The following is a 72089-nucleotide window of genomic DNA, read 5'->3' on the forward strand; positions in this document are numbered from 1 at the left end:
TCAAATAATGAAAAGTATTAGAAAAATAAAAGTCAAACAAAATACAATCAGCCCCAAATTAAATGTCTTTCTCAGTTTTTTCCTTGAAGGAATCACTCCAACCAAACAGAGTTCAATGACCACACAAATAAATCACTTTCAGTTTCCAAATCAAAGAAAAAAATAAATCTACTGTCCTTTATATTGAAATCAAAACCAACCACTCTGAAATGTGGGTACCCAGTCAATTAACTCACGTTGCAGGCCTGAAGGAAGAAACTTGAGTGCGTTGCAGCCGAGAGAAAAAAAAACACGGCTGGATTGCGCTTCAGCGCGATGCAGAAAAAAAGAAAAAAGATCGACTTACAGTCAAGATGGCGTCCTTCCGCGCTGCAGCGCGGCTCCAAACACAACGAGGGAGGAACGTCCTCGGTGTGATACTGTGTGCAGAAACTAAAGGCAGTCCTCGTCGCCCGTAGACTCACGGTTCACAGCTGGAAAGGCAGGACAACACACTTAACGATCCGCCGAGCAGGCGAACCTCCATGAGTCCAACCAGTCGCGCCGAGCCCCTCGTTCTGACTGGCCCGTAGCTGCCAGCACGTAGAGTCTTCACACGGTCCTCCCGACTCAGGAACAACCACTCTTATTCCCCATAAACATCCGGGTGCGAGTAACGTGTTGTTTCTCGGCGGACATCTACAGAAAGCTCAAAAGTTCGGTGTTTTACCGACTTTTCTTCCCCTTCCACGGCCACGCATCTCCAGGCCGTCCTCGCCTCGTGTCCTCCTCTCCCTTCTCTTCCTGTTTCACTTCCTGACTCCACCCATCTCACTCTCAACTCGTTAAATTAATCAATAAAATAATAAAAACAAAACATAATCATGGACATTCAGTGGTCATTTTTACAAACAGTTTTAAATATATTTTTACACAAACACATGAACATTTTAAATGACATTTTTCATTGAAAACAGTAACCAAAATCATCTCTTTTTTTCAAAACAACTTAACTTCATCACTTCATCACATCAATGAATTTTAACTCTTTCAACCTATACACTTTTAACTACATTTTTAAATTATTTAATGTACATTTTGGATAACATGAACTAAAATCCAAACCGGGTTACATGTCCGTGTGTTTATGTTGATATTTGCAGATGAGAAAAATGGCATTTTCCTCGATACATGTAAAATACGTCTGCTTACGTAATTCACAGATGTTTCTGTTTACTATGGGAGGCAATCTTTACGTGGAGCAAAACATCCGCCCAGCTTCTGCACTGCTTTCAGTTCCCCCTCTCTTATTGGAACTTTACTGTACTGCATTCACACTCCTGAAGACCTTGACTACAAACAAGCCCTCTTCCTCATCCTCTTCCTCATCCTCACCTCCCATATCCTCATCTCCCTTCTCTAACCTCTGCTTCCTGGGCTCTCCTGCTCCTCCTGTACTTCCACTGCTTTCTTCTCGTCCTGCTCTCGGGGGAGCAGCAGGAATCGGCGTGAACCTCTGTGTCACTTCTCCCCCTCCCTCCCCGCAGGCTTTTTTTCTGCCTTGTTATTTGTTTTCGTCACTTGATGGCACAAGGTAAAGGAATGTTTTATAAAATAGGACACTTGATAATGGGAGGGGGGAAAAAAAAAATGTTGAAGCGTGGTGCGGCAGTTTTTCTCAGTGCTGTCACGGAGTGCGGTGTCCTTGAACCTCAAAAGAAAAGAAAAGAGAGAGAGAAAGAGAGAGAGAGAGACGGAGACAGATGTAAACAGACAGACACTTTTTGCACAACACAAATGCCTTTGGCTAACAGCAAAATATCTCTTTTTATAATAAACAAATGCACAGAGTGCAGAATTCTCGATATTTCTGCGAGCAGACAGCAGGCTTGAGGACACGGAGGGATTGTGCGAGCTCCAGTTGTTGGTGTTTGGTGTGTGAGCGGAATGCTAAACACTTCCTGGGTCATGGGGGGGCTGGCGAAAGCATGTTGAATTTTAATGGTGCCCTCTGACTTGGCTGCAGGTAATGCTGCAGGGGGCCAGCATCCTATCCGCACTACTGAGAGGGAACACGAAGACAGAGAGAGAGAGAGAGAGAGAGAGAGAGAGAGAGAGAGAGAGAGAGAGAGAGAGAGTGTGTGTGTGTGTGTGTGTGTGTGTGTGTGTGTGTGTGTGTGTGTGTGTGTGTAGGCGTGTGTGTGTTTTCTCATCACACTTGAGCTCCAGTCCATGTGGTCTTGTTTCTGGGTGGGTTGTCTCCACTCAGGTTACAGTGTTTTCAGTAATGAGACTTCTGCAACTCTACAGTACACACACACACACACACACACACACACACACACACACACACACACACACACACACACACACACACACCAAACATACGTTTCATAGTGTTGTTTTTGGTGTAGGAGGGACATAAACAGGACTGCAGGCTGATGTCTGGAAGAAAACTGTAACTTATTCATCTACACCTCACCTGAATTCAGATACCGAGTTTAAATAAAAAATCTACTGGGGATTATGTTGATTAAACCAGACTCACTTTAGTTGGTGCTTGAGAGAGCGTAAAGTGGAGCTTGCTTTAATAATTCATGATTTCTGTATCATTACTGGCAGTTTTTTAGAGGCGTCTACTGAATCCGATTTGAGAGGCAAACATAAAAATGTTAAAAAATAGATACAGCAGTGATCAAATTATATACACTGATGCAGTTTAATAGTGTCTCCAATTAGAGACGAGAAAACAGCAAAGCCTTTCCGAGACATTTCTGCTAAAAAACCTGAAGTTTGAACCCCGGGGCAATATAATAACTCCAATTATAGCACTACGGTTGTTTTCTTAAAAATCCTCTGAAGCTTTTTATAGATTCAGAATACTAACAGTACAGTTTCCTTTCAATGAGAATGATGAACAAAACTTTTAAAAACTCTTTAAAACGCCAGTTTTGAAATACATTTGTAAAACTGACTTCCATTTATCAAAGGATTCAGGTTATATGATGCCGGACTTAAAGTATTTGTGACTTTCTTCTTCATAAATAGACTTAAAGGGAAGATCTGTAGCAATTTTTGATAATGTCCTGTACATCTCATCAGTCTTGGTGTTGGTGAGCTGCCACATATTTTCTCACAATTTAGAATCCACAATCAAGCAAACCTGTTCTGAGATGGAATACAGAAATTTGAGTTCATATATTTTGGGTAAAAGTGAAAAATCTTTAAGACTCAGAAACTCTAACTGGCTATTTTAACTAGCCTTTTGATATATACTGTATAACGTGTCTGAAGCCCTCGTCTCAGCTTGTCTCCCTATATCTCACCATATCTCACTGTATCTCACCACATTTCAGTCTAATTTATCAAAACTAAACTGAGAAGGTTTCACGTCCTGCACATTTGTTCAAACATGTCAAAACTCAAATGGCGTGTTTGTGAGGAAACTGCAAACAATTGTAGTTTCAAGATACACTGAACACGCCTTTTCCATTTAGCTCGGCAATTTTTCTTCCCAGCATCCCCAGTGAATACCAACACAGCGGCGAGACGCTGACTTTAAGATGGTTTTTATCAATTTCTCAGTTTGAGAAACTTTGACGGCAGGAATTTGAAGTTGTATCGACTGCATCCCACATTATTACAGCTTCAAGGTAATGTTGTTATTTTTCTAACTTCAGCCTCACGTTTAGTTTGTTCAGTCACTCCTGTCAGGATGTTTAGGACATAGAGTAGGTTAAAAAGTGGAAACTGCACCAGGGGTCTTCAATCAGAGCCTCTGAAGCCTCTGATCCCCGTAGCTTTTACAAAACCACATGTTAAAAAGCATTTATTGTTGCTTTGTTTTCATTTATCTTATTTTTTACCACTGATTCAAGGTTACAAACGCGAGACATATGTTTTGTTATTTGATTGACTAAAAAGTGCGTCACGTTGAGTTATTTCACCGCTGGGATGCCTTCCTGTGCCAGGGATTGATGTTGAAGCTTCAGCTCCAGCCCCGGGGAGATTCACTGTGAGAAAACCCTGAAAAAGTAGATTCTGTGAGCAGAACTGGGCTGTTCTGCACTGTAGTGCAGTGGTTAGCTGTCTGGCTTCACTGTGAGAAAGTCCCTGGTTTGAGTGCATGCATGTGTTTTTTTCTCACAGTCAAGAAATTCACATTTATGCCAATTTTTTTTCACAGTAAATGACTTGTTGACGTGAATCTGAGCGTGGGTGGATGTGTCGTTATGGACGGTGACCTGCTCAAGATGTTTTCTATTTTCAGCCATAGAGAGCTGAAATCTGCAGATGAGTCTGATTTATCAATGCAGAACATGTTTTACCGGAAATATCAATAAAATGTGGAAAGACTTATTTGACTTTATGCTCAACAATGCTGGCACCGATAAGAATTTAAAAAAATCATAAACAAAGCTATGTTAAAAGAGCTAAACATCTAAAACAACAGTGTAATTCCAGCCGTTCTTAGTCGAAGTCCTTTAATTTCCTCCGCCTGCAGTTTCGTTCTGAAGGTTGATCATGTTTCGCTTCTCCGGGAAACTTTCGGCCCGTTTAATGGAGACGAGTTGCCCAACTTTTCAAACCGCGCTCCGCCTCTATAGTGACTGTACAGACAGAATCTCTCACCACTCCCCGCCTTTCAGCCCTCACTTTACACAAACCTGAGCTAATCTCCAAAGTCGTTTCCTCATCTCGCTCTCCGGGTCTGTGTGTGTGTGTGTGTGTGTGTGTGTGTAGCTATCTATATGGCTGTGTGTGTGTGCTTTAATGTCTGTGTTCTGCTGCTCACGAGGGTGTGCGTACGTGCGCACGTCTCCTCCTCTCCCTATTAGAAATTCACAGACTCGACATGATATTGTTCCCCCGCTTGGCGCTCCGGGGCTTTGGGGAGAGGGGGTGGGGGGTGGGGGGGTGGTGGGGGGGTGGATGCTGGGGGGGGCAGTGTTGTGTTTGCATAGCAGAGGCTGTACTCTCACTCATGTCGGCCCCGCGGGGATTTCCTTTGACACCGTCAGCCTTTTGAACTCCCCGTGACATCGAGCATCAGGTCACTTGTGTACACCCTCCACGCAGAAAGAGGCGCCGCTAATTGGCCCGTCTGCACCTGAGAGACGGACGGGACATCAAAGCGCCCGGCGGCCCCCGGCCTGGTGGCGGCTTTGATTGGGGGGGGGGGGGGGGGGGTGACTTTGAGACCGTAGATGTGTGGTTTTGTAACGCTAAAGAGCCGCTGCGCGTTAGCTGTTAGCCGCGCCTGGCCGTTTGTGTGATCGCGAGGAGGAATTAGTTATGTATGCCGCTGTGAGTCTTTAATCAGTGAGTTTAGAGCCGAGCCCGATGGGAAAACGACACGTGGTTATCACACAATACTGTCGGCGTGATTCCATTCAGATGGGATTCTTGTCATTTTTTGCCTTTTTTCTATCTTTTGCATGGCGTAGTGATAAATTTCTGTACTCCGACTGAATAATACACATTAAAGACCCAGATTCCCAACTCGTGTAAAAAAAAAAAAAAAAAGTGTGAAAAATCAATTTAGCACAGAAACCAGAGCAGCTTCTTTGGGTCACATTTTGCCTTCCAGACTCATGGAAGTCCGCTGCGTCTTTGTCTGGCCCTTCATCATGTGGCAGGTGGACAGGTGGCGACCGCCGGTGGGCCTGGAGGGTCCTGTCAGCCTCATACGGGCCGGCGGCTGACCACAGCCAGGGCTTAGAGATGAGAGTGTAAATAGATGAGAAGTGATGGATGTGGAGAGAGCAGGACGGAGGGAGCGTCCCGTCGCCGGCGCTGGCGAGCCGTGCCCGCCGCCCGCCGCTTCAACAGGAGGCTCCGTCCCCTCCCGACTCCAACAGGCGTGGCGAAGCGATTGGTCGCGCTCCGGCATAATGGCCGGCTATGAATGCTGAGTGCGACTGCGGGGGACCATTAGGCCCCACAATGGTCGACAAGACACTAAGCACTCCCCAGAGGTCTGAGGGGCCCCTTCATGCCCGTCCCGGGGCCGGGAGGGCGGCGGGGAGCTGGTGGCCAGCTGGGCCTCTGGCCCCGGTGCGGCCCGGTGCCACGGGGGTGCAAGGTCTGCGCGGCAGATGTTTCCGACAACGGACATAAACGGCTGCACCTGTTTTTCAAGGCGCTGGACGGTCCTGACGCAGCAGCAGGGAGGGTTTAGTAACATCATTAAATAATATTCTTTAAACAGTTTGGATTTTTATTTACAGATTTTAACTTTTTCTGGGTGATTCAGTCGACCGATCTGCGCCCCCCCCACGTAGGAACAAGCAGGTTCAGAGGTTATCTCCAGAGCACCACCCGGGGAAAAAAGACCCATTGATGCAAAATGCTGTCACACTTAATCCAAGTTGTTTCAGAAAGGATGCTGTGACTGCTGCGTCTTCCTCCCTCTCGGGTCCTAAATAGCTCGCCACCGCAGGCGGAAAACTTGTTTTGTCGACAGCCTGTTTGAAAGGCAAGCGTAATAAAAGGCTTTTCTTTTTTTGTGCCGGGCGGTGGCAATTTCATAGAGGCTTTCAGAGCTGAAAGAGGGCGAGATAAAGAAAAGTTTTACTAATTGACGCGGTAGCAGAAATTTAGCCGCCATTTCAGTCAGCCGCGATGAAAAGCCTATTAAGGAACGTTTTGTCAATTACTTCTGCTCACTTCTATATGCCGTGGCTCTTTTTAGAGGAACTCATTTGTGTCTTATTTATTTTCCTTGCTGGCATGTTTTCGCTGGCACTGCACACAATGACAAATTAAAGCTTTAGTTTCATGGCAATGACATGGAAGGCCTCGCGCTTTATTGCGGGCTTTGAAAGAGCGCCAGCAAAGTCAGGAGTTGATGGTTCGTCCTTGCTTCGCCGGCTCAATTTTGCCTCGATTCATTAAAACATTCATTGAGTTCTAGTCAAGGCTTTTGCTCGAGCTCGCGCTTAATTCAGAGCGCGTCTTTAAAAAAGAAGAAGAAAAAAAAATTATAGTTAAAAGTAAAATGATACAACTGAAGGTGTCTGCCAATGCAATTAATCTTGTTTACTGTCATACCTAAACAAAACTAGTAATTTGCAATAATAAGTCTTTTGAGGCAAATACACATTCATATGTTCATAACAAAAAAAAAGAAAAAAAAAGAAAAAGAAAAACCTTCGGCAATGCACAGCAAATGAAATCGCAAAAAAAAAAAAAAAAAAAAAAAAAATGTTTTACACAATAGTGCTTTGCACACTCTGAACTGTGACAAATGTGTTACTTTCAGTTTTGCCAATTCACATGCAAATCCAGTTTAAAGGAGAGTAATTTCGGTTGAAGTTGTCAGAAACGGGCGCGTGGCAGTCGACTCTGACTGAGGAGCGGAGAGATCAGCAGTTTACTGGAAATGGTATCTTATTTCGTCTGGTTCTGCCTTGTCAGAATCGACTTGATGATATATCTCGGGCTCCCACTCCGGCTCACGCTGACAAGTATCACTTAACCCCGCCATTCTCATCTTAAAGAAATGTTTTTCAGGGCTTTTACCGCGGAGTTTCTTTGAATCTCCCTCTCTGCTTTCTGTTGTGAGATCCATCCGCTCCTTGAAAACACCTAAATACTACATTTTCGGCAGGAGAATTGATTCCCGGCTGCCCCTCGAACATATGATCGGTTTCTTGTGGAAAAAAAAAAAAAGCTGTGAATACACAAAAATGACTGAATTGCATGAGACGTGATGGTTGATAAAAAAAAAAATAATCATGCCTGAGTTCAGTTGGGGAAGAGATTCCCGCTGAATGTATGGGAGACAGAGCGATCCCACAGAGGTCAGCTGATGTCGAGGTACATTGGTTTTATGAACCCCCCCCCCCCCCGCGAGCTTGCTGCCACTCATGTGTTAAATGGGTCTTGTAGACAGAAGAAAATGCCTTTGTGCTGGAATAAATGGTGGGGAGAAAATGGGGTTAAGATGAGTCCTCTGAGGTGCATCAACCTACATCTGTTCGCCTCCTCTCTGTCACTTCGGTCCATTTTCTTCCCCAAAACAACCTGCGTGTGACTGAAACCTCCACCGATAAGAAAACATACGTGAAAACCCGGAGCTTTAGCTTTAATTCGCTAAGTGTGAAGTGTTCTCTTTTGCTGCTCCGTTCGAGGCACTGACAAGCATGTTTCACCCAACTGAACATATATGGTGTCTAGAAATATTATAAATTACCAGAAAGCAGAGAAATACAGCTTTATGCTCAGATCCCTCTCTTTACATTGGCGATTAGCACCTTAGCTGTCCGATCGTGGATAAACTAGATCTTGCCAGATATTAAACTCGCTGCACATTTTATGGCAATTTTGATGCAAGGGTCATTATTATAAGAGGGTTAAAGTACCTGTCATTGATGTCTGTGATAAGAAAGATTTAAAGATGTTGCAGGGTGTGACGTTTGTGCTTGTGTAAAATGTCACTCTTCTGCTAAAAAGCTGTATATAACATTAAAAAAAAGAAAAAAGAAAAATCTATTTCATTCCAGAAGAGATGAGTCAACCTGAGAGCAGGCTGTTGTGACAGATGTTGAGCTGAGAAAACTCAAGGACAGAACCAGCACACACTCACACTCACACACTCACAGACACACAGTATGACGGGGTTTTTTTTTTTTTAATTTTTTTTTTATGTAAACATAATGTTGAAAAAATTTCAAAAACATGAAAAACACACATTTACTGTCTGTAGTCCTACATGTACACACTCCTTTTCTCTCTCTCTCTCTCTCTCTCTCTCTCTCTCTCTCTCTCTCTCTCACACACACACACACACACACACACACACACACACACACACACACACAAAAGAAATTACTTTGAACTTGGTGTCAGGCGGCGTGAAAGCAGCTGGGAGCAACAGGGTCACGGAGCTCTTTGAGAGGTGAGATGAGGTCCAGCCTTTCCACTGTCCGCTGTCTGTCTCCGCCCTGACGCGCTGATGGCCGACATGGGTCGGCCGGGCCGTTTGAGAGGGGGGAGGGGGGAGGGGGGTGGCGGAGCGCCGGGGGGGGGTCACATGTTAGATCAGCCCTGGCCATAAAGCTCCCTTTGTTACTGGAGGCACTTTGCCACTGCAGAAGGCTTTGATGCAGAACGCATTTACTGTTGCTAAGTTTCCAGAAACCTTTCAAATCTGACAGTTGAACATTTGACATTGTCATGTTTGAAGGTTTCTTTTTTTTTTGCGCTGTAAATAAATAGATAAAATAGTTTTCATTGTATAAAACACAAACAAAACATCTCGATCGTAACTATTTGACCAATATCGCAGAATTTCTTCAAAGTCACAACAATAAATGATGAAAGATGCTGCCGCCTGGTGCAACAATAAGTCAAGTAAGACTCTGAGCTACAATAAATTAACCACGACTTTTAATTACAGGACTGTAACAAACAAAAATACAATCAAACTGATGAACTTAATTGATTTCAACTGTGAAAAGTTGTGAGTGTGTCGTTCCAGGGTTGGGTTAGCAGAGCCGGAACCGCTGCCAAGACGTGTAATCATGTTTAATAAATTGCAGCAGACAAGACTGTATCTAATCTATTAATAGGCCCACATCATTACATTGTGATTTGCAACTGGAAAGAGTCCAAGCACGGACGCACGGCTGCTGGACTGAGCCGAAATGCTATGTGAAAGGAAGCAGCCTTATCTGACAGAGTGGCGATATGTTACCAACCGACATGGGTGGGGGGGGGTTTGGATGAAAATAGCAGACTCCCGTGTAGCTTTATCTGTTGTAAGAGTGTGGCGTTTAAAACAAACCCACATCGCCCCTGTCTGTTTATGCATATGCAAAACTGTAAGCATGCAAATAGCCGATTTTAGAGAACAATGTTGTCGAATAAAAACACAAGGCTGAAGATTAGCAGGGCCAAACCAAAGGGAGCGTCAATAATAAAAAAAAAAAAAAAAAAAAAAAAAGACGAGCATATGTACATACACACACACACACTCACGCACACTCACACACGCACTGATTAATTGTATTCTTCCTTCATTGTGAGGCAGCCTGCTGCTAATTAGCTTAGGCATGGTTTTGCATATTGTATTTATTTAATTTCTCCATGAGCCGCACCAAAAGAAGGTGTAATTTGGGTTGAGAAAGGGGCCATTTCTTCCCATGGTTTGTTCACACAAAGGCCTGGAAGTGCTGCAGCTGATTGCTGCTACTGCGAGGACGCTTTAAATCTGTGCCAAATGTAAAACAAAACCAAACAACATCCCACTGCTGCTTCACTCGTGATTCTTGGCATAAAAACAATACTATAAATCTAATGAACAGATTATGTTTACAGTTTCTATTTCATTGCATTTCAGATTAATTTTAACAACACAGATCCTCCCCCTCCCCCTCCCCCGCTCTTTTGTCTCTTTGTGAAGTTGCATTTCAGTAATATTTAAGAGGACCGACGGAGCAGGGCTCTTTGGAGGTGCATGAATTTGAAACAGCGGCAAGCCGAGCGTCAGAAGATGGAATATTTTCTCGCCGATATGGAAAATCGGTCCTTAAAAGTTATTTCTCCGGCTGAAGTTGACAGTTTTGCTGAGGCATGAGCAGCAGACACCTTCCGGTGATTGGGCATCCAGCTGGGTTTGGGTGAAAAACACATTCCATATGTATTGAGTCTCATCACCGCGTCCTCTAAGCTGCTCCCGTTTCTCCCAGATTGCAGACTTTAGACGTCAGACTCCTGTCGCGGCTTGACTTCCGCGTCGCCGTGGACGCGAGTTTCTTTGTTCGACATACGCACGTACTTTTTCAAGCGCCGGGGCCTCTTATAGATGCTTGCCGATGTATATACATGTATCAGATGTTTCGTTGTCTGAGCAACATCTAATTGAGAACACTTTTTTCCGGTCATGCTCACATCCTGCTGAAAGCAAGCAACAGATGGCGGGAGCGCGGCGCCGTCGCCGATTCAGTCTAGCTGTGTTTGCTAGGAAGTAATTGTGTTTTAACCTGGAGAAAAAAAACTGAATATTACAGTCGTGCAGGCAAACAAATTATAGTCACCTCGCTGGCCGGCAGATGACTCTATTTGTCTCGTGTCCAGATGGAGTTTGAAGAAAATAAATTGGTCCGCGCCGCTGAACGGGCAGGATGTGTATATATGTGTGGATCTCGCTGTTCGCCTGGTTTTTCTACCTGTTTCTTCACTTGTTTGTCTCCTCAACAGCTGCCTGTCCGTTTCCTCGTACATCAGCCTGTCTGTTTTTTTCTGCGCTGTGGCATATGTTTCAATGCTGCAGGTCCTGATATCCTTAAAAAAAAACTGCTGAAGTAGATTAGAGCCATACACTCACTTAGCATTGTGCCACAGATTGGCTTTTGATGCCAGACACTGCCCTGCGGGGACGCAAATACTCACCAGAGATTCATATGGCGACATTGTAAGCGTTCATTAGCATGAGCGTCAACAAAAAAAAACCTGCCACACTGATCCCTCTCTGAATGAAGCCACTTCCTCTGCGGCGCGTCTCCCCCGATTTTCAACACTTGCCACTGAGATAAAACGTTCCTGAATGGAGTCTTCATTCACTGTCAGCGCGCCCGCGCCACGTGCCAACCATGCATGCATCAGAAAAATCCCCTGCAATCTTTGTTTTGGCTAGTGCGAGGCAGAAAGTGATTACCCAGAGTGCTTTGGGAAGTTAATGTTCATGGTCCGCGCAGCGGGATTCGAGGAGTGATGACAGAGGAAGTGCCCGAGGGCAGGCGTCTCTTCCCTGCCATCTCACTTTCACTGTTTCTGACAACACGTTTACCCCAACAGATGGCTCCGACGCTCACACACACACACACACACACACACACACACACACACACACACACACACACACACACACACACACACACACTGCGAGGCCACGAGGAATCTTGCGTGGGCCGATGCAACACAAAGATGTGCAAAGAATCCAAGACCAACTGGTGTGTATTAATGTAAACTCCGCTAATGAGATCTAAAAAAATAAATAAATAGATAAACAGAAGTGGCTGACGTGTTGAGTGGTTGGTCAGAGGACTCCTTTATGCTCAGCTCTAAATGAAAGCTAAATCAGAGATCAGATCCATCATCTCCTGATCGCGACGGCATCTGTTTATTAACTTTGTTCATTTTTTTTTTTTCACGTTTTGAAGTTGCTGAAAAAAAGTGTTTAAAAAAAAGAAAAAAAATGTATTTTATGGAGTTTGGTTTTAGCTTCTGGATGCTGTAACGACAAACAAGGCATCGAAAAGCTGGATGCTTGAGTCGTTCAGCAGTGGAGCTGAGTGTTGTGTCAGAAACGCCAACTATCCACCCGTCCGTCAAATCTTCACCACTTCATTACAGAGAGAGACTTTAGAGATACTGGAGTTCGGAGAGGAACTCCACAACTCCAATTTGTAAACTGCATGTTCTACCTCAGAGTTTTCCCAGGGTGCCCTGTTTTCCCGGCGCTGTCAGACATGCGTTTAAGGTGAATTGGTTACTGCAGAGTGACCGTCGTTGTGACTGTCTCGCCGTGTGACGGACGGCAGTGGGAGTATCCTGTCCAGCCCCCGCACCCCGACACCCTTTAACATGGAAGATAAATGATTAGAAAGCATTGATGTCTCTACACAGATCCGTCTGTTTATCAAGTTCATCTGCCTCACCTGAGTTATAATGAATACAGTAAAAAAAAAAAAAAAAAGTGTCTGTACACAAAACATTTTAATTTTATAAAATCTGAGTATTTGGTTGATGAAAATCAACATTTTTGTCACAAGTTTACTTAAAAAAAAACTTGCAATATTAATTGTCTGAGTTTATTTCTCAACATTTCTTTTAATTGAAGCTGCAATCTGCTCCTTTTACCTGTGAGATGCAATTACAGTGAAGGAAGGGGAGCAGATGCCTGTAATGCACCCACTGTTTCCAGAGTGACTGTGGGCAACATCAGCCTGCTGTGAGCTGCAGTGTGCTGCACTCTTTTTATATACATATCTACATTACTGAAGATGTGGCTACCATCTTTTGCTCTTATTTATTAGGCTCATTTGGTTAATTTGCACAAAAATGATGTCAAAGCAGATTAAGAATGAAAAATTCTGAATTTATTGGTCTGTTACAGTATAAATAGGAATTGTTATGGTGTGTTAATCTATCTAAACACATAAAAGAAGTAGGTACTAACTAATGAGATGCAGACATGGCAAATCTTGTCAGAAGCAACCGATAAATGGATAAAGAGAAAAAAAAAACTTTCAACTTTATTCATCTCAAATGACCAGAAATGACCTTCTTTGCTCAGTTGTCCAGGAGAGAGCAGAGAGTTCACACACACACACACACACACACACACACGCTCAGTCTTGTATTTCTATCCTTGTGGGGACCGTCCATTGACTCCCATTCATGTCTAGCCCCTAACCCTGACCCTTACCCTAACCCTAACCCACACCACAACAAAGCCTAACCCTAAAGAAATGTTTTTGCACTTTTACTTTTTTCAGTAACAACAACATGGTAAAGAAAACACTGTTTCTCCTACTTAGGACCGGAAAAAGGTCCCCACAAGGCACGTCGTTCCACGTTTTGCTATCCTTGTGGGGACATTTGGCCCCAACAAGGATAGAAATACGAGAACACACACACACACACACACACACACACACACACACACACACACACACACACACACAAACTGAGCTGCTGTTGTCTGTCTGGCTCTCCAGGATTATTTTTTTTTCTTACAATAAAACAAACAGAAATCAGACAAGGTGACATTTCTCTTCCTGTATGGTTGATTGGTCATTGCTCTGTGTGTGTGTGTGTGTGTGTGTGTGTGTGTGTGTGTGTGTGTGTGTGTGTGTGTGTGTGTGAGGGGAATGTCACTCCCATCAAAGTGCACAGGTAATGATGCTCTGTAGCTGGCATTGCTACAGGCCAATAACCTGGATGTCCACTTACCTGCCTACACACACACACACACACACAAACACACACACACACACACATACACATACACGCAGACCGGGCCCCTCCGGCTGCCTTTCACACTAACCTGGCGTCTTCTCACAGGGCCCAGCGGAGCGTGCTGGTGTGATTCGACTCTCAGGCTCTACTGACGGAGGAAAACACTGCAGAGAGTGAAAAAGAGAGAAAGGGGGTGTCGGGGGTGTTAAAGGTTACGGTTTGCACATGCAGAAACATTGGCAGCACTATTATTACCCATTGGCATTCATATTTGGTTCGTGGTTGGACTTCAATTTCAGCATATGTGCTTTTTTTTTAATTGGTTAACACCAGTATGATGACGGCTTTAGGTAAAGTTGTAGAATTACTGCATGTCTTTTAATACAGATTTGACCTCTGACATCGCTGTTCCACTGCACAGCTGATCAACATTGTATAAAAACATGGCTAAATATTCCCACTCTGCAGGGATTTAATGAAAGTGATTGAGTTGATAAAGCTTTAACAAAGTGATCTGGTCTGATTGAAAGCAGTGTGCACTCGTCTTGTGCTCCGATATCCAGCTGATTCATGTGATATTTCACCGGGGTCAGTCAGGGACGGCTCCATCTGCATTTTGTGACCTCGAAACCGTAAAATGCCCGGTTGTTTCTGTGACCATAACATATCCATCCACCCATCTTTGACCACTTTATCTGACCTGGGGTCAGCTGGAAAGCAAAAGGTCGTAAATCCACCACCGACTGACGTCACTGAATCCCTCTCGACTGACCTTTTCCAGGAGAGACGTCAGCGTCACAGCCAAGAGGGAGAAATAATTAATCCTCTGCGTCTGAGAAACTCACGCAGCGGCGAGAAGGAGCGAGAAACAAAACCCGGGTGCTACAGAAAGTGGACATTCGCTGCAAAATGTTTCAGCTGTAATTGTTCGGCGGTGCACTCTCGCTGTGTGTGGCGATCACAGGAGGGTCAGTGGCAGCTGTAATTATTATACCTCAGCTCTTTGTTCTCAGTACCATTTTAGATCATTATTGTTACTCGCTGTGGCGGAATCGTTCCCGTCTCAGTGTGGTCACATTACATTACCTATATTGCACGTGAGTGGCGACATATAAAAGAAGACAGTATTAAATGAGCTGTGGAGACACAGGCTTTACAGACTGTGTTATGGATCGAATTATTATTGACTGTTTTTGTTGATCATGCACAACTGATTCCAATTCCATTCTGAATTGCTTTTTTTCAACGCATACGTTTTGCCATGTACACATTACGATTCATAAAAAAGGCGTTTTTTTTTCTAAAATATTCATATCCTAGTAGTTCCCTCATTCCATTTTTTTTTTTTTTTGTTGCATGACTAAATAAGCCTTCGAATTGGTTAACCGGCCTGAAAACATTGCCTATTATGGTAAACAAGCTTGTACTTTCTCCTGTCTCCCACATGGCTCTGCCCCTAACCAAATTAAGATCGTCATTTGCATAAGCGAGATGGATGAGATAGGAGGGAAATACTTTCCTCTCTGGAAAATAAGTGCACTGTTATGCGGAGTGGAAATCTCAGATGAGATGTCGCAGCCTATTAAAATGGCCATGCTTCATCGTTTTTTTTTCATACATTGTATTAATGTAATAAGGCTCAAGAATTCATATCTTCTGATAAAAAGACCTGACTAATAAAAAGGCAGTTACTGCGTGTTGTTGGTGTAACAGCGTACCTGGTTCTGTCCTAATTTACTTATGAGAAAGCATTTTTCTAACTCATAATTTCCATGTATTTCTAGATTTGACCTATTTTACATATTCATGAATTGTGCAGTATCGCAAATCAACACTTCCAGAAGTTCCAAAAAGTATTTTGCAGCAACATGTGAGCCTGAAGCGAACATAGATCCATTTTCTCTGCCAGTTTTTCTGTTTTCATGCAGCAGAGCTGATCCGAGCGGGTTCCAGATGAAGGCAGGGAACATCCTGGACACACACGCTCACGTTTCAGTGCATGTTTATTGACTGTTGTTGGACGAACTGGAGGAAAAACATGCAAACTCCAAACACAAAGGCACCTGAGCTTGGAGGAGTTGAACCATGAGGCGAGGAGTGTGAACCGCTGCACAGCTGTGCGACCCACAAACACAGATAAAACTGTAAAATCTATCATTTCCTGTTCTTTGTGCATTTAAACCATAACCGCAGCACACACACACACACACACACACACACACACTGCCTCTGTTTTCCACCGTGAACAGAGCAGCCAGACACACAGTAAGGTTTGTTTGTGTACTAAAAACAGCACCACAATTTACTGCAATCAGACACTGTGTATGGGCCAGGGCGCCTGGGGTGCCCGGTGTGTGCTCCCACCCTGCAGTGAAATTGCTGTCAACACTTTCACCCCCCCTCCTCCGCCTCCTCCTTCTCTCAGCAATGGCAGACTGTGGTAAGAAGCTTTGCCCTGTCCACTATCAGCCCCTCCCCCACCGAGACAAACACCAGGCTACCATCGCAACTCCACGTTTACAACCTTCAGCTCTCCGGCGCTCATTGAGAAAACTGCAGTGGTTTTCTGTGCATCGTGTCTTTGTCTTCGTGCCACGCCGTCTTTCATTTCTGTGTTTATCGCTGGCGCTCGCTTTGGCCCCGGACGGCGCAGACCCGGGTTTTGTGTCGGAGCAAATTGCTCTGCCAGCCTGCTTTCGTTTGCAAGTAAATTTGTAAGAACAGTCCTGTAAATCGACACGTGACTTTCTTTTTTAATGTGTTTGGCTTCTGAATAGAAAGGGCCTGCTTTACAGTGGCGCAGGTGAAGCCGGTTATACTATAAGAAGAGGATAACAAACGTGGAAGGGCGGCGGCGAAACGATTACCGTGTTTTTGCCGCCGACTTTGACTCGACAACCTGTACGATTCTGTAGCTTTGACATGTTTAAGAGCGAGCCATTGATTCAGACCATTAGTGATAATGTACAGCAGACAGCTGTCGAGAGAGAGAGAGAGAGAGAGGGAGATGGATACATGGGAGGAGAGGAAGAGAGAGAGCACGCCATTCTGCATCACACCCAGCCCCCTCCCTCAGGAGAGCGAGAAGCGGCGTCATGAATAATGCATCACCGCTTAATTTATGGACAAACTTTAAATAGCGCTAAAACACAGGAGGTGCCACAATATGAAAATCCATCTTGTTACGTTATTTGCTTAGCTGGTGCGCTTTGAATCTCATCTAAGACGCCGTAATTAAACAATACCCAGCCATTCATAAACAGAATGGATTCACATGCTGCGCGCGCGCCTCGTCCTGGTATCTCACAGATGAGACATGGATGCCTTTTGCTGTTGTTCAGATATTCTATACATCACTTGACGTTCTCCAGTGTTGTCCTTGAGAGGCCTGAACCAACCAGCAGTAGTGACAGTCATCCAGTGTGCATACCAACACACAGCAGCGGACTCCATCACCTGTAAGGTCAGGATTCAAACCGCTCCTCGTCAAAATAAGCATTTTTTTTTTGTATTTTACACGTCGGCTTATGGTAACTTTTATTGCCGGAGGCTGCGGAGCATGCAGAAAGAAAGAAAGAAAGAAAAAAAAAACTAAAATGTGATATGTGGCGCGTGAAAAAGCAGCAACGGGGAGCTGATTGCAGTCTGTGCAGCCTACCTTCACCCAAACCCGGCTCCTCTCCTCCATGGTAATGAGGCGATGAATGGCAGCATGTCTGCAGGCAGGGGAAGCAGACGCCGCATGCAGCTGTGGACTCCTACGCCTCAGACACACATACAGATTTCTCTCCATCCCTCCAGCTCCCACCTGAGGGCCCGGTGCTTAAATGGCAGAGTAGGTAGGCTGGATAGGCAGAGATGAGGAAGAGGCGAGGAGGACGAGGGGCTATTGTGTTAAAACGATCTAAGTCTGTTGTTGTTGCAATGTGTTGGAGACCGCAGTCTGAATCACCATCAGCCGGTCAAAATCCTCATCTTGTCACTTTCTTCCTGTAGTTGTTGAAAGAAAACGAGAGGACTTATAAAGAGCCACCAGGCAAACAGGAAGAGGTGGAATTCATAACAGAAGGAGCAGAAAAATACATTTCCAAGTTATTATTAAGAAGTGCAGCTCGTGGCTCAGCAGCGGCTGGACTTCAGAAAACATTTTGTATTTTTCAGTGAAACTACTGCTTCCATTCACGAAGGTAGCAGCCATGCCCAGGGTTCTGTGTTTATTCAGTTTTCCTTTTGCATGTTAATAACTCTTTCATGGCTCAAACTGCTTGACATGACTCCCAAAAAGTGGCAGTGATCAAATAAGAGCAGGACATGAAACCATAAATACATTTAGGTAGTAATAATTAAAATAATTCACATCAGAGAGCAGCCAGAAATTCACAGAGATATTCAGGTGACAGTGTTTGTTGTCTGGAGCTCCCTCAGCTGTCGATACGGTCATAAGCTGCTCCCTGGTGTTGATCCTGGTTTGACCTCCTGTTCGTTCGCGCTGGTTTCGGTCGGAGCTGCCTCTGGGCTGTGATTGGCTGCAGGTGAAAGCCTGTGTGGATGCAAACAGAGTGTCGCAAATAATAAATTAAAATATCATTCTTGTTTAATTTGAAATGTTTGTTGGCTGTCACGATGTGCGGCGGAGGAAAAACCCTTTGAAAATATATCTTCTTTTGCTTCAGACATCTTTTGCTGAACATATCGTTCACTGTGTGTGAACTGACTTCTCTTCCAGATGTTTCAGAAAATGTTTCTAATAATAATAAATTCATGTACAGTCAGGGAGCGGCCCAGTCTTTCACCCTGATCAGAAATATCCAGACAAATACATTCAATCTTTTTACAGTCACAACCTTTGATGTCTGCTTCCTTAAATATTGTAACTGGATTAATGTGAGAATTTAAGAAAAGAAAAACAGCACTGAATATGGGAGATGGATGGATACAGAACAGAACAAGCCTCAAGCGTTTCGCATCAAACACTTTTTGAGTTTTCACTCATGTTTTTTAAGGGATTCAGAGCTCTGTGAGACAAATGGAAACAAACACAACCAATCAAAACTGCTGTTCTGTGCTCACAATCAATCCACCAACAGCTTGAACTTGTAGAATATGAAGCCGGGCAGATGTTGAATCTAAGTAATCTTGCTTTTTTTTTTTTTTTTGTTGATATAGGGATGAGTTACTCCCTCTTCTGACAAACACTGCATAATGGCATCAGCTGCCAGTGACAGGGACGACAGACGAATCACAGAAACAGATGGAAACTTTAACAGTTCAACAATAAATACATTGATAAGAGAGATTCATGACAAACCTGTCCGTCAGGAGAAAAGCCCTCTTATCTCTCAGGCACTCTTTTAGGTAAATATTGCATCAAAGGATACACCCACCATAAATCAAACATCTCAGAAGTCATCATATTTTATACACGGCTCCTTTTTCTTCCCGCCCCTCCGTCTCCCCGCGATGCATTAAAACACAGGATTCTCTGAGGGAAAACCTGTGATCTCAAAGAAATATTTATTTTCTCAAGCTGTGAAGCAGTTCATCTGAGATGCTTCAGAAAATTGCTCCTATTCCCCCCTCAGCGAGAAGAATCTAAAGACTATATACAGCTCGCCGCATTTCTAAATCCATCCCCTGTGGGCTTTTTGACCGCTCCTAAATCCCTTAGTTACTTTCATTGTTTGTGTTGGCGTTAATATTTCATCAAGATGTTTCAATATTTATTCATCTTTTTTTTCTTTCCTCCACATAGATAACCGTCTCACTAACTCCCTTGTATCATACATTTTAATGCACTGAGTGATCGCGTCCCACAAGCGGCGTGCGAGTTTCTCCCCCCGCCTCCCTCTGCACTACAAGCTTCTTTATTAATAAAACATAATGGACGCCACTGCCAAGAAACGCTCCCGCTCAACGATTATCATGTACAATAGACAGGCATAAACGCTCTCATCTCCTTAAAATGATAATGACGCCCATCTCCTGCCTATCGGCGTCAAATAACTCCCATTTTATTGTTGTCAGTTTAGTTGATTTTATGAAATCAAACATCAGAATTCTGTTCTTGATGTAACGTTATGGGAAAAGAGTGAAGCACACAGTTAATCAGTCATGATAATAATAATAATGTGGCATACTGAATTGATTTTGTGCTAAAATATGTTTTTGTTGTTGGCTGAAGTGTAAATCCTTCTACACAGACCTGCAACTGTCGTACCATCAACACCATAGTTTATTTTATTGTTACAATTGTGCGATTGATGGACTGAGTGATTGATGTTTAGAAAATATAAAAAAATACTTAATTTCTTTAAATTATATCCAAGTTTGTAAGCATCTGTAGCAGAAGTGTCTTAATATATTATATGGTAAATTCTTAATTCTATCATAGATTTAAATGACTCTCTCTTGTACACATAATAACATTTCAAAATGGAATGTTAGTTATCTTTTCATAGAATAATAAGTGGTCTAAACTTCATTTATTCCATATTCATCACAAGTTCTTGTCAAAAGTCGCACAACTTATTTGCCGTGTGTGTATTCCAGTAGAGATTCAACAGCCCTGCGTTTCGTGTGTGTGAGCCCGCCGCTCCAGGCGCAGCCAGAGGAGGCGCACATGACACACACACACACACACACACACACACACAAAGACACACACACACACACACACACACACACACACACACACACACACACACACACACATATTGTCCTTGTTTGAGTTTTTGCAGGCCTAGATTATCTCCATGTCTTGGCCGGTTCTCCAGCACCGCGCTCCTCGTCTCCGTCTCTCAATTCAACTACCGGTGGTTCGTTGTGTTGTGTAAAACACACCTGGCTGCTGGATGGAAAACCACTATTCCCGCAACACAACGGCACATGTACCGACATCGCTTTACTGTTTTCTCTTCAATATTTAACCGCTTGCCCTCATACGTGGCTCGTTGCAGCTGAATCTTTCATACATGCTCAAAAGCGCACGCGGCAATCCCTCGCACAGGTTTACAACCAAATATAGCCGCGCGGCGTGTCACCTGATGAATCATTAAACCCCGTAATGCCAGAAAAACGCCGGTACATCCTTTGTAAAGAGCAGGAAAAGTAACAGTCTTGGATGGATTTTATTTTCCAGACTAAACCGAACAGTGTAAGTGGAATTTGGACAAATCTTAAATTAGGCCTTAATAGGTAAGAAAAACCTACCTTTTTCCAAAATGAATGGTTGTCAACTTCAGCTAAGAACCCTTTTGATTACCACGCTTATTAAATCTTTTTAAAAAATCAAGATTATAATGACAGGCTCATTGTTAAGAATTAATCCTATTAATGCCTAGGCACTAATCATGCAGGAAACTTTTGACACAAATGGTCACTCTCTTGACACAATGGTTATTGGAGAGCTGAAAAGGAGCCGATTGTAAATTATCTGCGGCCACTATAGTTTAAATCAAAGGGGACTCAATCATTTTGTCTATTTGTGCGGTCTGCGGCGGCTCCCGCTCGCTCCCTCGGTCCATTAGCCTCAGAAATGTGCTCTGACCTCCTCTGCGCTGCGGAAACTTCAGGAAGCTGAAGGAGGGGAGAAGTTTTTCTGCTTCACGCCAGTCAGGCAGTGTGAGGGGAAGGCAGACCCTGGGGGGGCCGGCGGCGGTGGCGGCGGCGGTGAGGGAGAATTCTGGGCTGGATGTGGATTGTTGAACAGGTCAGACTGGAATATTTTCGTCTCAGATAAGCAGTGTGTTTTTATTTGTTGATGCTTTGTTATGCAGCAGGAGGAGTGATGACGAGTGAACAGCAGTGGAATAGGTGCATTTTTTAGTTGAATGGCAGACTTCTGGATTTTTCAATTGGATTCCTCCTACAGATCAAAGTTTGATGTTAACCGGTCACTTAGTAGTAGTTTGTCCCCTCAGTTTCTGCCGTGTGATCGGCTGCAACTACAGTGACTCACTGAATCATCTCAATTAATCCACTATAATAAATCCAGTTTCAAAAACGTGTATTTTCATAAAACAATCTGTATTTTTCCAGAAAGACGTCCCACTACTCCCTGGATTTCCTTCCTATTCCTCCACTCCAAACCTCTCAGACTCACATTTTCAATAAAAGATGATCATTTCGTTCATGTCTTTTAGGGTTTGTTAATTTGAGCTTGGTCTCCTGCAACAGACAATGAAAGCACACTTTAATAAAACACAGTCAATAAATCTTTTCTCTCTCTGTGAGACGATAATTAACCAAAGTTCAAACCAATCAAACTGAGACCCAAAAAGAGGACATTAATATTTCAATTTTTCTCTTATTAATTTAATCACATTTCATATGCTGATTTGAATTGGCCACGCTCCACCACTCAGAGTTGACTCTAGTCCCAATCTAATTACTAATTATACGGTTGGAGGTTGATTGGCCCAATCCTCCCAGCCAAGGCCAATTTGACTCCCTCTGATGTCGAGCACCTTTCATGTGCGATGTCTCTCAGGTTTTGAGGACACGGTGTTTGTGCATTTTTTTTCCCCCGTGCATGTGTGTATGTGTGTGTGTGTGTGTGTATGGATGTCTGTGTTTTAATCAAATCATTATTCAGCACCCTCAGCAAAGGAAAATATTTTCCCACTGCTTCTGGTTGACTGGAAATTCAAACAACAAACTGAAAGTCTGACTCCAGGTCGTTCTCCTTAGTGACATCAACATGACATTTTTTGTTCTTAGAAATAAAGAATTTCACGACACGTTCTGGAAAGTGCTGCTTGATAATGTTTAGAATAATTCAGAGTGAAACGTGATTAATAATTATTTCGATTTGAGATGAATTTGTAGTGTAAAATAATGAGTTGGTCTGTTCCAGCACCGAGGTCAGGGTCTCCGATCAGTCATTTTTCAGGCAGATCACATTAGTTTAACATCTTTTTTATTCCAATTTGGCTTCAACAAATAGGCTTTTTCACAGATGAGACCACTGAACTCTCATATACCTGACAATTGACGCATATTTCCGCCGCTTGTGTATTTATCTTCACTGACCCTCCATTCACTGACGTCGAACCAAGAGGACGACTTTCATCAGCAGACTGAAAGGAAATCTGCTCTCAAAAGTCCAGCAGTCTTAATTAAATTCACATCTCCTGCTTAATTCAAACTGCTCATTAAATAGAAACAAAAAACAAAGCTACACTGTGAGGTTAAGAAATATTAGCTTCAGTTCAGGACGGTGTGTAGGTGCAGTGATCAGCGGTGTCGCCTCACACCGAGAAGGTCCTGGTTTGATTCCAGGCTCAGGTCTTTCTGCCTGGAGTCTGCATGTTCACACTGTGCTGATGTTTTACTTCATGTGTGAAAATGAGTGAAAATCCGCAGATGCCAGGAAGGAAAGAGAAATACTTGTCGTTTTCTGATGTCCTTTTTAATCCTTCCTCAGCAAAAAGCAAACCAACTGCAAATACAGTGGCGAACAGCTGATCCGAACGGGAAAAATTGAATGTTTCTTTCCGCCTTCATCTCTTAACTTGTCCTCTTTCTTCTCTCAAAACACAAACAAATCAGCACTAATCAAATCAGCACCATTCATTTTTGTGATTCTCAGTTGTTACCTTTAAGTTCAAAACCCAGCAGAAGAGCGTTTCCTGCCTCCGGCGCCCCCCTTCTGTTTATGGCGCCAAGAAACCAGGAGCGCCGCGGCGTGATCACAGTGTCTGGCGTGCCAACCTGCAACTGTGACACCGTGAAACACAGCTGAGCAGCGACGCAGACTCCAGGGAGCCGGGCTCACTGCAAAGCAGGCTGGAGGAGTGTGGCGAATACCTTATGGCTGAGGTGTGAAATGTGAACGACGGCAAGAAGGTGGGGGACAACAAGTGTTTTTTTTTTTTTTTTGTAGAATTGCAAAATTAAAGAAAAATATTTCTTTCATCATCCGTTTTCAGTCTTTATCTTTGGACATTTGTATGCATTGTATGATTTAACATTGGATTGTGATACAACAAAATATTTGCTGTTTTAATTACAGTTAATATTACATAATATTTGGTGTTTTGGCTGGCTTGCACAGACGATACAACAGAAACTCTTTGGATGTAGTTAACTGAGTTAACTCACACGTCATGCATTATGCATGTAAACGTGCAAGTATACCTGAAACCTGTTGAAATGCAGACTTCTAGCTGAAATGATGTGGTTAGTAGAGGGACGTGTAATACAGCGCTTCAGAGGTTAAATGAACTGGACCCAGTTCTAAAGCTGACGCTGCCTTCAACAACACATTCTCCACAAAATATGCCAATTTCCACCGACTCCACGGAGCACATACTATAAACACCTTAAGAAAAACTGAATGACGGAGGAGGTGATTTGACCAGCAACAGGTGCAGGTCTTTGTTGTCATGGCAACCACAATAAAGGTACAGTTAACACTGAACAATGTCAGGTACAGTCAGGTTAGAGTAAGCCTTCAAACTTACACAGATTGGGTGGAAATGACACGTATTGTAAAATAAAAAATGAAAATAGGTCTTTTTTTTTGTTTAATTATGGGCTTGTGTTTGAAGAAACAGGAAAATATCTGACCTGACATGTTCAGATATTGTGAGTATTTCCTTGTTTAAGTATCCTAAACAAAAAGGATTGAAAGTAACCACGTGAATTTGTAATAAATCTAAAAGTTTCAATGTCTGAATGAAATGAAGCATTCAAAGAAATAACTTTTTAATTGTATTCGCATTTTTCAGAAGCACTTGGATATTGTTAGCTGAAGACCTTTTAGTATTCACTATGGTGCCAAGCAGACCTTGAACTGAGAATACAGACATGATTTTTTTTTTAATAGGGAGATTTGCAAAAGAAAAAAGAAAAACAACAATGTGTTTCACTTTCTCTTCTTGCTCTGAGCTTCCATTTTAAAATAGCTCAATTTTTTTTATTTCACTGCAGGATCAAATCTAGAGCACTTTAAAAGTAATGAGAGAGAGAGAGAAAAAAAGAAGCAAAATAGCGGAGAAAAACTGCTGCACATCTGCACCGAGAGCCAACTTTGTTGACACAACCTCTAATCAAGATTTTATATAACTCTGTGAGTCTGTATGGCTCTACGGGTTAGTGCGTGTGTGTGTGTGTGTGTGTGTGTGTGTGTGTGTGCGTGTGGCTGTAACTGCTCGTAGCTCGTAGCGGCGTGTGTATTTGAAAATGTCATCTCAATTAGTTGCTGAGCCCGGAGTCGTGAGAGCTCTGACAGGGCAGTAATGAACGGCGTCACACTGGGACTAAAAGACACCGCAGCAACTGAGAGGAATGACTGGAATATTCCGTCACCCCTTAACAACTTTCCTGGCTTTGCCGCCGTGTGCAGGACGCGGTTTGGGGCGGTTAGATGTGTGTGTTTCACCGGGAAAACACAAACCAGAGCAGCTGCTGCTGCTGCTGTTGCTGAGAAATGTACATTACGTCTCCATCATCCGTTATCTCCTCCGCCGCTGTGTTTCCGGCTCTCTTTCCAATTTCCTCCCGGTTGCTATTTTGAATTTCTACCTACGGATCCTCGCCGCTCGTGGCCTCAGAGGCAACATTTACCTCGGCGTTTTAGGACACTGCAACATCTGCAATCAGACAAAGGCTTCAAATTATGCTCATTTGCTGTGGATGATGGTATGGATGCACGGCTGCTGTAATGGAGGCTTTGCGTTGCAGACAATTAGGGCCTGGTATAATTAAACTGTCTTTTATCTATCACAGTCATTACATAGACCACATCTGAAGACAGAATGTGGACATTAGGCAAGTCACATTAAAATGTAATTGACTGGTAAATAAAGTAAACAAATAAATTATCTCCACAGCTGTGCAGCTCCAGTCAAAGAATAAGCAAGAAAAAGACTGTTGCCATGGCCTTGACTGCAGACGCATTAGTATTCAGTTTTGATGCTTGTTTTGAAATCAGCGGCATACCTTTAAAGCTCATTTCTTCTGATGCTCTCTTGCTATTATAGCAATGATTGCTTCCTCTGGTGTGTGTGTGTGTTTTTTTTTTTTTTTTTCGTCCTGTAAGACGAGCGTTTGAGACCAGCGGTTAATACAGCCGCGTCCCCGGACTCCTCCCGACTCGGTCCCCTGCAGCTTTAACTGGTGCTGACGTCAGGACGTGAAGGAGAGAGGTTGCCAGAGGAAACTGTCAGTAGTGACTTTTGACAGCCTGCGTGATGGAGGCTTCCAACAGAGTCATGGTCTTGTTAATGACTGCACCGCACAATGGGCCTGATTTAAATGCACCAATCAACCCTTATCTAAATATCAGACCTGATTATTAAGTAGCTGCATATCAGTAGCACTGATTGAAGACATTTTATTATTAATTATTCCACCAGTGTCTTTTTTTTTTTTTTAAAGGCTATCACATCCTTAGCCTTTTATTTCTCCCTAGAATTTTATTAGTTAGCCTACACTACAATCCGAAATTTACATTTTTTAACAGTTTTACATTAAAGAGCTGGCCGGGGATATGTGTTTTCCTGTTGGGTAAAAATTGGTTAAATTTTACACCAATATCATGATTAAAACATGATATTAATGAGCCGGTTTAAAGCAGGTCTTTAATATATGCAAATACTGTCTTTCTTCTGTTGTTTTTAAGCTTGTTTGCATGTTCGAATGGAACATCAAATGAACATGGTGCATCATGTGAACAAAGAGAGAATATGTTTTATATGAACGACTCATCATACATTTTAATTAAAAAATGATTAAATGAATGCTATGGTGATGTTTGTCTGTCCTATGTGAACAAATTGTAATCATTACGATATATGGTTGCAATGTATTGTGAAAAAAATTCTCTTTTCTATTCCAATGTCTTCAGCGTTTTACATATTTGATCATTTCCTGGAAGCTTGATGTATTCATCCATGAGATGTGCACGTTTCGGTGCCAGAGATAAAAACGCCGCTGCCGTCTGTATATTCCCCCGCCCTCCTGCGGTTGTGCTTTGCTCCCCTCGCACAACGCTGGCCCCGGCAAAACCGATCTGACATCTCTAAATTGCATGGCGATGAAACCATATCAGAGTGTTCAGATTTCAATTCTGCTCCTTGGGGAAATATTGTTTCAAGCCATTACTCTTCATCAAGAGGACGTCATACCCACTCTGTGGAGCTATTGTCCTCCATGGCCCGTGTTTTCAGCTGTGCCCCTGAGACAATAGCATACGTGATGTACAAGCTGCTGAACTCCTGTCACGCCGCCGCAGAGAACCACAGAGCGATGATCAAAACCCGTAAACGGTCCTTGCATAGAAATTTCATCATTATTTTGAGACTGAGATGCATCAAACAGCATTCCCTTGATGAGATGATCATATGCTGAAATGGTGTAGCTCACAAAGTATTTATTAAAAGGCGGCGTGTCATGAATCACTTTGGATGCCGTGATCTTCCCCGCTGTCTGTGTTGAATATGCTCGGTTGCGGTGCGACTGGCACGGCACCAATGATCCGTGCCCGTTCCCCATTCATCTCTGAGGCTCGCTCTGTGTACAGAATGCCACAAATTACAGCCCCGGCGGAGTCACGCTGCTCTAATCCTCGGCAGAGCCGTGAGGGGTTACGTGGGGAACCCTGCCAGTTACCTTGGGGGGCGAATGATCTCCGCGACCTACCCCTACTAACCCCAGTGGTCGCACCGCAACGGGAAAAGATCCATCTCCGCTTATTATTACTCGCGCCTCCCACCAGCGCCACAGAAGATGAATCATACCTGTCAATCCTTATCCCTGGTGCAGGGGAGGCCGTGTTTGTTTATATTGATCGGCAGCATATGTGGCACAGCTGTTGCTGGAGGATGCTGATGCTGGCAGAGGTTTGCTCACGCTCCCCCCTTGGCAACAGTACAGTTGGCAGGCAAGACAGCAAACAGTACGCACTCGACTAATCAATACAAACAATGAGGCAGCAAATCAAGAATAATGTTGGAGCGGATAGAAATGAGGGAGAGTTTTTGATTATTGGACTTATTTTATGTGATTTCTGCTTGTTTTCTCTCTGCATCTGTTTAAATCCGCTCATGCCGTATTGTTGTGGCATATTTTGCATGTTCCTTTTAATGGACTCGCCGTCATCTCAAGGTTGTTTGGAGAAGCCTGGGTGCCGTGTTTATCTCTACGGTAATTGCCCAGTAAAAACTGGACACGGTGGCTGTTGCATTATCCAAATTTGACGACTGGAAGACCTTCAAATTTAGTTTCCCATGAAAGAAAAATGAGCTCTGTAAAAACGGGACCATTATACCCGTATGGGTACGGCGTATAAAAATAGCTTGAGTGTAGGAACTCACCGGCGCACAAACTTCCCCGGTTAACTGTCTGCAGAAACCCAGAGTCGCATTCTGTGTGAAATCATAAGAGCAAGTGTAGGCAAATTACTCAAGCTCCAGCATCTGGCAATGATTAGTGGCCATTAATTGGTGTTAACTGGTGCTACTAGTGTTTACAGAGTTGAAGGATAATTAGCTGGGGGTCAACTCAATGCTGAAATTAACATGTCAGAACTCCGCAGTCGCCTCATGACAACTAGACGGGGTCGTGGCGAGGTGTGCCGAATTCAGTTGGCAGGGCAGCGTAGGATTTTACGTATCGCTGCATGTGTGTGTGTGTGTTCAGGGACAAATATAAATTGAGTGTTTATGTATCTGTGCTGCTGTAGATCGCCGCGTGACTGATAGAAGGCAAAAAAAAAAAAATCAAGCATTCCAAGAATAGCTCTCAGCGGGCGCCGCGTCCGACTTGCCAAAGCAAACGGTGAAAAGAAATACTCTGAACGGGTCGGCGAGTCTGCGGTGCGACCGGCGCGGAGATCCAGCTGCAGCACCTGTACAAACACCCGAGCTGAGCAGTTACCACACACACTTCATGACTTCGGAAACGACCGTGCAGGAGACGATGAACTTCACACCCTTCTAGAGTTTATCATGAGATGTTTGGAGTGTTTCTCACCACAGCTGATATTATCAGTAATCTATAGTAATCTATCAGCCATCAGCAGGCTGACATGTGCCAGGTTCACAAAAGTTTCTTTTTAGACCTTTACTGATCCAAGATCAGTCCATTTGGATCTGGAATGTGCACAGTGTTCTGTGCAACAAAATGCAACTTGAGCATGTTTCAAATGATACTGACTTTAGGAAAATGCACTGAAATGTGGATATATTCATTGTGGCCAATAAAAAAATTCCATTCTTCCATTATCGCTGCTAACTTCAGGGTCAAGATCCCACTTGATTCAGTGCAGTGTGCACCCAGGATGCCTCGCAGGGCAAAGGCAGACAAACACATCGTCACTCAAACACACATATTTACACCTGTGAAGAATTTACACTGATCAACAACATATAACCAAGTAAATATGTTCTTATAGAAGGAATCCAAATCACCTGCAGAAGACTAATACACACAAGGAAAACATGCAAACTCAGAGAAAGACCTGGAGCCATCAATCAAACTGGCATCTTCTTGATGTGAGGATAGAGTGCTAACCACTGCACCACCATGGCAGAGGAAATTCCATCCTACTTTTAAAGAGACAAGCAAATTATGCCAACATAAAGAGGTACATGCATGTGATTCCTCAGGTCTGAGTTGGAACGCTTCTGTTAATAAACTCCTCTGTTTTCATTCATGATGAAGACATCCAACCAAACAGATTCAAATCCAGTCTTTGACAACTACTGCTCATTATAAAGAAGGGTCTGCTGCGATCGCTCCCTCACATCCCAGCTCTGCCTACACTTGAGGCTAACGGCTAACGGCTAACGGCTAACCATCAGAGTCGCTGGGCTCCGATACAGGATAATGACTGGAGCGAGACGGGACTAAATCCATTGTATGATAACGTATCTCTCTAAGTCTGCTGGACCTTTTTTTCTTTTTTTCTTATGCGAGGCCCCGAGTTTCATAAACCCTAAATTCATTTCACTCGGTATCAGCGCTGATACAGTTTCCCCATCAATGACAGGGAACTCTGGGGCTGCGAGATAGAGAGGGGAGAGAATTCACCGCACACTGCAGACAGTGCGGGAAAACTGAGATAAGAATATTAAACAGGAGGAAGAATTGTGTCTTCTCCTGCAAACCAATAACACGACTGAGGATGGAAATGAAAAGGGATCACTCAACTTCAGTTTCCTAGAATTCATGTGACAAGTTTTCGAGGGCGCAATGTGCGTCTCATTGTTTCTGGCTTGAATTGAAAGACACTGTTTCATGAAATGCTGTTTTCACTTTCATCATGCGGCATCTTTTGATCGATATATCTAATTAAAGTAATCTGAATACATCAAAACGTTGGACCCTTCATCGCATTTGTGACAAGTTTGATTGAAAATACAACACTCGAGAAAAAAAAAAATGCATGGCCATAAATTTAATTTTCAAAATGCTGCCGCTGCCTTGAGCCACTTCTGCAAACAAACCAAGCTGCTTTAAATACGCATGAGATACACACATTTATGAGGCATCAGAGGAGATGAATGACAGACGCTGTTGAGGGCTCTACAAATTCAAAATGAATGACATCTTTTCCACATGGCGAGACATCCAGCAGATTTGAGATGAACATCCATCTATCTTCTATACTGCTATCCAGCTTATTGTCGCGGGGCGCCGGAGAACGTCCCAGCTGACTGCAGGTGAAGGCACAGCTCAATCATAATAATAACTTTATTTTTAAAGCAGTTTTCATACATAAAAGGCAGCTCCGAGTAATTTGCAAGGAAGAAAAAAAAAAAGATTTTAAAATCATCAAAAGCCATCAGAGACACGATAAAAACATAAATAGACATAAACAACTGGTAGAAAACAGCGGATACCCCAGTGAATGCTAATCCAAATAACAAGGTTTTCACTTGCTTTCTCGAGCTACCGTCACACGACGCCGGGTAAATATGAAGATCCATAATTTTGATGCATATTAACAAAAAGTAAAAAGCTTTTTAGTTTTATCCGTTTCATTAAAGGAAAATTTAATGAAGTGATGTTTGCATATCTTAAAGTGCTGCACAATTATTAATATTATTCCAGAGTGCGTGGGGACCCTAAGGCCATCAAACCTAAATAAGCAAAGGAAGAAAAAAAAAAGCAGATTTATTATGTTCAGTTAAAAGCATTTCTAACAGGTGGATTAATATACCTGTCCACATGAATACATTGATGGTTAATCACTACTCTGCTTTGAAACATTTCAACTAAGAAGTGAAAACGCAGAAAGACAATTTCACTGTTTACAACTGACAGTCAGAAAATTAATCAGTCCCCCTGATGATGACTGCAAATTGCCCGAGATTATGTTGACACGTCTTCAATGCGGCACGTAGGAGGAGGCGGCGGCGGCGGCGGCGGCAGCAGAGCTGCCATTTAGCCCGCCAATGGCCCCGGGGGGATTCTTCTTCTCCAGCATTCCTTTTAATGTCTGGCAATTAAAGGCCGCCTAACTGCCGGAGAGAAGGAGTGATGGAGGGAGAGAGGAATAGAGTGACGGGGTGTGAAAGAGTGAGGCTCAGAGAGACAGACAGGGAGTGAGGAGACGTCCACACAAATGGATTTAAACGGACACAAAGTGAAAGTTAGATGGACACGTCAGATAAACAGCTCTGGTTCCTACGGTTCTACTGGCGTGGTCGCTTTGAAGAGCGACTATTTGGACAACTCAAATAAAATTTTACTTAATTAGGTCAGAGGAGGAGCCAGATCTTTATTATTATTATTATTTTGTTTTTTTTTTAGGTGGGTCCAGGTATAAATTGAATTTACAGGAGAGACAGTGGTGTCTACAGCGTGGCGTAAGGACATAATCTGATTGGTGTGTGGACATAAAAACAAACCCAAACATATCCTGAGTCATCCTGATGCACTGAAGATCGCACTGAACACATGTTCAAAATAACACACAACAAGCACGCTTGCCTAAATGAATATGAAATATTATATGATTTTTTTTTTTTTTTTTTTTTTTTTTGATGTGTTTGAAAAAGGAGGTGCAAATTGACTCACCCTTCAGTTGAGATGCTGTTTTTATTATGGTGAGACGCATTTCCTCAACTGGCCTACTTTGACTTTCATCTGCAGACTTTATTATGAAATGTTCTCTTTGTTGTACCTCTTCTGAAATAATATACGGTAATCTTTCTTCAGTGTCTTGTGCTTCTCTACCTTTCCTCACAACATTGAATTTGCCACATATCATCTTCCATTTAGTGTTTTTCTTTTCTTTTCCAATCTCAGATTTACTTGATGTTAGGCTTCGGTACATTTGGTTACTCCATGATTTCGCTTTTCATTTTGTGCTTGTTGCCATTCTGCTCCAGTTCAATCTCTCCGTGGTGAATGCAAGCAAACAGACATGGAAATGAAGCTATTTCTACTTTTCATTCACATTTAAACAGGACAAAAGCAAAAAAAAAAAAAAAGAAACCTCATCTGAGCGCTCTTGTTTGAGTGAGACGTCACATTGTTGTGATATTCGTTAGTGGTGGATCATGCAAATTAGCTCATAATCTTTGTAAATCAGGTCTATTAAGTCAGGTCCGACACCGTATTACTGTCAAGATTAAGTTTTTTTGTTTACTTTTTATAATATAATGACAGCGGTACACCTTACACTTTACTTCACTTTACACTGACAGACCCTCAGGGTGGTGGTGGTGATGGGGGTGGGGGGGGATCCCATCATCTCTTTAAAATCTTGTTTGTACATTTCAGTGATGGGCACCAGCCATACATTTCAACTGTTCTTCGTGCAAATCCATCCCGCCTCGTTTTCCGCTGGCAGTAGCAGTTGATGCTAATGCTTTCCATATCTATCAGAGTGACAGGCACAGCACGTTGGTTTGTTTCACTCAACGGGAGAAATTAATCACACACATTTAGTATAACAAGAGAACATTTGAGCTCTGCATTAACTGCGCTCATGCTGGTTCTGATGGCCATATTAAGACAATAGTTTCTGGCTTCTTATTGGGGCTATTTGTTAACAGGTCGAACTTAACTGTCACAGCAGCTTTTGGGCTGGTGCAGTGGTATCCACGCTCTGCATGCATGTAGAAGTTTAAAATTACACACGAGTCTCAAATAGTTTCTGTCATTTCAGGATGACGCTTAGAAAAACCAGGGTGACCTTTTTATCACCCAAGACACAAACTTTTTGAGGCCCTCCCGCCACCAGAGCAGCATCTTCCCTGCCGCAATCAGACTGATGAGGAGCGGCCTGACTTTGCCTGATGTGACCCCGCCTCCCACCAGCACATATTCACTTTATTATTGGGGCCCATATTTAATTAGGTGACTCCCTCCTTCTGGCTTTTACACTTTCTGATTCTCGGTTACTTTGCATTTTGCACCCACACACCGGAACAATTCCCCCGTACTGTAAAATGTCCCTGGCAGTGAAAGCCTTCTGATTCAGATTTTTTTTTTCATGCAGTTATTTTTCTTTCTTTTTCTTTTCTAACAGAAATACCATCGATGACAAATGTCTTTCAAATACTTGTTCAAATAACAGGGGCCAGTGTTAAAGTGCCAGTTTTGAATGGCAGTTTTGTGTAAAGTCAAGCATCATACGGGCACATTATAGACAGATTACATCTATTAGTTACTGCTGTGCGGCATGCAAATGGCATGCCCATGGGAGAGCAGAAAATCATTTTAAACTTCAATAAGTTACAAGCGGTGGCAAGTCTACCCATAATCTGCACAAAGCCCCGGGCGGCAATGAGGCTGAATGCAATTAGGAGGGAATAAAATTCTACACAGTAAACAAAGAAAAAAAAGGAGAGTAAAAAAAAAAAAAAAGAGAGAGAGAGAGAGAGAGAGAGAGAGACTGATGAAAGAGAAAGGAACATTGTGGAGTGAGATTGCTTCATCTTTGACGAGGTCGGCTGTTGCTTTAATTGTCACAGCACAGAGCTATTGTTTCCAACAAGGAGCCACTGGTGATAATCTTACAAGGAAACAATGACTTGAGGCCAACGTGTCAAAATAATTTCACAATTTAATTAATTTGAGATACATACACACACAATGCCGCTCTGGATAATTGTTAAATTTTATGAAAATGTAAAAGTGAGGTCATTGTTGGATTTAATAATTAGGTGTACTTGCGAGTGTGGGTGATTGTAGTTTGATTTGAGTATTTAAACCACATAGGTTTACATCTCTAAGTTAAAAAGACTTTGTTTGAATTCATCTCAGTAAAACTATTTCCAACATGAAAATTTAGTATGTCTGTTTTGGTGTCTGTGAGTGTATTCATGTAGTTAAGCAGATTGCGAAACCATGGATCTGCTTTACCTGTGTTTGCCCTGTGATGGACTGACGACCCACCCAGGATGTCTCTTTCCCTCATCCAATAATAATAAACTGGGATTCGCTCCAGCACCCTTCACTGAAAATGGATAGAAAATTTCATATTTATCAGCAATGTAGTTATCATGCCTGTGTATTTGCTTTATCTGGTATATTCTTGAGTTACTTCCTGGTATTAATTGTTACTTTATCTTATTTATTTATCTATTCATTGATTTAAAATGATTCAATATTTTGAGCTTTTATTTAATTTTAGTAGCTACTATTCTTCCTCAAAGCCTGTGTGTAAACAGTTTTGTGTTGCATTATATTTTTGCTTGATGAAGTGAAACAAAAAATGGATAGAAAGAAGTTGTTTATCGTTGAGTTGATGAACAAATATCAAGACTGATCTTGATTTTGTGTCCAGAAAACACTTTTTTTTTTAGTTATTTATCAATCAAAGTGCATGTTTCTGTATTGCATTGTCCTTCAATAGGTTATTCCACCCTGACATTAAATGCCATTTGCCAAACTTTTTTCTTTTTTTTTTTTTTTGGTGTGTTTTGAGGATCATGATGACCCGGGTTGGGATGTCCCACATGTCACATGCTCCGACAGTGTTTTGGCCGTTTGTCCCGCCCACTCTCACGCCATTGGCCAGCTCTCAGTGGCTGCTTCCTCTGATTGGACCAGCTCGCTATCCGTCTTAACCGTTGGCGCCCAAACCAGGAAGCGTTTGTAAAAGAAGTGGTGTGTTGGCATTCTGCAGATTTTTTGGATCAAAGTACCACAAAAAGTCAATTCCGCTGTCCTACGTGTCCTGTTAGCAGCCGCCGGGCATTTCGTAATGCGGAAGCGGCTCCAGTAAACGTCGAGTTTTACCGAAAAACAGGAGCAGCGTGAGTACCTCTGTGGATGCAATGAATGAAATCTGCCTCCACTTTTCTACATTAACATTTGCACAGTAGCATTAAATACGGCATTTAATCCAAGTACCGTATCCGCCCTGCGGTAAAATCAATATATCCTGCAGAGAGGATCAAGAAAACGCACGTATCGTTGCTTTTCACCGTCACTTCTGTCTGCAATGCATGTGTATTTGCTTATTTTCAGCAAAACAAATGTGTTAAAATGTGTTTCTAATGTGCTTCGAAACCAAACGGTGCTGTTTGGCGCTGAAACTAACACTTCTGTTCCCGATTGATTCGTAATGTTTCTACATGTCCAGTTGTTTACAGTTTCACGTGACACGGAGATTTTGTAATGTATTGTATTGACTGTTGGATCAAGAGCGAAAAACAATCATATGACCAGAGATCATTATTTCACAAGAGCTATTTTCTATCTCCTAACTAATGAACACCTATGCATCTGCCATGAGCGCTGCTGTGAAGCTTTATTGTAACAAATGGTAAGTTACTGAAGTGAAGGAGTGTCACAGAAAAACAAGTCAACATGAGACAAGAGGGCTTGTGTTTTATCTGTTCCTGGGTCACAGCAGATCATGTGAGTCACTTGTTTTGATTTAGAACAAGTTTCACCCCCAGATCCCCCCCCTGGCTCTTCCTCAGCTGTTCAGGCTGATTAACCTTCCTCAACTTCCAGATACTCATGGATCCAATATTCAAAACTTGAGAGAGGAACCATTTAAAATATAAGAGGAATTCAATTAGAAAGAAAAATTAAAACTAGAAACTAGAATTCGTAGATGAACTGTTTTAATATTCATGTTTTAAGCACAGCTTTAACATTGTTTCCCTTGTTTGACACAGCTCCTCTTCTTCAGTATGTTCTGCAAAAACAATCTTCCTGTCTTTTATATGCATCTTTAATTGCCCAGTTTATCATTAAAATAGTAACTGTTTAATATCCACATGTCCACTGTCGCGCCGACCAAACACTTCAACCCCAGTGATTGATTTCACTTCAGCTGAAATGAATTAATTTTATTTAGGTGGAGCCAAAAGCAACACCTCAAGGCACCTTTATGGAGGAAAATCCACTATTCCGAATTTTAACCAACAGAAAATCGATTAAAATCGTGTTTGATGGCAGCACGGCTTGTGCTTGATCACATCAGCTCAGAATACTGCAAGATGCACCACTCAGTGCTATTTTTCATGGTTTTGTTGTACTTGGATGATCTCAGTAAACACTGCATTTCCTTACATTCTATATAATCTTATGTTGTTCTCAAGAAACAAAACATTTCATGGTTGGTACCATACTATTTGTTACCAGTATATTTGTCTGTATTTTGATTATTCTCATTGTTTCCTTGAGTGAAACTTGCCTGTCAGTGCAGCTGGCTTTATTGGGAAGTTTCACTCCTAAATTAATTTGCATGGCGCAGCTCACCTTGTTTAGGAGTACTTTGGCAGGTTTTACCGCGCTGGGAATCGGCCGAATCTTTCTAATTAGGAGGGAACAACTGTCTTAAAAGCTGCGTTTAAGAAATTCCGGCTCATCTGGTGTTAGTCTGCAGTAAATTTAGTAAAAGTGCTATAATGTGTAGAGATACAAGTCTAATTGGTCTTTCTGTTTTAGTGTATGTAACTATTAATATTGTATCAATTCCATGATTGAATCTGTCAATCCACGTAAAACTTCAGTGCACAGCTCGTCGTCTTCATATTCCTCTGAAGCAAGTACAAAACATGACCAAGTGCTGAAGTAAATGGACTCCATGTAATGCAAGTAGGCTGTTTTTCACAGCTTAGCCACAATATTGTGCTGTTATGTCACAGTTTAACATAACCAGCAGCTCTGAAAACCTACTGCGTCCAATTGCAAACATCACATTTGAGCAATTTCTCCTCTTCCTTTTGTCTTTCTCTCGCTTCCTTTAATTTGCTGACTGTGGTTTCCAGCCACCGGAGAACAATAGCAGTGCATACATCCTCCTCCGCCTCTGCCAGCACTAACCGTGTTTGAAATGTAGCTGAAGACGATGTTTTCAGTGTATGGTAAGAATCCAGGAGCTCCCAAGGCAGCGGCGGCCTCCCATGAGAAAGTATCAGTCAGCGGCGGCAGCCAGCCACGCTCTGTGAACATGCTAATTCAGTCTCTCTCCTCTATTCCCCTGCCACCATCCCAGCCCCCCCCCCCCCCCCACGCTTGTTCTTCTTCGATACACACTGCTACATTTTTTTTTTTCCTATTCACCTCTCTGTTCCCCCCATGTGCACACCTGCATGCATATTTTTCTCTCTGTCACACTTAAAGATGGTCTTTTTGTTTTTTGTGGTAATCAATTACGATTAGTGGAGCATGGCACGGTGCATGGCGAGTGTTATTAGTCAAAGCCAAGCGCTGGGTGGGTGAAACTCTTTCTTTAAGCATTCGGAAAGCCTCCAGCCAGAGAACATGTCAGATATTCTGCTCTCATCAGAAAGAGCAGGTATGTCCCTTTGACTGATGCTGGTATTTTTTTCCCACCGTTTTTAAACAAAGAGCCGCTCCATTGATTGATGCAGCATGTTGTGAGCGAGAGCCTGTGTGGAACTCGGAGCACAGAGTCTCCAAAACAAACAGAATTTTACAACTTTGTTTAAAAAAAAAATATATATTGGACAAGTTGAGCCATTCCGGAATCTATACATGCACAGCTCCTATAGCCAGGTTTTTTTTTTTCCTGTACTGTAGCATATGTGAAATCAGTCACTTCCATTGTCATATGTGGCGCCTAAGTATAGTAGCTGTATTTATATCATTGTTTCTCCCTGTGACTAACCCCTGAGCTGTCAGGGTAATCAAAGAGAGCTCATGGTGTGAAGGGAAATGGTGTTGGGCTAAATGAGTTGGAGAGGAAGTGCACACACGGCGAACGTAACACACTCTGGAAGGTGGTGAGAATTAATTCAATTATGTCTCGCAGATGTATGTGAAAGATAAACCATCTGCCTGATCAAAACTGACTACTCCTCTGTATGTGTGATCGTGTATTAACTTGAATCCTGCCTGCAGATTCCGCAAGTTATCCGGGACCGCGCTAACGGGAACAGAGCTGTATTTGATTAAACTAAGTGATCAGGTGTTACAGCGAGACTCAGCTGTGAAACGCTCCCACTCAAATGCCCGCTTTTCTGCTTTTCTCTCCCCCCCCCTTCTTGTTTGCTGTCAGGCTGAGGAAGCAGAATGGGGAAGAAGGATGCCAGCGCCACCAAATTACCAGTCGATCAGTACAGAAAACAGATTGGTGAGTCTTCTGTCGCTCCTACGCTGGTGAATCCGTTTGTTTACTGACGGGGAATTAGTTAACCCTCATGTGACTGCAGTCGTATGACTACTGGCTGCAGAAGTGAGCGAAGACTTCTGACCTTGTTTCTAAGATAACTTGAACCTTCTGTAAGTGTGACATGTTGGTGAATGTGGTGACGATGCTAATCAATATGATTTGTAGTAGTGTTTGGGTGGGAAAACTCTGCTTTCTCTACTTTCTGGCAGACTTAAGATTTTCTAGGTATGTTGAATGGATTAGGAGTTATACTTGCCAAATTCTGTCGGTGGATTTAGAGTGACCAGTGACCACACACACATACGGGAAAAATATCCAAACTCTACATAGGAAAGCCCCCACCCAGACTGGATATTCTCCTTTTGAGGGATCACTGCTTGGAAACAGTTTTTAAAAGAAAAGTCTTCATGTTATTTGATGAGTCAAATGAACTTTTGCCGCTCACATAGCAGTTTGTGCACCAGATGAATCACAATTCAATCAGTATATCAACTATAATCAATATATTTCAAGTAAAAGACTAACTTTTGTAAATTAGTTCATGATGTTTTTGACAACAACCATCATCTCCAATGCAAAACTGAAAAATGTTGTAATATTTGGTTTGTCTTTGGCTGAAAGTAAACTGCATTACAACCAGTGTCCAACCTGTGGAAGTGAGGGATGAGCAGCAGCTCAGGTGAACGGCCGTGAACACGCAGCGCTCGGTGAAAGCCCCGAACCTTTGATTTCATGTTTGAATCCGTCCTGTCAAAGTTTAAAGCCGCTGTAATCCTGCAGTATTTGGTTTCCCTCATCTTTCCACTTACATCATGAAGGCCTAAGTGAAGCGGCGTGGTTGGAATCAGTGAAAAGATCGGTTGCCTTCAGGGTCCCGGTTGTGGTTGCTTGAAGATCCCAGCTCATATCATGTCTTTCTGTTTTTGTTTTTCTCCTCTGAAGAAAAGAATCAAATGTTGCCAGTGGCTTAGTTTGGTAATTGTCTGCAGCTCTGACTGATGCAAAGGTTTTGCTTTGTATCCCAGGACTTGCACATTGTTAGCAATATGACTTGTAATAGTCTATTTTGACACAAAAGTGATTTTTTTTTTCTCTTCTTCCAAACAACAAACTGAAGTTCTTGGCCTCCATCAGTCGGGTGACGGTGCTTCACTGGACTAAAAGACAGAGCAGTGTTCAGGCACATATTGTCTCTTATAGCCAAATAAAAGCTGCGATGTAATTAACATGTTTGGACTTTGGGAAGAAGTTGACTACCTGACAAAAACCTAAACAGGCACACCGGGGAAGGTCCTTACCCTGATTTTATTCTGTGGCTCCGCAGAAACATTGGTGACTATTGTACCACCCAGTGGATTCTCTGGCTGTAATGTAAATGTAAGCTGTCTAGACTAGCACGATGCCAAAGGTTGGTGTTTTCTTTAACTTATTGACAAGTGACGTTGTTTTCTGAAATCTGAAAATGGGAGTTAATAAATATATGACACAATTCACCAAAATCTAAAGTTTTACAGAGGATACTTTAAGTCTAAGCCAAAATGACTGCTTCACATTCCATTAATGAAACACATCTGAAGACACACAGAGGTGAATTTGATCCTTGGTGGGTCTTTAAACTGTGGTCCAGATTCTGTATCTCAAAAAAAAAAAAAGGCAGAGGCCTCAAAGTTACTTTCTTAACTTTTTCTTCATTATTTTTGAGTATCAAAACGTGGCAAATGTAGCTTCGTGTATTTATTCTCTGTTTTCCAACCCTGAGCTTGTTGTGAGCTCCTCCTCTCAGTGGACGGACGATGGACGTCTGCCGGGTCCTGATGATTCACATCCTCACATTATTCCAGTTTTTGCTCCCGGTGAAAATTTTTGAGGATCTCATTTTGTCATCAGGTTTTCTGTTGATAATTTTCACTTTATCGCTTTTTTTTTGTGCATGCAGGCCTCACCTTGATAACTAAACCTTGTACATCTAACACGATGGACTACTGTGATACATAAACCCTTTAAACCAGATGCAGCTTCACCACATCTGTTTTCCTTGTATTTTCCATCACATGTATGTTGCTGTTGCCTCCTTTTTTGAATTTATTTGTAGTAAATGTTTCCATGTTTGTGAATATGACGTTGAAGTAATGTAGTGAAATGCGATCCATTTTCAACTAAATATAATTTCACTCTTTTGCGATGCGTGTATGGTGAATGTTGGTATCACGTTGGCATTAAATCAGCGCTGTATCGCTCCGTGCTAATGTGTGTTTAAGACTGAAAGCCGTATTTGTCTTTCTCATGCAGGGGCAGCCTGTTAAGAATAGCGTCTTTCCTCCCAACTCCACCAGGCCGAGCAGATGTTGCATACGTTTTCATGGCGTTACAGTAGAATCGGATTATTTAGCCGGCAGATATCTCTTAACCATCTGCCCATTATGTAAAAAAACTGCCGGGTTCAACAAATAAGAGGGAGTTGTCACATAACAAGCTCATTTCCCACTGCCACGTCCCTTACCGGGAGTGCAGAAAATCAATTTGTTTTTAGTTCTTCCCCATTTTTTTGTGTTTTCTTCTTCAGCACATCTCATCAATTCAGAAATATATGTAAGACTCTCGTCAGAGACACTCTGGTCCCGTCTCCGCCGCTGCCTTCTTTCAACCCCTCAATTTCTCCCGCCTTTCTTTTCTTCTTGAAAAGAATGGCCATCAGGCAATTTTCAGTGAATCTCTGTTTAACAGCAAAGGTAGAAAACAGAGTCGGGGGGTAGAAGGTGGACAGAAATGAAGCCTTCAGAGATAGCATGGGGCTCGGTCCTCTGAGAGCTGGAATTGGGTACACATGGTAATTTGAAATCGTAATAGGAGGCTTATTCATGGAACATCAGCGGCAGTCCGGGCCGGTTGTCGAGCCGTACCATCATCTCTGCTGGAGTGCTTTTGTCATGTCAGACGGCCGTCAAAGGGCCACTGTCGACGCTCGCTATTATTAAAGCCGTTATAATTGACTGCCCTCGGGACAGGTAAAGGCACGGCGTCCTTACCTGGAAGTGAAAGCGTGATTGCTGCTGCTCGACAGAACCCGGCGTCGGTTGCCTACACAGATAATAACACTCGAAATGTTAAACACGAAATGGAAAGCTGGAAATGATAACCTTCATCGACAGTTAGAATAAAACAAGTTTACTCCTGTGATATCGTACTTCTGTCTGTAGCAGCAACAGTTGCTTGTATTCATTTATTTGCTTTTACATTAAGTTTTTCTATAAATGGCAGGATTCTGCCGCTCGTCTATTCCGGGAGCGAGGAATAAATCTCTCCCGCGTGTCTGGCAGCGGTCCTCCAGCTCCACCACCCTTCATTCTGGCAGATGCCAGCGATCCGCACCATGTGGTCACTGACGATTTGGCTGCCATAGCAGATAGACGAAGAAGGAAAGCGCAGTGTGAGGAACTGTCAGACACGCTGTCAGTGTGTTTCCTGACTCGTCCCAGGGCGCTCGCACAGTCGTGGTCAGGCTTTCCAAAGCACCTTGCCTCTCTGTGTTTGTTGCATATGTAGGAAGCTGTGTAAACATACAAGCACAGGTTTCTTTTTTTTTTTTTTTTTTTTAAGATACACTCACTTTTTTTTTTTTCAATACCTGGTTGAGATCCCATATCTGTATAAGCCAGAGGTGTTTTTTCAGTTCAGGGAACATGTATATCCCGATCGATGCGTCTGATGCTCATATTGAATGCATCTTTTTAGAAATGTATTATGAACAAGTTTAGATTTTCCCAAAAGGGAAAAAAAAAAAAAGTTTTTGTGAGGGAAGTGATTCAAGCCTGCATGATCTCATGCACTGATGTCTTCGTCACCAGCTTCTTTTGTCTCTATTTTAAATGCCATTGACCATATTTTTTGTGAAAAAGGTCAAATTTCTTTGACAGTGTTCAGGTAGCTTTAACTATTCACGCTGAAGTAAATCAGCTCGTATTTATTGTTTACCTGTTTACAGCAGTACATCTCTTTCAGGGAGTTTTGCAAAAAACGGCATCAGATTGGAGCAAAAGTTTCAAAAGCCACACCGGAAATCTATGTAACCTCAAGGTTTCTCAGTTTCAAATGTGCTTTTTTTTTTTTTTTTTTTCCTTTTTGAAAAGCTTTCAGAAGCTGGATCAGTTCTATCCAGAGCATGGACCGGCAGAATAAAACAGAGGACGCCGTCAAAAGTGTCGCACATGAAGCTCGCCGGAGGCAGAAAAGCAATTTCATCAAACATATAGAATTTGTTAAAAAGGAAACAAGACCTCAATTAGAACAGTCCTTTAAGTAACGGCTGCCTTGTTTTGTTCTGAATCTGTAAACTGCCTCGCAGGAGGGGATGTCAGGACAGACCATCAGAAACATTCCAGTGTTTCTCAATGGGTGACTCATCTATTGACAGACCGAGGCTCCAGGCAGCAACCGATGACTGTCTACAGGAAAGAGAAGTAAATCACAGTGGAACAAAGTAATATTAGAGTCTAATAACATCTACAAACTCAATCCAAACACTTCTCACCATCTGAGATACAGCATTTCCAGTTTTTATACTGTAAAGGAGGAGTCAAAGCACGACAATAACGGAAAGAAGATGAGCTTGATTCGTAAGGAGGGTCTGAAAACTGAAATTTTACTTAATTTCATGCAGTGGTGTTAGATTTTCATCGAATAAGCATTTGTTTTTCAAAATAAACTTCTAAATAAGGGATTTAGAAGTAGTAAACTCTTTTGACTTCAGTGAATATCATTAGAACAGCTTTTTTCTTTTAATTGACTCCACTGAAGTTTCCTGTGATTCAGACAAACTGTGATAATCTTAGTTGTCTGCCGCTCCACTATCTTCAATTTAATGGACAATTTGCATGACACACAAATCACATACCTTTCCCCTCTTCCTCCTCCTGAGTGCTCAATCACATGTGACTAATTTTAGCTAATACCCCCTACCTGTCTCATTATGCTAAACAGAATAATAGCTCCAGATAAAAAGTAGTTTCTCCCGAAGTCCTCGTCAGATGGCAGCGACAAACAGGCAGGAATAATCCGCCAAACACCGTGACCATTCCCTCTAATGGAATTCACACTAAGTGGTATTGGGCACACGTCCGCCTTCACTTCCTCTTGACATAAAATCAGTGATGAGTCCAATAAAAGGCCCACTCAGAGAACCCCCCCCCCCCCCTCCAAGCAGGCACTCCAGGCCGCCTCACAAGGGTTAAAGCTCCTCCGAGACGCGCCATTGTTGCCGCTGTACGGCGATGCCTTTTTCAGCGAGGCAGGCGGGAGCGGGGTGGGAGGACAGCGTGTCGCCCCGCTCAGGTAGATAATTGGTGACAGAAAGTGTCTACAGCACCGGCGCGCCGGGGGGACCTGCAGTGACAAATAGGGGTGCTCATAAGCCCAGCGCAATATCATGTGTATAATATGTTTTCAAGACTCACACAAACAAGCCTCAGGGAAAAAAAAAAAAAAAAAAAGCCAATGTGAAGCTTCAAAAAGTACAATGCTGTAAGAGCAACATTACAATGCATTACACAGCCTGATGTGATTCTCTATTGTACCGATTCTTCCCCCGGCTCGGTGTAATTATTGTGATTTACCTCCAGTTAACTGCTGATTTTAACCAGATGCTTGTGCATGTATCAGAGTTGTGATGAATTACCGCATGCTGACGTTATGCCTCGGCGAAGACGTGGAACAAATTCATCCCCACAAATTAAAATCATATTGCAGCAGGTGCACTTTTTTTTATTTTTTGGGGGGGGGGGGGGAGGGATTCTGCAGAAGACATTATTACTCAGAAAATATCTAACTTTATAAGTTTAAAGCCTGCTCGTGTTCTGTTGTTCACTTTTGTATCTTGTAAGTTGTGGTGAAGAAGTTGCTCCCCGAGGACACAAAGAAAGTCGAGACTGTTTGTGTTCTTTCAGAAGTGCACAACTTGTTGAACTTAACTGGATACAGGAAGTGTGCTGAAACAAAGATGATGAGTTTTTACACTTTTCTTTCAGAGGTTAACTTGGTTTGCACATTAAATTTTCAGCATTTAGAACTCTCCAATTCTCCTGGTACCTTAATGCAGAATAAGATAGCACAGCTTGTAAAGTGTTTTTAAAAAGCCCAGAGGCATTCTCAGACATACAGTTTGTCCAAATCTCTGTTTTTGACAGTTTGGCTGAAGAGAAATATGTGCATGTGATTAGCTGTTCAGTCTGTCCGTTTTTAATTCAACCACATAATTAGAGCTGTTTTGTAATATTTAAAGATGAGTTTTATTACTGAAGAGACACAGATTTGTTTTTAGATTTTCAGGCCAGCAGTTGTCATGAAATGTTGAATTATTCAGGTTGATTTCCACTGTTCTTCGTCCATACCTGTGTTTGTTTTGTATCGATTTTTTTGTGGATTTCGGTGTCGGATCTCTCACTGTTTTCTACATTTGCAGCCTGAAAATCCTCACACATTTGAATGGCAGGCAACCTGCAGTACCCTCCGATCAGATTTCCCTTTCTCCACTTTTTGACAAGTGGAGGAGACATCCAGTACGCCCCCCCCCCCCCACCCCACCCCACCCCCTCCCTAATGAATTCCCACTCGCTCACTGTCTGCTCCTGGCAACACGCTCCTCATTTCTATTTGGCTCCTCCGAGTCAGTGGGAGGTGAAGGAGGAGCTCAGGACCGGGGGGGATGAAGGGAGCAGCGGAGGAGAGACGGCTGAATCCGAGATCTCATGAAGGAGGAGGAGGAGGAGGAAGACTGAGCCACTGCTTAATTCCAGGTTAATGATGATGTCCTCCCTCCTCCGGCTGCTGAGAGCAAACCCTTCTCAAAGCGTTCAGAAAGCAGTTTGTTTTCAGACGGACCTCTTTGTCCCTCCACTCAGGGTGACTTTAGTGCAAAGCAGGTACTCTCTGCCTCGCCAAGGTCGCTTGTTGGATCTCAATCTCTTGTGACTGTGAAAGTTACTGAACCTCAAATTGTCCCCTCTCGCGGCTTAGTCGCAATTGTTGTCTGAGCGTGAGAGTGTATGTAAGTGACCTTGTAAAGCATAGCGGTGAAAATACACCATTTAAGTGAACCACTTACTTTTTCTTCACTGTTTCCTCAAGCTCACTGTAGTATCCAGTGTGTCGACACTGTGGAGATTAATCTTCTGGATGCAATGCGTTAAAACCTTTACATGTGACCTTCTCTAAACCTTTCATTAAGACAGATCAGCTGTACCAAAAAGTGATCGAGCATTTTAAATATTAGAAAGGAAATATATGCCACATAAAACCTTTAATCACACTCTTCTGCGGCTGTAATTGATGTAAATTCCTTTTGAAGTATGAGGCACTTTGCACCGTGCGGCACTCTGGAGGTTATCATTGTGCATCTTGACTCCGTGCGTTCAGGTTCAGCGTCTTCGTGGAGCGCGTGTCCCGGGGTCATCGTTACGAGGCTTTATCTTCCTCCACCAGGCGGCATTAGAAATTAATGAGAAACTAAACAATGTAAAGCGAGTCCGGCGCAGCAGCAGCAGCCGCTGCTTGGGCCAGACTAATATACTGGTTATCAAGCACTAATAAGAGTGTTTATGCTCCACCTCTCTGCTTTATGAAATACAGTGATTTCCCACTGTTCAGCTTTATTGATCAGAACAAACAGAAACTCATCTCCAGCTTCGTGGCTCTCGCTATTTTTGGCCCAATCAGGTCTGGATGTAACTTTGAAGAAAGGTTCTAGGATAACCTCTCCAAGGACTCTGGAGTGTGACCGCAGCCTGTGTGCTGGAGTCTGTTCTCACACAGACAGAAGTAACACACACACACACACACACACACACACTGTTCAGCAAGCTGTTGCCTTTCCACCCTATTGTTAGCAAAGTTCCTTTTCCTGCAGTGTGTTGTTTCTAATTAGACCAAGACAGCCGGCTCAGCCTCATGCGAAGCACACACACACTTTGCCAGGTGGCCGGTTTGCCCACAACACTCCCCCTTTGAGAGTTGAGCCCAGGGGAAGTGGAGTCAGCGCAGGTGAGCTGCGAGCAGCTCAGGCTACAAACAACATTTATGGCATTGTGAAGGCGGTGATACTCGGAGGAATATTGTTCCATTTCTCATTTCTCTTTTCCTGTCTTGTTTTGTTAGATTTCCGTTCTAAACTGCAGCTAGAGACGGACGTAAAGGAGTAGTTCGGCAATTTGGCGTAAGCTGTCTGTTTTCTTTTTCTGCGGCAGAGATTGAGATGAGAAGATCAATACGACTTCCACATCAAGCAAATACGACGCTACGGGCTGGAAGAGATCAATTTAAAAACTGGAAATGGGAAGAAATATCCAGCCTGCTCCTCTCCAACCGAACATCTGCTCAGCAGCACCGACACATGTTGCCTGTTTGTTTAAACGTTCCAGAAAGTTAGCGGTGAAAGTGTCACATAGTTTTCTGAGCTTGAACATATAGCTGTTATTTATTAATATTTTTTTCCCCTGCTGTTTGGTGTTTGTTTGTCACACGTGCTTATGATTATTCGTTCTTTGTTGTTTTCAGGTAAGCAGGACTACAAAAAGACGAAGGGTGCGCTGAAGGCAACTCGGCTGAAGGCTGAAGCGAAGAAGAGTTCTTCAGGATTCAGGGTGAGTCAGCCGGAGCTTCTACTGCGTACATCTTCCCCTTAACTCTTGAATGAACAGCTAATTTTACAGATGTAAACATAAATAGAAAGTTAAAGCCTTAAGTCAGACTTATTTTAGCTCGCAGTGTCCAGACGAGTGTGGTGACCGCTGATTGACATTTCTACGATGATTGGTATTTTCGTTGGCTGCTGCACGGTGCCACACCATTGAAACTGGGTCATTATTAGCTGAAATCCCTGGCCTGGTTTTCTCTTCGCTGGCTGCACAACGCCACATGTGAACACAGAACAGAAAGACTGCGCTGGCAGAGTCGCTGATTTTCACCTTTCTTTCTTCTCATAATACTACTGGTGCCTTTATTTTATTTATTTATTTTCTCATTTCGGTGCAAAAGTGAAGAAAAGTTCACTTCAGCGCCGTAGCATCCCTGAAGAAAGGAAAGCTTCCACAGATTATCAGCTGCAATAACAGTCTCATGTCAAACATGTGATCTGCATTAATGTTATCAAGTAAAAACATCTGTGCGGGATTGATCTCTGCATTAAAGCATTGAAAAAAAAAGTTACAAAAACACACCATTGCCCATTACTGGGAAGAGGAAAACTCTGGAAGAATATGTAATTTTTTTAAGAAACGTGAAAAGGGGAAAAAAGCTTCTATCTTCTCATTTTTAATCATTTCTTTTTTTTTTATCATAAGCTTGATTCCACACAAACCCATAACTAACATAATCCCTGCTACATTTATTCAAGTGCAGCTATAGATTCCCTCCAGCTCTTATTGATGCTTGAACAGAAGTTCCTCTTGCTGAGTGTATAGCGACTCCGGTTCTGGGCTTTGACAGTCAAACGACGCGGTACAAGCGCCTGGATTGTGCGCCTCAGTTTCATATCACAAACAGTGAGCGTATAGAGCGAGTCAGAAGCTGCAACAAGATGTCTGAAGCCATCCGCCGTGCGCCTGGCCTCACTTCCTCTGCAGGTTTACTGGAGTCTGTATCGACTTGAAGCTCTGTTTTTTTGTTTTTTTGTTTTTTTTGCTTCCTTGCCTGCGCGGCTTGGCCCATCTGTGATTCAGCTCGTCTGCGCGTCTGCCAACCATCTTTTCCCCCATTTTTCTGTCTGTTTGAACTCATGTCTCACTAGATCACTTTTAATATCCCAGACACTTGGCTGTCTCGGCGTAGGAACTTACTGTACGTCCCTCGATAATATAACAATCTGCTGTATAAGCTACCTGCAGTAATGAGATTTGACTCTCTTTCCCTCTCCCGGAAAAGTCTAAGAAGAAGAAGAGATGGCCGTCAACTAATGAGGTTTACAGTTGTGCATTGTGTGGAGAAATATAAAGGTTTGAATCGCAACTTTTCAACACGCCATACATTTATTGTAAATTTAATAATGAACGAGAACAGACATTTGATAAACCATGAGAAAATAGAGAAGCTTCCTCACAGTTCCATCAGTCCCCCTAAAAAGTACCAATACGATTAGATACAGTCATGTTTTGTAAATCTTATAGTTTGAAGCCAATTTAGTAAAATATTAAAGATGTATGTAGACGTGGCATTTATTGTTTGCGTGTTAAATTTCCTCTCTGGGGTTGAAAACGCATTTTGTTTGCTGTACAGTAAAACCCAAAAGGCTCCACTTCCTCAATTAAGCCTCGGTTGCCACAAAAGTGTGCAGCAACGGACAAATTACAGGAAGGATTAAACACTGGGTGAAATGGTCAGGTTTTAAAATATGCATCTCTTAGACATGCAAGGCCTCATTAAACACGTCTTTAATCCAATTAGATTAGTCCATATCTTGAAATATTGATATTAGTCATGAATAATTCATGTTCTTTCATGCCCAAGACGAGAGGAATTTTCAGAGGTCGGATTAAAAATACCTCTGGGACGAGGATATTAAACTGACTTAGACCTTTTGGCCCCGAGTTCGATTGAAATTCAGCCCAAATGTAATGGATATTTGGACACGCTTGCTTTCCCATCAAGTCCTTTTCAGCGCGATATGAAGTTGAAGAAGTGATTTTTTTTTTTCTAACACAGTGCTGTGATGACAGTAGAAAGCTTTGGTCGACTGCAAACATTTGGCTTTTTACCAGTCCAGTTTGGATGTTGGTGGCGTCTTCTCTTCATTTCTCCACCCTGTCCCCGGTCGGGACGGCGCTCTCAGAGGCAGCTGGCATCTCAGAAGGGCCAGCAGACATGCGGGCACGGAGAATCTGGCAGCTGCCAGGGCAGCCTGTCTCGGGGCTGTCCCAGTAACAGGGCAGTCTGGATGAGCTGGCACGGGAAAGGATGGAGAGGCTGCGAAGGAAGAGGCGAGGGAGGGAGAACTTCTGTTCCCACATCAGTGATCAGTTGTCAGGGTTGCTGGGGAAAGAGGGAAAAAAAAAAAAAAAAAAAAAAACACCACCTGTTGTATGTGTGGCGGTTCTTATGCGCACTCGATGAGTCACGGCGTGTTTTCGCCCGAACACGCGTCGGTGGCTGTCGTGGGGTCGCTGCAGCGGGAGGCTGGAGTCCGCCGCCTCCCCTCAGGTCGCCCGGAGAAGACGCGGCGCCTTCAAAGCTCCGGCTCCGGCACATTATCTCGCTGCACAGGAAACAAGCCTGCTGCCTTTTCTAATTGGCACACTAGCCTTCTGTTCAGTTCTGCACTGTTTTCCCTCGGTCTTATTTAGCCGCCGAGCCCAGAAAGTTAGGGGGAAAATTGCTTATGGAATTGGCAGAGGATAGAGACTCCAGATAATGACTCTGGGCATCCTCCAGCTGTCGCTCGTGTTGTATAAGCGGGTGAGACCATATAGAAGAGGGCTTTTAAACCGTGTGCATCGGTTTTGCTCTGGAGAACGACAGAAGGAGTCAGTCAGGCCAAAGAGAATCGAACCTAACCTTCTGAATGAGATTCTGAAAATTGATTCAAAAGTTCTGGTGAGCAACATTTATCTGTTCGCAGCAATGTAACTCTAATCATGAAGCAGCTGTTTTTGTCTCGGGGCAGTTTTGAATAACTTGACTTGTACTTCAGCAGAAGCATCCAGGGTCATTGTTAATATATTCGGAAGTTTAAAAAAAAAAAAAGAAAGAAGTCATCCCTCCAAACCATGAAGGATTGCGATGCTGAAAATCTGGATCCCAGCATCAGCTTCACCCTCCGACTGACTTTTCCATCGTCCGTCATGCTCCTGCAGACTCCAGCTTCATGAGGCTCCGTGACACTATTGAGTTTGTCAGGAGGAGCTGACAGATTCTGAGGGCGGGAAGCTTTTTAATGTCTGGGAAATTGTATAACCCAGAGAGTTGTGATGGTGTTGATAAGGCTCTTCCGTTTCTCAGAAATATTTTCAGAAAAAAGAATAATCCCCAAATCCTTCAGGAAAGAGAATGCTGTATTAAAAATCCAGATTTTTTTTCTGCATTTCTTTTTTTTCTCGTGGTTCCTGTACCTTGTAGACAGTATGGAAAATTACAGGGAATTTTTTTTGTCTGTCAGTCAAGTTAATCAGGACATTATGTGATGATGACCAGGAATCACATCTGAACTTTAGAACATCCTCAGTGCTGTAACTTAGCATGAGTTTGCCACAACAATGACAAGTGCAGTAAATACCCATCCTGCCAAATGATTGAAAAGATTTGTACAGTTCGTAACATTAACTCAAACACATAATTCTGGGGCGGGGTTTTGGGTGGACGGAGTGGAAGTGACGTATTTACGCATCTACCGGAAGTGAACGACCTCTAGTTCCTGTGGGTTTTTTTTTTCTTGATTAATTTTGATGCTCCAACTGTTAGAAGGTCCAAATTTTTATGTTTCATCCATCTACTCTTCTCATCAGAACTTCCTCAGTACTTCCCGTTTCTTCCAAACTAGCCACAACAAGTTCGTGACACAAAATTCGGGTCACATTTGGTACTTTTGCAGCAAAAACCACATTGGCATGTAATATGTAGTATTGGTAATATTGGCGGTGTTATAGAATGAGAACAGTGTAACGCTTTAAGCTGTAAGTCATGAAACATGTACGACTTTGGTCATTTTATTTAATTTTTTTCCCTTGATTCCTTTTTATGAACAACGGACAAATGGCTCCTTTTTTTTTTTTTTCTTAACTTTAAAACGTCACTGTGTGAAAAAATTGACCCTCGAAATACTCTTCAGAAGGTACTTACAAGTTTCAGTCTGTATTTTATTCAGCCCTTATTATGGATCTGCTTCAATCCGGGGTTTTTCTGCCATTTTAAAATTGACTTTTGACAAAATTGATTATGAGCAGAGTTGATCATTCTTATTAAAGTACCTTGAATGATCCCTTAATGCACTGGAGGCATGTCTAGCATGTGCTGAAGGAAGACCGACGCGGTCTGCTTGTCGGAGTGGTGCGTTACCTCTTATAAAACTAAATAAACCAGCGGGCTCTTTTGCCTAATGGCTCGTTGCTCGTGCTCTAATAGCTCGGTATTTACCGGCGTGACGTGTGCAGATAAGATACGCTCGCTTTCAGCAGCAGCAGCAGCAGCAGTTGTTTGCGGCTGGCGTCTCGTCTGCCGCCCACACGCAGCCGCCAACCCGCCGGATCCAGCAACGCAGGCCGACTCGCACGTGCACTCGCACACACGCGCTCGCAAACAAACCCGGGAGGAGGATAGAAATCGGACCAGATGAGGGGACGTCTGCTGAGCCGTGGCTTGTCGCCAGGGTGACGGGGACCGGGCTCCCAGCATGCCGAGTGTGCTGCAGCTGCCGCCGGCGCTGAGAGAGCCACATGATGAAGATGATGATGTGTTTGGGCCCCATCCAGAGGTCTCCATCAAAATGTGGGCAGAGAGGCTGTGTGTTTGTGTCTCCGTGCGCGTGTGTGTGTGTGTGTGTGCGCGCGTGCACAAAATGTGTTTGTGAGACGAGGCAAGAGTCAACACAGTGGGCTACTCTCCTCGAAAACAATGATCTCAATCAAGTGCAGGTGCTTTCTACAACTCGAGTGTTTTCACCGAAACCCCTCCAGCTTGTTTTCATAGACAAGTCACTGTAACCAGCTGTTCTCTTTCTCTGTGAAACCTGATGCTAAGGAGGAGGCGAGAGGAAAGGGAGGGAAAAAAGAAAAAAAAAAAACACAAAACAAAACCTGGATTCCAATTTTGCGCGTCGTTTTGTTTCACCAGCGATTTGGTGAATTGCTTACCTGGGTCACAGGCACAACATTTTCTTTGTGATATCGTCGTCAGAATTACAAACACTTCTCTTTGTCATATTTTTCAAAGCTGCGAGAGAACACAACAAAAAAACAAAACCAAAAAAAAAAAGAAAACAATCAAGCCTTCCTGATTTGATAACGGTTCCTTTTCTCTGAGGCCCGGGCAAAATAGAAAAGTAAATCAAGCGGTGGAAGCCTGGCAGTTAATATATGAAACTAAAGTGCATGAAATTTAAAAGTTTTCCAATTAAGCAGGGACTTTAAGCTGTTTGGTGGCTGCTGGGATGTAGATAAATGTTGGCTGAGGCTAATGAAGACCAATGCCGCTGATGACTAGGCACTACAACAAGTACACAGATAGCCGCGGATGCTGTGACGCTTTTTAATTGTCACCCCAACCCCCATCCACTCTGTCAGGGAGGAATTATTATTAGCCCCCCCCCCCCACCGCCCCTCATTTGTGCCGTGGCTTATCTCTGTTTTCTCTTTCATACTCGGGTTTTTTTTTTTTTTTTCCTCCCATTGTGTCGTTTCCCTCTGCCGTTTGGCCACTGGGCTGAATTTGCAGACACACACGGAAATTAGTCCAACGATATTATCTCAAATTGTCTTTTTTTTTTTTTTTTTTTTTTTTTTATTGTTCTAAAAGCAACACAACTGCATCTGTTGTGTTGCTTTTTTTTTTTTTTTCTTGTTCATTAAAAAAAAAATCTGCATAAAAGAGAAAACGGACTAAATTAGCGTGGAAGTATTTTTGATTTTATATAATAAGAAGACGCCTCCCGACGCCTGGCAGTAGTCGTGGTATGTGCGGCTGGTTTGTCTTGAGTTTCACTCGCAGCCTTTTGTTGTTGTGGCTCAGTTTGCCATTAAGGACTCGTTTCCACTTTGGAATCAAATATTTCTTTTTGAATAACCTCTAATCAGACTGTACTCTGCGCTCTTTTAAAGCCCTCCAAGCTCTCCAGTGTTGATTAGAAAGTTTGCCGCTAATGAGTTCTCTTGATAAAGAATAACTGGCATTGTTCAATACTCTGAGTGGCCCTAATGAAACTCCAGCTGATGAAGATTGTAATCGTGTGAGCGCCACATAATGAACGAGCTCCAAATTCCCATTTTCAAGTTCAACACCACTCCGTTGGAAAGCCTCGATTTGTTTGACAATTAACCAATAGAGAATCTAAAAAGGAAAAAAAAAAAAAAGGGAAAAAATAGGCCATTTTGTTGAAGAAAGTTTAACTTCTCAATAAAAGTGGCAGGGGGACGATGAACGGTGAGCACAAATGGGTCTTAATCAGACGGTCATTTGGTTTGAAACACTGCGGTGAAAAGTGTTTATCTCAGATGTTACTCCACTTTTACTCTGTAGTGATTTTGGTTTTTTGTTAATTAATTCGTCATTTGGCTCAACCGGCCCATTGCAAACCCACCAGAGTCTCCGTCGGCTCTTTTCAGAACTGCGGCCTTGATCGGGAAACCGTTCAGACACTGTGAGCACGCGCTCATCAACACTGACCTCTACCTTCGCCTCGCAACTGCAGCATATTCACTTCTGCATAAAGGTTTTTCAATATTTTCCCGTTTCCTCGCATGGCTACACTGCGAGTCAACGTGTGGCTGGTGGGCCTCTCTGTTGTGGCGAGCCGAAAACTTTCAGAAAATAAGATGGAAATATGCGTTTTTATATTATGTTTTTCAAAGGAAATCTTATTTTCTGGACAAAAAGGGGGGAAGGTGGAATGCTTCGAACAGCTGAAAACCCATTAAAATAACTAAAACCACTAACAAATCCAGACATCTTAAAAGATGTGAAACAGCTGAAATGGTTAAAATAGTTTGAACGCCAAAAGCAGAAAAAAAAATTATGTATTCATGTGGCTCAAACTGCTGAAAAGATCAATCTGCAAATGGCTTAATTAACTAAAACAGCTAAACCACTGGAGCAACTAGATGAATCACTAGCGTTAAAAGTAAAAGTAAAAATGGCTTCAAAAGCTAAAAATCCATTCTGCATTGTAGTTTTGAAATTGCCAACTTAAACACATTTCTTGTATCTAAATCAAATCTCGGAGCTCTGTTATGTTCGCTGTGAAGCTTGAACATGTTCCAACGTCTCCAAATGACTTTTACTTGGTGGAAATTGGTTAAAAACGTTTCCTGTGCTCGACCTGTTTACATGTTTTACCTTATTACTGCGTATTACCTAAGAAGTAATTTCATTTAGCGGAACTATGCTTGTGCTAAGGAATCAAATCACCTTAATTCAGAGAACCTAATTTTTTTGTTTGTGTTTTTTTTTTTTTTTTTTTAAGGAAGTTTGAGGTCTTTTCTCCAAAACGCCGTGAGTTTCGTGACCATTAAAGAGCAGCGCCGCGTCAGAAGGTTTAAATAACCGCTGGAGTCCTTCCCCCACGCCGCTCTTGCTGTGCGGAACAATATTGGAGATGTTTAAGCATTCGCTCCTGCCAGTTTTCTGAGCGGACCAAAAACACAAATGAATATAATCCTGAGTTGGGATGGGGGGGTTTTTACGGCCGCCCGCGGCGCCCCCCACGCTCCGGGCTTTTCCGATCCTCCGGGGGTGGAAGTCGAACCCATTCCTTTCCCGGAGCCATTGTGCGGCGCAGCGCATGGCAGCTCGTGCCAGCGGTCATGAAGCGTTTGCATTAGCGGGAGCTGGAGTGGATCTGGAGTCTGTTGTTTGCATGTTGTTACACACGGCGGTCCTGGTGGGTTTGGTAAATCTCATAGAACATTAATCCCTTTATTTGCTTTTAACGGTGATCTTTGTGTCTGAAAACAAAAAGCAAACAGGTTCAGTTTATTACCAGGATGTATGAAAATGTCTTAGGATTTTGATTATTAGATTTACTCTGCTTTTGCTTCTAAAATGTTTTTTTTCTAATGAAAGAATTTTCTTGGTTTTTCTCATAATTCATCCAGATGAACAAAGGAGATTCTCCCTTTTCTAGTATTGTGGCCATAAAGTTAATTTTCCACCCCGAAAGCCTCTGTTCCAGAGGTTCTGAGGCTCATCTCTGTGCCGTTGTGTGTTTTGTAAGCCGGATGCTTTGTGGCATTTGCACAGTAACGTCTTTCATCCGGCAACTCGACCATGAAGCCCATTTTTCCCGGAGTGCCTCCTTGTTGATGCATCTTCAAGCAGCCGCACCGCTTGTTTTCAAAGAGTCTTCAAGTTATTTCTGGGTTTTTCTTTGCATCCTAAACAATTTTCCTGGTGGCTGAAAGTGGTTTGATATCAAATCCCTCATTTTCCACACTGCTGATTGGAATTCTCAATATCTTTGGACACTCTTTTATGTCCCTGTCCTGTTTTGTAGAGTCCAGTTCACGTTTCCCGCAGACCCTCTGACCACACCTCCATCTCTTTCAGGATGCCTTCCTGCTGGTGGCGGCCATCCTGATCTTTGTGCTCTGCGTTTACGCCTTCTTCTACCTCAACCTGAGCACTGAGCTCGATCTGGACGCGGACTGACGCGCCCCACGACACGCCCAAGCTGTCTTCCTTCTTCACGTCGCACACGAGGGGCAGGTTGGTGGAAGTGTCCTCGCATGGCGACGGTGGCGTTTTGATCGTGGACACGGCCTGGAAGTGATCCGCTCAACTCAATCTACAAGTCTCTGGGAAATGGGCCCAATGCATCAGATGGTGGAAGTTTTAAAGGACATATTAAATAACTGAATGATATATTTTCCTTCATGAACTTTCAAGTTGTAGTAAAATTGCTGTTATCACCATGTTTTGATTTTTCTGTGTGTAAACTCGCGTGTATGTTTCGCTTTATGTTGATTGTTTAGCATCTATCTGCAGAAACTGCTTTCAAGAGAGAAAATGAACCTTCTCCCCCCTCCTTTAAACAATAAATCCAAACTGCAGTGGAGACTAAGCTCCGTTAATCATATTCTGCAGAGTCACGTCCCACTGTTTTTCCCCCACTAATAGAAAAATGTAAATCTCCCGCCGAGGCCGCCGTCGCATCGAGACAAACGCCTGCCTCACATTCCGGTGCACAAACCTCTCCTCCCAGATATCTGGGGATCACAAAGTGTGAGATTAGAATCCGCAAAGCCCCCCGGTCCTGATTGAACATGTGTGCGGAATACAGAACAACACATTGCCTCTGCTGCATGTCCATGCGGCGGCGGCGGTGGCGGCGGCGGCGGTGGCGGCGGCGGCGGCGAGACGGGCGTCCTCAGGATCAGCCGCATGAGAACGACACGCTTGTTTCTTTCAATGGAAATTATGGAGATGGCAGGGAGGCTGGAGAGAGATAAGCCCACGTCTTCCTCAAAAGGAACACCTTGATGTTATTCCATTTAGTGTGCATTACTGTCCTCTTCACCGCGCGGTGCGTTTCTATAGAGATTTTTTTTTTTTTTTCCTCGCATGGCTCTTTGTGCACGAGGCCCGCGAGGTGCAACGACTGACCTTCTATCAGCCATTCCAGTCCAAGTGCTTCCACTGTGTGAGGGGTTATTTATTAGCAAAAGAGTAGAGAGTCAAGGGCTTTTATTGTCATGCATATGCAGTTTTCTTTTTGAATTTTGTTCAAAATAGTGATCCCCCCCCCCCCCCACTCTCCAGCCCGTCACCGCATTTCAAAGCGGTATTCTCATCTTTTTAGATATGACAATGTTTATCATACCATTCTGAACAAAAGGCCAACAGGAAATAGACATGAGGCCTTGTGGCTTATTTGATTCCTCACATGCAGTTTTTTTTTTTTCTTTTCTTTTTTTTTTTCTCGTGTGCGTCTGACTGCTCTCATTATGATTCCTGAAATGTGAGACAGATTTCCCGCTTTCAGTTTCTGCCTCTTTCTCCTCGTTTCTCCCATGACCCGCCGACCTCTCGTAAAAGACTACATGTCAAAGAAACCATTATGATAAGCGTGCACCCGTATCCTCGCCCAGCGGCTTTTATCTTGCCTCGGTACATCCAGCAACCCCCCCCCCCCGAATGCCCCCCTTTCCAACACTGCGAGTCACTCACATGTGTAACAATAGATAGCCCGGACTAATAGAGCTCCATACATGACACTTGTTATCTTAAAGGTCACCATTACCAGCCAGCAGAGCCTCGACGTCGCCGCAATGAGAAGGATCTGCCGGCAAAACCTGTTTATTCCAACCCGTGTTTGGCTTGATGAAACATGAGACACTTGTCACAATAGTGCAAAAGGTTTTTTATAATGCTGTATAAACATTTTATAGGCTCCTTTGTCACAGGATTTTTTTTTCATTGCATTTGATTTGAAAAACAAAAACCCATGTATGTTGACGATAAACTATTATTTTTCAATAAATTCTTTTGAATACAATCTTCGTGGCTTTAATCTTAAAATTGCAAAAACATGACAAACATTTCTCTTTTGTTAGATATTTAGATTTTAGTTTTTTTTTTGTTTAAGTTTTCACCACTGAAACATTTATCTCAAAGGTCTCCGTTTAATCTTAAATTACAGCAAACCACACAACTCTTCGCAAAGTAATAATGTACATTTTGAAATGTTGACGTTTAATACACTTCTCGTCTCATCTCAAGCTACTCTTTTCAGTCTGCTGTGGGTAAAATATAGCATGTTGTTTGTCATTGTGGCAAATTTTATCATGCATGTTTTCACAAACTCACCCTCGCACTGGGGTTTTGATGCTGCTTCTCTTCAGTGCAGACAGGAAAGACGACACGAGCAGTGTTAACACCACTCAATCTGGCTGTTATGTTCTTATAAGGGAGTCCTAAGATTAAAACAAAGTTTCCACGAGCTTATTGTTTGTTACTTTTGTCATATATGGAAACTGTTGTTTAGCTCACTGGAGCTCCAGCAGATGTTAACCTTCACAGCTACAGAGACGCCTTCACAGCCCCTAAATTACCAATAGTTTGCCTTTTTAAGTGCTCTCTGCTGTTTTTCACATGTTTGTAATTTATCTAAACTGTTTTTGTTGCTTCATACTTTGATCATTTGAGTTCTGCGTGACTGCAGAGGATTGTATCCCGCTTGGAGTGGAAAATAAAACTTAGCCTTATTGACTCCGACATGCCAGATGAACAGGTGTGCACAACCTATTTACTTTGCTGTTTTGTTTTTTTTTTTGTAGACTGTTACAAGACGAATGAGAAAACGGTCCAGAAAGAGTCAGGGATGCGGCAAGAAATGTATATAAAATGAGATAAAGCAGTGTTTCTGTTTAAACACAATGAGAGCTGATCAGAGTTTTTATTTTAGGTTACACAACTTCATGCATCCTTTCCCCGCAGGTTTATATTTAGCTGTTGAGTGTAGGTGTAGTCATTACCCCGAGCCCTAAAAGTTAATGAATAAAAAAAAACTCCAGTGTCGATTTACTTTTATGTGGTAAAAGCTCACCGTTATTTCTTTTTAGATTGCTTCAATTCCCAGCTATAAACAACAGCGTTCTATCAGTAACGGGTTATTAAATCGTATCGACTGCGTCGTCGTCGTCGGCCTTCGCCGCCTCTCGCGGAGATCTTGTTCCTCGCGGAGTCATTCGCACCAGTGACGGAAAGGACACAAGTGCGCGTGACGTCAGCCGCTCCTCTGCTAATTGACGCTGCTCGCCGACTGGCGTTTGCACAGGAAATTAATCAGGCGGCGGCGGCGGCGTGTGAGCGTTTAGCGTGACCTTAACAGAATTCCTCAGGAGCCCGACGCGCTCAAGTTTTACCTACCGTCCTGTGACAAATGAGCCGGACGCCTCGCGCCCAAACTGCACTCATTAGTCATGTAAGGTATGTCACCAAGAGTAATTATGCCCGGGCCGCGCTCGCAAGCGCACCCACACACACATCTGCGCAGTTTGTGGTCTTTGCTCGACTTTCCCACACTTCAGGCGACGGGAAACGTTTTCATACATGTGTGGATGTGTCCTGAGACATGAATCATAATTATGACTGCAGGAGAACCGGCTCGGGGCATGTGGCGTGCACGGTATTCGCTCTCGACATAAACAAATGTGTATTTTATTACATATTCCTTTTTTTTTTTTTAACACCATGAAGTCATGTGAACATAAAGGCTCGTTGACCTCAGTGTTTCTGAGATATGCTGTGATTTCTGAACGTGTTGAGTTTTTGTGTCCATACTGAGGACTTCTCCAGCTGCATTCAGAGTTTGTCCATCTCCCTTGCTCTCGGTGTGTGTGTGTATGTGTGTGTGTGTGTTTTCAGTATGCAGCGCTGTGCCTGTGGCCATGCTCCAGTGGAGCGCTCAGTCTCTCTGACGGACCGGTGAGAAGTGAGGAGGGTCAGTCCCACCAGAAGCTCATTTAGTCCCTATCTCTTATACACATACACACACACACACACACACACACACACACACACACACACAGGCTGTGTTGGAGTCACTCTGACAGGGAGGCTCATTGCTCCCTCTTTCCCACACACACTGCTGTGCTCCCATTAGGGAGATATAGTGAGAGACAGGACTGATGATGCATGTCACACAGTACTACCGCCGGTCTCACACATAAAGTCTCCTCCCTCCTTCTCTTTCCTCGCCCTCCTGCTTCTCTCCTTTCTCACAGAGTTGCTAAAACGCTGCGTATCTTTCATTGTTTTTACAGTTCCGCTTAAAAACAAAAAAGAAAAATTAAGATAGAGATAAGTCCGAGTGAGAAACGTGGACGTATTGGTAGGTTTGTGATTTCAGAGAATGGAAATGCCGACATTTTCTCATGAACTCTGGGTGTTGCGTTGCATGTAGCTCATCCATTAGTGTGTGTGTCTGTCGTCCTGCATGCAGTGTGTGCTGGAGACTCGTGTTTGCTCGTCACAGCGTGGCCCCGCGCGTCCCGCAAATGCTCCAAATTCCCAATCGAAATGCAGGCCTCGGCCGGCGGTAACGTTAAAAACAAACACGTCAATGACAAACTTGACAGCGATACTTTGGGCGTTTAATTCTCGGCCGACCTCGGCTGTCTGCGCGTCTGACATGAATGCATTAGCGGGATTGCGCCGCGCTGCGGATTAGAAACTCCCTCGCGCTTTGTGAGGTGTGTGGTAATGCCAGACTTAGTGGATTCTGCTGCAAATCGCATCCTCCCATCGCCCTCTTAATCCCTGATGCGCTGCCTAATGACACAGAGACTGAAGAACTCGGCGGGAGGCGAGAGGAAGGCGGCGGGAAAAGTGGCAGAAAAGTTACAAAGACTCAAAAGTAGCTGGATGCGTGTCTTTGTAGAAAACTGATGATTTGAAGGCGACGCGCAAAATTTGGCTCGGTGTATGTGTGTGTGTGTGTTTACAAGCGCTCCGTCTATAATTGGTGTGTTGGAGCAGATAGGGCAGGTGCTCAACAGGTGTGCTCTCTGATACCAATCCCTCTCCATTTGCCTGTCTGTCCCTCCGTGTTTGCACGCGCTCATTGTGTTCTTCACAGAGGAACACCTGGGCTCCGCTGCACCTGGGCTTGTTGCCCAGTCTTCTGTTTGACAGCACACACACACACACACACACACACACACACACTCACACACACTGGAACCCAGCCAGTTCCTGTTACCGGCTAAAGCAGGAAGCAGCAGCTGACATCCTATCCTTCAGCTCCCAGGAGACTCAACACCCTGAGTAAACCGTCCAGCTCAGCCCCTCTCCAGGCCGATCTACCTGGGAGTCGGTTCTCCTGCTGCAGCAGACGAACGGAGCGCTGAGGGCTCTGTTAGCATGTTAAGCTTTTGTCGTTTTTTTTTTTTCCAGTTTATTCAAATGCTTTCATTTTTAATTTCTACTGAGCAATGTTGGAGCGTGGAATCACCTGAGGGAATAACATCAACACCTTTCAGACGGGTTTGGTGTTTACTGGAATAAGTAAGCCGGTCCAGGTCCCTCCTCCTCCTCCTCCTCCTCCTCCTCCTCTCTCCGTGAGCGTCGCTGTTCCGGAGAGTAAGCAGGCGCTGATGGGTGCGTTGGAGTAGCAAGTTGTTTCTCACCTGATTACTTCTCAGCCGTCGTCCTCTCCAGTCTCTGCCCAGTTTAGAGGATGTTCACTGACTTTGATCATTTGAGTGGAGATGAAATTGTCGCACGCGGTTTTGATTCGTTTCTTTATGAGCTTGATAAACTTTGTGTTGCTTATTTACACACCAGAAAGAAGTGGAGGAATGTCAGCAGGAATGTTTCTCTGGCTCTTCTTTGGTTTTCACCTGCTAAAAACGCCTCGAATGACACAAACCCAGCTCTGGATTTCTGCTTCTTGTGGCTGGACAAGTAATTTAATGTGAAAATATAAGTTTTTTTTCTATTCTATTCTCAAAACTACAGGTATTACAGTGGAAAAAAACTTAGAATAACCTTGAAATCTCTGCAGAGCAGTTGTATTAAAACAGGAGAAAATCTTTTTCATTGACTATCACCCATTTATAGAGTATTTGCTTGAATACTTTTGAGAATGAAAATGCAAAGAAATTGTTTTCAAAACATTTTGAAGTTGGTAAATATGGCATTCTGTGTCATTAATATAGAGTAAAATGCAATTTTAAAAAAAGCTCACGTGTGATGCCTTTTAATGAATGCAGTGAACATTATTCAGTGCTAACAGCCATCATTCTTTGTATCATTTCCAAAAATACAAAACCACCATCTTGACTTGACAGATATAAATGTTTTAATATTAAAATTAAAAAAAAAAAAAAATCAAGCAATCTTCATCATCAGCACCGTGGCTTTAATCGGCGTTCGCTGCGTTTCGGCAACGGCCGCATTGGAAGATGATCCACGGCCCGAGAAGAGAGCGACCATCAATCTCTCCGTTCACCTCCCCATCCTGCTGACCGGTTCCCACCGTGGGCGAAACAAAGCCGGACAGGTATCACATGACCGGAGGGTAACGGGCCAGAACGCTGTTGGAAAAAAAATCAGCTTAATCGCCTGAGGCCCTGTGAGTTTTCTACTCGGGAGCGGAGCGCGGACGTGTCCTTGAAGGTAGAGAGAGGACGGTCATTATCCTTCAAAGTACCACCGTTCCGCTCCCCGTCTTTGATTTGGAGCGGGTCGAGTCATGGAAGTCGTAACCTCGGGGCAAAAGGCGAGCCGGCACCCACACAAATAATGTTTCCTTCTCCCGCCGCCGCTCTTTGTTCCACAGACGCTCACACACTGCTTCCTCTATTCGGACACCAGGGTCCAGTCCCTGCCTCTCTTCTTCCCTTCAGCCAGGGGTCACCGGGGGTCGGGGCCGATATCGTTCACTCGGGGGGAAGACAGAGACGACCATTCAGCACAAACTTTTCTCTTCTTTCGCTTTAGAGGTTTGAAAGTTTTAGATGTTTTATTCCAGGAAATCCTCCAAAGATGAAGAGTCGGCGACCAGTGACCAACCAGACCGTCTCCTCCATCACTGATTCATGAGAGTTTAACCTTCCAGGTTGGCGTTTGTGGTCCTGAAGCCTCGTCAGCTCTGTTCACCGGCTTTATGCTGCTGTTTCAGAGCGGCTGCTCAGGGGTTGGAGCTTCTTCAGCTCACTCTGGGAAAAGGGAAAAGTTACAGCAGGGTTCATTTCCAGTTCATCACAAAGCAGGATAGACAGACGATCGCCCACGCACTCCTGTACTCACACTCACAAAAACTTCCAGTCAATATTTGCATTTTTTTCTGTTCACATTTTGCCTTGGAGCTCAAGCATCACTGTAGAGAATATCTGTAACCGCAGCACTGTAATTTAACCACTGTGGCATTTATGTAATTAACATTTTAGTGAGGTCTCCTTTAAACAATGCTGAAACGTGAAAACTTGTCGTTTTTGCATTTTCGTTTCAAAAAGTTGCATTTTCGGCGGCTCCAATCACCGTTGTCATGGAAACCAACCCATTATAACTTAAGCTTCTTCACAGTCATTTTACCATTATCAATCATCACATCGCATGTCTGAGTTCCTCCTTCACACTTTGGTCCCGTTTCTTTCTTATTTTCAACAGTCAAGTGTTTAGGATTCATAAAAAGTCCACAGAAGGCTGAATGCTTGAGAGTCTCAGTAGGACATCATGTTCACATCAAATAACGCATTCTGTCTCAATATTGGCTCTGACTAAACGCAGAAATAATCATTTGTTTCAGAAAGATCCAATCTGCTTCCAATTATTTGTATATAACTAATTATAAAGATCATTTAAGTGTGGTGAGGATATCATCTGGGAAGAGCTGAAATAAAATAAATCCCTTCAAGAAAAAAAAATTCATTCTGTTGATGAAGCCTGAAGCAAGAAAATCAATACCAGATGACAGAAAAATCATTTACTGTCAGTAAAAATGAAATGTTTTCACAATTCTGTGAAGTAAAAAGTTTTGGTTTGACAAATGCTTTATAATTGCTACATTTATTACTGTAAGTGAAAACAGCATAAACTAATAGTGAAATAAATCAGAAACTGAAAACAAATGTAAACATGTTTCTTGTCTAATGCTCTCTTCTCTCTCTGCCTCTGTGGAAACAATGCAAGTTGAAATATTGATGAATGGATGAGTTCCTCATTCAGGAGCTGCTTTCATGCAAATAAAGACATGTTTAATTGAAGTTATGTTCATCTATATATAGCTTTATGTTTTAGTTTTTTTTTACCTACCAGAGCTCATATTTGTATTAAGAGTTGTTGATAAGTTGCGTCCATTGGAAAGAGAAGAGTAAAATACCCTCGACTCTCTGCTCTCTCTGACTGATAAATCACTGCTCGGAGTAGCTGTGGCCTGTGTTTTCTTAAGCTCTCACTTGAAACGTAACTCCCAATAATCTCCACCTCACGATCAACTGCAAAAGTGGGGCTCACGCAGCCTTTAATGCTTCTTATATGGTTTTGATACAAAAACTATTCCATGTTGCATTTATGAAGTTTCAATTCCAATTCAGGATGGTCAAGATTTAATTACATTTTACCTGTTTTTTTTTTTTATTTTTGCACTTTCACTCATTTTTCGGCGTGTATTGTCAACGGTTTTGACATTTTTAAGCAGTTTTGCATGTTTTATCCTGTTAATAATTTTTTTAAAAATTTAGAAATCCTAGTCATTTCACATTTTTTGAACTATTTAAACATTTCTCTCATGGTTTTAGCTATTTCTCCTTGAACTTGTACTTGTTATTTGTTTGTTTAAATCCTTTTTCAGCCAAGAATTAAGGGTCCTTAAGAAAATCACTCTGCTGTGTGAATATAATGAAGATAAGTTAAATGTTTATTCACTTATAATTTTGAGTAAAGCTACTTTAACTCCCTCGACCCCCTGAACTGGAGTGTTTGTCAATTTTTTATTGCATATTTAATTGTTTTGAATGAATTTGAGGATTAATGATCGCAAAAAGATACCGTCACAAGTTTGTTAGTTTTGCTGCTTCTTCGGTGTGTTTTCCAGGTAACCTCCGTCACTTTTATCGCGTTCTCCTCACGTTGCCACTAAAAGCAGACAAAAACACACTCCGCCCTGTCCACACACACCTCACCTTGACCCGACCTCTCCTCCCTGGAACTGGGAGCCTGACGGAGGTGATCCAGACGGATCGCAGGCCTCCGCTCGGTCCAGTACCAGGGTGAATCAGGGAGCATCCCCTGCATACTTGCCCCCTGACTCATCAGGCCCGTCCTCGTCCGTGTCTCCCACGCGCTGCCCCGTCTCCTCCCCACTCGCTCATCTCGCTCACGCTCGAAAACCTCTTCTCTCTGCTCCCCCCACTCTTATCTCTCATGCGTTTTATCAGGAATCGCCTTGAGTGACAGTTTCAGTAAACTTTCATATCTGGATCTGTGTTGTAAAAACAGGTATTTCCCACTCGTGTGTGTGTGTGTGTGTGTGTGTGTGTGTGTGTGTGTGTGTGTGTGTGTGTGTGTGGGTGTGTATGTGTTTTTTTATCATAATCTTTTACTTTTTAATGTCCTTTTGATATAATTTCATGATATTTAGATGCAAAGCAGGAGACATTTACTTATGGAAGAATAGCATAATTGGCACGTAGGGCTAATTTCCAGCATTTACACTTTTCTTTGTCAGATTATGGGCACACACTCGGTCATAATTGGACGTGAAACAGTGTTTATGATGTTCTTTAAATGTCAAAATACTGACGTGTTGCCTCCAAAGTTATAGATGTATGAATCTACAATCACTTCAATGCAATTTGAAAAAAAGAATACCAAGGCTGCACTGCATCGGTGTGGAGAATAATAAGAGGAAGCTCTCAGAGGCTGATGGATGTGGTGGAGGAGGACGACCTGGTGTAACAGTAGAGGAGGCTGGAGACGGGGGAGACGGAGGCAGGTGATCCACCGCGGCGACCCGTGAAGGGAGGAGCCCAGAAACAACAAAAAGTCAGCCGATAAGAAAACAGTGTGTCAGAATGTTGGAAAAGGTCACATCAGGTTGCAGTAAATCACTCTACATCAAGTTCACCACGGGATCAGAAAGGGTCAGAGTCAGTCTCAAGCCACTCGGGAGCTGCTCCTCTGACCTCTGAACGGAGCTTGATTGGCTGAGTCGCTTCACGCATCCTGTAGAGTGTAGGTCTACAATATGCCGGCGTCAAATATACAAAGCAAAATTAATTCTCCTTCATTGAACCTGTCGAAGTTTCTATCCTATCTAAATTCCAAAGTCCAGCCTTTACATAGACAGTCTATATAATGGATAGAGTTTTGGTTGAGCTGTTATCTAGAATTTGATTGAAAAATATGTGGACCATGAAGATTTCATGAAAGAAAAAGCTATAAAAGTCTTAAACACTGCACTGACTTGAGATCTCCTCTACATATATTCTTATGAGATCTACTTCTTAAAACAAACATATCACCGAACATGAACATAATTCTTACACTGTGTGTAACGTGCTCCTCTCACACACTCTTTCTGTCGGGACCGTGGTCATTGAGTCGAGTGTCGTCGCGTCCTCGTCAGGCGGAACACAAACTGCTCCGACTGTTACTCACTGTAACCTGTTTCTGAGCTGCTTACAGAGGAAGTAAATCAGGCCTTGTTGTTCGTTTTAACTCAGATTTGAGGGGAGGATGTTGCCATGATAACACAATCTGAGAGCCACACGCGGATAAGTGGGATTCCTGCGGAGCTCCAGCAGTTCCTTTGCAGAGCTATGATCCAATTCATCCTCTGCCCATCGCCATTGTGCTGCGAAAGCGGCGGCTGAATATAAAGGGACGCTCTGATTTTGTTGTACCTCGCGTTGTATTTACCGCGGTTTGACATTAACTGTAGCCTCTTTGTTAAATATACAAGCGCAAACTGAGGACGGTATGACAGAGAATATAAAACATTTTTGCCCAGTTGAGGTTCTGCACAGTTTCCAGTCAGAGCTGTGCGTTCCGTCCGCCACTGCACATTTTCAATTGATGGCCTATTCATCTCATTTAACGTTGTTACTCTGAAAGGCGGAATTGCATTTGTGATCGGGAACGGATTATGGCGCATTCACGCACGTTGCACAGACACAAAAAGCACTTAAGAGGACTCCTGAAATCGCCGCCGGAGGAAGAAAAAAGCAAAGCGATTTCACCCGCCGTTCCCGTTATTCCGTCCTGACCCTCATTTGAGAACGTGACACTCGGAGTCGTTTGCACAAATCGGTTAAATCTGCAGTTCATATGAGGCACAAATCGTCAACACGTGTTAATGGTGTTGCTATTAATCGTTTTCACTGTCAGTACCAAAAAAAAAAAAAAAAAAAATAATAATACATATGAAGGTTTAGAAATGTATTATATGAAATGAATGAACTCCTGGACTGCTGTGTGATTAGAGAACAAGTTTGTTCATGTGCGTTTATAATTACCGCTAAAAATGATTGTAAAAAGACTGGAAATTTCACAGCATGAAAAGTCAAACCAGGCCGTGACTGCTGGTCAGCTCATAAATCGGCCAAAACTGGCCAAATGGGCCAGAAAGCATTTTTTTTTTTTTTTTGTTAGAGATGGTTTTTATCGCCAGGGTGCAATTTGTGGGGAAAAAACAAAAAAACAAAACAATGGGAGACAGGGTTAATTTTCCCAGCATGCCTTCTTTTTTATGAGAAAAACAATTAGAAATGAATCATAACTCTTATTACCAGACACATTTATAGCATAAAGTGATGTTAATACACTCTAATAAAGATATTCCTCAACCATTAATGTATCCAGTAGTATAGCATCATCTTTTTTTGCAAACTGATTGCAGGTTTTGGCATGTCAGTGTATGATCTCTCTGTTAATAGCATGACTTCCACTTTATTAGTTAACTGCTCTGTTTCACTTGGATACAGTCATTTGCTCTGTTTCCATCCCTTTCTGTTGGTGTAGACGCTTCAATCACTGCCAGAGACATACAGACATCGTGACAAAAATAGCACGGCAGTAAAGGTGATATGTCGACTGGGCTGATTTTCTCCCTGCGATCCGATGGCGAGTGGGATGACTGACACTGGTACGACGCCAACACTTAGCAGGAAATCTGAGTCGAGGATAAAAATCAAGAAGCAAGCATTTAAAAATGCATCCATGTTGTATGAAGGCATTTCCAGTCGGATCTGCACGTCTGTGGCTTCAGGCGGAAAGAGAGGCGGGTTCGATATGTTGGTTCTACGTGGATGAACATGCCGGCTAATTTGAGCGGGAGAGAAAAGTGCGGCGTGCTTTTACCCATGTGGACCTTTAGAAAAGTGTTCAGCGCCAGCGAATACTCATAAGTAAACCTCCTTTCACAGGGTTGTTTACATAAGTGCAAGTGATGGCGTTTTAACTCTTTTCATTCCCTCTTCATGTGTGTTTGTGTAAGAATTTGTGTGTGTGTGTGTGTGTGTGTGTGTGTGTGTGTGTGTGTGTGTGTGTGTGTGTGTGTGTGTGTGTGTGTGTGTGTGTGTGAGTGTGTGAGTGTCTGGCTCCGCACACATTGCCAAATATAATTACGACTTCCTAGGGCTACTTCCCACTGTCTGGGCTGGCTCTCTCAGCAGGGGTAGATTGGAAGAAAATAAGGGCTTATTCACTGGACTATAAAAAGAGCTGTAAACAATCCCACATTGTAGCTACTGGGAGGAAACCGGGAGCTGGCAGGAGAACCGAGGCACTCGGCTGGGACCGACTGCCGGCCGGCCGGCTGGCTGCTCCGCTCTCAGGTCGACTCTCCAGTTCGTGGGGCGGTTGGGGAGTCGCCGTACAGTTTGGCCGTCCGCCGCTCTCTGCATGCCTGTGGCTGGCTCCGTCAGGCATGGAGACGCGAGAAGGATCCAGAAAAGGTCCCAAAAAAAAGGGAAGAGACATGATGTTTGTATGTGATTTAAGTATAGTAACCTCAAACCCGATGTCCGATCCACACAATCCACCGCAATAACAGCCCTGCTGACATGTCTCCGATCCAACGGGCTAAAAAAGTCCCGTAATTTCAGTGTGAGGCTCTTTGGTTTTGCTGCTGTTGTTCAGTTTCAGACTGAGACAAAGACTAAGCATCGCTTCAGAACAATGACGCAAACTCACACCTGGGATTGTTCTCTAGAAATACATGGAGCTGTTCTTGTTTCTCCATGAATGGAAGTGTTGATTTCACGAAACGTTCAAATCTCTGTGTGCTGCTGATGATTGAAATGGACGTCTACTTTAATGTGTTTAAATCTTTAAGTTTAAAGTGGCTTCATACTGTGAGCAGCTCGATCAGTATTATATATTTGTTTGCATTGCTGAAGCTGTGCATGATAAACTGTGTGTTTGTTGTGGCTTCACCTTCCTGAAGAACAGCCCCGAAAACATCGCCGGCTAATGAAAGTTGCGGCGCATTAATAAACTTGCATTTGCTCGCGACCACATCCGGCACATAATAATTACGCAAAAAAGGCATTTACCTGGTAATGGCACATAATTTCTCCCATCAAGATTCCTCTCAGAGGTGTCCCATTCTCTGGCATATTGATTCAGCTCTAATGAGAGTCTGGGCAGAGAGACGTTCTGCAAATGTTACACGCAGTGTCGTGTGTGTGCCGTGCATCAGCAATTGTTTTGTAAATACCTCTGAGCTTTTTGTGAAGTTAAGCTAGTAGATATCTATCTATCTATCTAGCTATCTAGCTATAGATATATAGATAGTTAGCTAGCTAGCTAGCTAGGTAACTATCTATATATCTAGGTTTTGAGGTTATTTTCCAAAACAAACTGCATAAATATGATTCATACCTTTATATTTGCATCTGTGCCAGCAAACAACACAGTTTTATTGCTCAACAGTATCACTTTAGGGAAAATTGACCTGATCAGTTTCGCTGTGTGCTATTATGCTAATCCGGTTTTTATGCGATCTTGTCCTCGGGTTTGAACTTCATTTGGAAAGAGCCTCTAAAACTGAGGCTTGTGAAACCACTTTATTGTTCATTACAGCACTAATGAAGCATTTTCAATTAATGAAAAATGCTGATTGCTCAAATATAGTCGTAACAAAAAAATGCTTTTAAAAGATTGGTGCACTAACTGTCTGATTTGTGTTTGTATGTCTGTATATTGGTTGTGTTAATACACACACACACACACGCGCGCACACACACACACACACACACACTCCAGGCATCCACACAATGATAAGCAGCTCATTAAAGCAACCTGTGTGTTTTTGCCAAGTCCTCTCAGCTTTGGGGACATTTTTGGGAGATACACACCTCTGTCTGGGAGCAGGGGGATATCATTTACCGCTGCACAACTCTGAGGAGCCACTTATGCGTGAAAGGCAGATGTGTTTGTGCTGTAAACAAGAGAGGGGAGACGGAAAGCGGTGCAGAGCCATGCCAAGAGATCTTCCCCGCCTGCCAGGGGGGCCGCAACGCTAGACTCCCATGAAAAAATATGTCCAGAAACAATACTCTGCTTGAGAGCACAACAATACATGTTTGTGCAATTCTCTCCGCTCGCCTCCGCCAGCGACACACAAACACACACACACACACACACACAGCTATACGGAGTTAGAGACACTGCAAGGAATCAATCAGAAATCCTTTTTGCATACAGCCTGCAGTCAGCAGAAAACTTGAATTCCTTCATCAGCTTTTTGTGACGATTATGTAATTCTGAAGGAGCGTCGTGTATCCATAGGAAAGAGTTATTCTCTCTGTACAAAACAAATTAAGTCATTCAGAAATCATTGATGTTTTTTTTTTAATCCAATTTAAGATTACCTCTGTGATGTGTTATTTGTTAGACTATCTGAATTCAGTTGTTTCACTCTCCACCGCTTAAAATCTAATTATTCACACCATCTCCCTGTGAATCAGCGGCAAAGTGAAACGTCGTATCATTTCTTTTGCGAGCTGAAAAATTGCACTTGTTAGAAATAATATTCAAATATTTGAGCAGGAGTTCCAGGGCTGAAGTGTTTCTGGGAGTCGAGCGGTGTGTTGGATGACTCTGGAGCTCTGGATTGCGCCTCGGGGACGACGCGGCGCTGCTTACCAAGTGTGTGATGCACTTGACAGTGACCCTACGCAGAATATCAGCCTTTATTATTACCAGTCTGCTCCGCGATGTACGAAGACTGGACTCAGTGGAGAAATGAAAGCAGCAGCGTCACAAGAGATCCTCATGCCTGTCGTCGTTTGATTTGATTTGAAGTATGTAAGTCTCATCAAGGTTAATTTTTCTAGAGATATTTAGTATACACTTTGTGAGGAGTGTGTTTTATTATGTAGAAAACTGTTGGACGGCCTCTTAAAACTGAATACATTATCACAGTTTTACCAAACGGATCAAACGGGACCATTTTAGCTCCACTTCACTTCCTACTTGAGTATTTTAAACATCAGAATTCTATTATATATACTGATATATCGTCGTGTTCGAAGCTTTAAATGTATGTCATTCTTTCATCCGATTTCATACCATCTATGTTTGGATGTGTTGAATATTTGATCAGTGCACCAGCTGCCTGCGCTGGATGAGGCTGTGTCAGTCATCGTGACATATCCAAATTAACCACGGCTGCTTATGAATTCAGACCGGCATCAGCCTCTTTAGCTTTATCTTTTAATAAAGTAATTAATTTCCTTTCTTTGCAAATTGAGTGTTGGAAAAAGCCATAAATTTCAATTAATAGCTGCTGTTGAGCGGCCGTGAAGTTCACCGCATCGTCCTGACAGGTACTTGTTGTCACGGTGGATCATTTAGTTTGATATCTGACCCCGCAAATTTGTTCAAAAATGTTTGCTGTTACAGTTTAAACCTGCCTCAAAAAGGGTTGGGGAGTTAATTAAAAGCTCAAATAGTTTTTTTTTTTTTTTTTTTTTTTTTTGTGTCTCTCCATGTTGGACATAAATCTTTTGTTTTCGTCTCTTCTCTAATTGAATACCCCACTGGTGTCTCTGAAAGAGGCCTGCACTCCGTAATAGAGACGGATAACGTGGCTCAGTGGGCGCAAACTTAATTGATAATATCATCGTAATGTTCCAGTGCTTTCTTGGTGAAAAGCTGAGTCTGATGATGTTTGTGTTTACAGTTTCCTGTGTGTGTGCGTGTGTGTGCGGCACTGCATGATTATCAGTGAAGGCGAGAGCGAGGTGTGTGACAGTGTGTGTGTGTGTGTGGGAATGTATAAATGGTTGGCAACATGCATTAAGAGAGGAATGTGCTATAGCTGGTGATTGTGTGTGTTTGTGTGTGTGTGTGTGTGTGTGTGTGTGTGTGTGTGTGTGTGTGTGTGTGTGTTCTCAGCTCGGTACACAAAAATGTACGTGTGGGAGTGAGTGTGCGTGTAGTGTTAATG

At 43.0% G+C, this 72089-nt stretch overlaps 1 protein-coding gene across 1 annotated transcript; it reads left to right on the forward strand.

The window, feature by feature from the left end:
• Positions 1–34978: 34978 nt before the first annotated feature.
• Positions 34979–56986, forward strand: triqk (triple QxxK/R motif containing). Its single transcript, XM_030082182.1, has 4 exons — positions 34979–35165; positions 38390–38464; positions 47048–47133; positions 55736–56986. Exons 2-4 carry the CDS (start codon positions 38404–38406, stop codon positions 55835–55837), a joined length of 249 nt encoding a protein of 82 aa, XP_029938042.1. The 5' UTR covers positions 34979–35165; positions 38390–38403; the 3' UTR covers positions 55838–56986.
• Positions 56987–72089: the final 15103 nt, after the last annotated feature.

This window comes from Salarias fasciatus, chromosome 22 (assembly GCF_902148845.1).
Source record: "Salarias fasciatus chromosome 22, fSalaFa1.1, whole genome shotgun sequence".
In the NCBI taxonomy this organism is placed as follows: Eukaryota; Metazoa; Chordata; class Actinopteri; order Blenniiformes; family Blenniidae; genus Salarias; species Salarias fasciatus.

What these genes read in the sequence shown, in the direction of transcription:
- triqk (XM_030082182.1), top strand. Translation starts at nt 38,404, where the DNA reads ATGGGGAAGAAGGATGCCAGCGCCACCAAATTACCAGTCGATCAGTAC. An exon ending in TCAGTACAGAAAACAGATTG is followed by an intron (nt 38,465 to 47,047) that starts GTGAGTCTTCTG and finishes TGTTGTTTTCAG; the next exon opens with GTAAGCAGGACTACAAAAAG. An exon ending in AGAGTTCTTCAGGATTCAGG is followed by an intron (nt 47,134 to 55,735) that starts GTGAGTCAGCCG and finishes CATCTCTTTCAG; the next exon opens with GATGCCTTCCTGCTGGTGGC.